Source organism: Hevea brasiliensis, chromosome 4, assembly GCF_030052815.1.
Source record: "Hevea brasiliensis isolate MT/VB/25A 57/8 chromosome 4, ASM3005281v1, whole genome shotgun sequence".
Taxonomy (NCBI): domain Eukaryota; kingdom Viridiplantae; phylum Streptophyta; class Magnoliopsida; order Malpighiales; family Euphorbiaceae; genus Hevea; species Hevea brasiliensis.
This window is the reverse complement of record NC_079496.1, coordinates 108,282,828-108,354,916: the sequence shown is the minus strand read 5'-3', so window position 1 is coordinate 108,354,916 and position 72,089 is coordinate 108,282,828. Positions and strand designations below refer to the sequence as shown.

The window sequence follows — 72,089 nt, the reverse complement described above, 5'->3', positions numbered from 1 at the left end:
CACTTGCCTTTGATTGAGTTTGCTTACAACAACAGCTACCAATCAAGCATTGGGATGCCTCCATATGAAGCTTTGTATGGCAGAAAATGTAGAACCCCGTTGTGTTGGGATGACGTGGGTGAAAGAAAAATAATTGGATCCGAAATTGTTCAACAGACTGAAGAGAAAATTAGGGTGATCAAAGATCGACTTAAAGCTGCATCAGACCGTCAGAAATCCTACATTTATTTGAAAAGAAGAGATATTGAGTATGCAGTGGGTGAGAAAGTTTTCCTCAAGGTTTCTCCTTGGAAAAGGATTATGAGATTCGACAGAAAGGGGAAACTAAGTCCTCGTTTTATTGGGCCATATGAGGTTCTGGAAAGAGTGGGTCCTTTGGCATATCGGTTGGCACTACCTCCAGAGTTGGAGAAGATACATAATGTCTTCCATGTGTCTATGTTGAGGAGATATCGATCAGACCCATCTCATGTACTACCAGTAGAAGAAATTGAAGTAAATCCAGACCTCACATATGAGGAAGAACCCATAAAGATTCTGGCTTATGAGGTGAAGCAACTACGGAACAAGCAAATACCATTGGTAAAGGTGCTGTGGAACCATCATTCGAGCCAGGAGGCTACTTGGGAACGAGAGGAGGACATGAGGAGACAACACCCACAGCTATTCAGAGATTGATACCAGGTAAAATTTCGAGACGAAATTTATTTTAAGGGGGGGGAGAATTGTAACACCCCTATTTGTATAGCCTGGTATATTTCACTGTTCCGGTGACCAGTGTCGGTCTAGACAATTAAGGGGATTAGAACCATACTTAAGACAACTAGAGAAACCATAAACACAAATAATTAGTAATGTTCAATTAGTTAAGTATAGATAAGAAAAACAGAACATAAGAAGTTAAACGAGCCGAGAGTCACAGCGATGGGTGACCTCCTTGGGAACGGCTGTGAAGTCATTTTAAACTCAAATTTCAAACCGTAAAATGTGACAATGGGGTCCTTAGGACCCTTATGAACACAGTGGAAAGAGAAAATCACGAAAAAGAACTGTTAAGCCAGTCAAATAATTAGATCAGGGAGCCGAAAGAAATATGAAATTATTTGCAAACCAGGATGAACCGGCGAGGGGCAATTTGGTCAATTGACCCCGAGAGCTGACTCCTGACCTAACTGTTAAATAAAATCGGAGAAAAGAAAATTTTCGAATCGAGAATTAAATTAAAGAACTAATAGAAAAATAAATAGAAAAAAAAAAGAAAAAGAAAAGTTAAAAAGGTAGTGACATCATCATGGTGACATCATACATGAGGTCATAAATAAAATTTATTTATTTGATAATTTGACTAAGTCAATTAAGAGATAAATATCCAAAATAAAGAAAAAAAAATCATTTTTGCTTCTTCTTCTTCTTGCTAGCCGAAACTCCTTCTCTCCCTCCTCCATGAATTTCCACCATTAAAGAGTTATTCAACCTTGAATAACTTAATGTTCTTTCATTAAAATTAACCCTAAACCCTAGAAAACCTCTAAATCATCATAGAAAGGAAGAATAGAGGAAAGAAAAAGTGTGAAGTTGGAACAAAAAGTGAAGATCAAAGGCTTCACCTAAGGTTGGTATTATAACCTTCAATTTTCTATTTTAAATGCATATTTAGTTGTTGAAATGAGTTTAGAACTAATGAAATGAAAACAAATATGGGGAGGACGAACTGAATCTTCGGCCAGCTTGAATAAGGGACATAATTTGTATGGTTTGATGCATTAGAATGAGTTTAAAAGCTTTGATTAGCTGATTGATTATGTTGAGAGCTTTGAATTTAGTTAATTGCAATAATTAAATGAGATTAGGGTTTGAATGTTAGGATTTGTGAACCAAAATTTAGAGAAATTCATAAATAATGACTTTGACCTATTGTGAGCTGAAAAATGGTCAATAATGACCAAAGGAGGTGTGTGGGAATTATTGGAATGGAAGTCAAATTCGTAGGGTAAATGGTCATGCTGCTGGCAGCATAACCAAACCAACTTTGAAGGACCAAAACGGAAATTTTATAAGTTCAATTGATATGGCACCAGTTGGGGATGAAAATAGACATAAAATGGCACAATTTTCATTAAGGAACCATGCCTAAAAACTGACCAAAACCTAGTGAACCAATTGACCAAAGTTGGTTAAGAGCAGTCTGCCACTGCATAAACTGACCAAATGAACAGTATTTATTCATTTGGTCATAACTCGAGTTAGGCATATCAAAATGACCTGAAATTTTACCAGTAATTAGATAAGATATAGATCTAAAACTTTCATGAAGAACACCAACCCAAATTATGCCATTAACCTAATCAAATTATTGGGCAAAGTTGAGTTACTGAACCTGCAAAACTGCAGATTTCCATTTGAACAGTAAAGTTCCAATGGTTATAACTCTCTCTAGAAAACTCCGATTTAGGCGATTCTTGAACCAATGGAAACCTAAGACATAGTAGAACATTTCGTGTGAAGGAAATTAGACCAAATTATGGACTTAACTTGATCAAATTACTGAACGAAGTTGGATCAAAAATCTGCCAGAACCAAAATAGCAGTATGAACAGTGCACGTGAACAGTAACTGTATTTTGGCTATAACTTGAGCTACAAAACTCCAATTGGGGTGATCCAAAAATGAGAATACACTTAAGACAATAAGGAACATTTTCTATGAAGGAAGGTTTGCCAAATTCTAACAGTAGATTGACCAATGGAATAGTGCAACTAGGAGCACCAAAACTAAAATTTGACAATTTTGCAAAAAGGACTTAAGCTTTGAGAAAATGACCAAAACCAACAAGTTTGGTGACCAAAATGTGGTATGTGGGTGAAGTTGGAGTTCCCATACCTATTAAGCCTTAAAAAGTCAACAATTTGACTTGAATAGTGTAATGAATAGTAACCCGAAACACAAAAACTTCGAGAACGTCGAAATTAGTACATTAAAGCTAGGTAAAAATGAAGTGAAATTTATTTTTGGATTTATGCTAAGTTATGGTACTGAAACACTATGAAACTGTGTGTTTCAGCTGAAAAAGACTTGAAAACTCAAAGAGACTGAGTTTATGTTATTGGGAAAAATATATATTTGTAATGTTTATTGAAGTTATAATTTCTTTGCTAATCTTTTTATCGCTTTCTCAATATTTCCTCGGTTATCTTATATCATTTCATAATAATTAAAATTCTTAGAGTTATTTCATAATAGATAAATTTTAATATTAATCTAGTTAATTTCGAGTCTTTCAAATAAATGATTTTCTTAGAGCTAATTTAATTTATTCCAGATCTTTCTAACTCATTTATTTAATTTCTAATATTTTAATTTTCTAATATTCTTAATTTATTTCACTGCCCAAGTAACCTATGACAGGCTGACTAAACTGGATAATGGGTAGTTGGCACTGGGCACTGCAGTGTCTCGGGCCGTCATACCATGGGACGTATAAGCTCAGTACGCCAACCACGTATATAGTCATTATGGCTAAAAAGCCATGATAACATATCAGTATGGCTAAAAGCCATGATAACAAGTAATCGGGCATAAAAGCTATGAGTGCGGGTATAAAGCCATGAATACAAGCATAAAGCCTTACGCAGTACTGCTAAAACAATACCCTATTGGCATGCCAATCTATCCACTCTGACACATGTGTCTAGGCAATACATGGGCACATTATACTATTATTTTATTAAATATTTCGATTATAATTTATAGTATTTTAATTTTTATTCATAGCAAAAGCATAAATACCGAAATCTTATTCCTACACAATTTATGCAATTCATTGTACCATCTATGATAATTTTAATTCACATCAATCAATTTTCATGTATCATTTGTACATCTAAATATTTTCCTTTCTACAATAATAAGAACTAATGTCTCATTCATACATTAATATGATTCATTTATTCATTACACTATTTATATAACTTATCATTCATATTCCAAGTAATCCATGAACATTTCATGGATTTTAAATTTAACTAAATTTTTCCTAAATTCTAGAGTCACTCAACTTCAATAATTTAAATTCATTAATCACATTATATATTAATGATCTTATTAGCTTCTCTAATTTATTTTACTATTTCCTAAATCATTGGGGTCACTATTCACATTATTATTTACTCAAAATGTTGACTTTTTTCTATATAATAAGTATGTTAATTCCAATTGCACTAAGATCCCACATTTTGGGTTCTACATTTGTTGGCATTGATTGCCAATTACAATTCAAAGTCTCCTAAAAACATTTTCAAAAATTCAGTTTTTATGTTCTAGGTTTACTATTCCATTGGTCTATGCTAAAGTAGAATTTGGCTAAACTTTCTTCATGAAAGTTGTTCCTTTATGTATCTAGTTTAATTTCCTTTTTGAATCACTACATTTGGAGTTTTGTAGCTCAAGTCATAGTCAAATAACCATAACTGATTCATTTCCTAATTCTGTCTCTTTAATGAGGCAGATTTTGGCATTACTTTTTTCCAATTTAATTGGACATATTGTAGTTACTTTTAGGCTTAGCATTCTTCATATAATTTGTTTCCCTATGTCTTATAGTCACTCAGAAATTTTAATTACAATTTTTCAAGTTTTGTAGAATAAATTATACTAATTTAATTGGCCTAGACTCCAGTACCCTGTGTCTTCAGGGTCCAGGTTCAGATCAGTAAATTTGACTTCCATTTTAGGGTTCTTATGCTCATAATTTGAGGACAATGTCTAAAACAAAGTTGGAGCCCTATTTCTTAGGGTTCCAGATCAGTATGGCTCAACCTAATTAGACTTTCCTAGCGGGAGATATGCTATAAATACTATTCTGGGGTCAATTGTGATTTGGTCAAACTCCAAGTTTTAATGTGTTATGTCGCAAGGGGTTTTGCGGTCGCCTGGATGAACACTCACCGAAGTGGGAAAGAGTGAGGAGTCGCCACTTTAATTTTGAGGGAAATTAAAGAAAACTATTTGCGAAAACAAATTAAAATGAGACCACTTCAGAAACAGAGATTCTAGGTTCAGGGTCCGTGAACGGGTGGGGAAGGTGTTAGGCACCCCACCTCGTCCCTCAATGAGGGTAAGCAGTTTTAACTTCAAGCTCTTTATAAACTAGAATTGATACCTAGGAGGTTCGAACGGAGATGTTAATCCTCTTGGTAAAAGGGAATATTTGATTTTTCACCAATTCGGGTTACCCAGATACATAAATAAATGAGTCGACCCTTAGTGAGTTACTGTTGTGTATTTAGTTTTATTTAAGGGATTATTTCGCATATTTGTTAGAATTCGATTTGAGAATCGGATAAGAACCCTCCTCCGATCTCTTTTAGATTAAAATTTCGATTAGAGATCGGATAAGAACTCTCCTCCGATCTCTTTTAGGTTAAAATTAGAATTTTTGGATTGAGAACCAGATAAGAACTCTCCTCCGATCTCTTTTAAATATTTGTTAAAATTTAGGATTGAGAATCAGATAAGAACTCTCCTCCAATCTCTTTTAAATATTTATTATAATTTTGGATTGAGAATCGGATAAGAATTCTCCTCCGATCTCTTTTAAATATTTATTATAATTTTGGATTGAGAATCAGATAAGAACTCTCCTCCGATCTCTTTTAAATTAAAATTTTGGATTGAGAATCGGATAAAAACTCTCCTCCGATCTCTTTTAAATTAAAATTTTGGATTGAGAATCGGATAAGAACTCTCCTCCGATCTTTTTTGAATATTTGTTAAAATTTAGGATTGAGAATCGGATAAGAACTCTCCTCCGATCTCTTTTGAATATTTGTTAAAATTTAGGATTGAGAATCGGATAAGAACTCTCCTCCGATCTCTTTTATTTTAATAGGAGTCGGATAAGGACTTTTCCGATCTCTCGAAATTTGATTACAGCTACACATCACAAAAGCCTAAAACTAAGGGTTCTGGCATTCAAAGATGTCGGGGATCAGAATAAGGCTTCTTTTGACTTATTGGTACCTTGTGACTAGACAGGGGATACCAGACAGAATTTTCCGACCTTCTATGTGGTCGCCTAGCCAGTACCTTTTGATACCCGATCTGTTCCATTTATTTATCTGAGATTTGGTTTTATTCCGCCTTATGGCGTCTTACCCAATCGTCTTATGTGTTAGCCTAGCGATTCAGCTTTACTATTTTCCTGACTTATTATTCAGACCTTCCATTTTTAAAGAAACGCTTAAGATATAGTTACCTATATTTTATCCAACTACTTATACGTTTCTCGGGACTAGAACTCTTACATTCAGAAGTAACGAAGATTAACAAAAAGAATGGACTGATTAACAAAGAAATAAACTCGGGAATAACCTTCTTCGCGTTTTTAACGTAATATAAACTTGGTGAAAATTACAAACATAAAAATAAAGGAAATACGCGAAATAAAGCGAACACTTGATAAAGCAGCGATATGAGCACTCACCTATAGGGAGCCGAATCTATTGAACTAAGTATGGAATCACAAAACGTAATAGGACTGCGGGTTGATAGCCGGAGGACTAAGGTTTGCCATGAAATGAAGGATACTTTGCTAAAATGCAGTTAAGTCAAAAGAATAACCAAGTTTGAATGAAGTTAAGCTTGAACAACGGGAGTGGAAATAAAGATAACAAAGACAGAAAGTGAGAGTGTCACCGGATAATGAATCGAACTGAAAATGGAGAGTTTCAGTATTTAAAAATCCATTTGCAAGAAAATACTTTAGAAAACTGGTTTTAAAAGTTTTTTCTTATGAAAGCTCAAAAATAGCAGAGTAACGAACTGAATTAAGTTTCAGAGTCCTTCCGCTATATTCACTATTTTTCCTCTTTTTTCCGTCCTTTGAACAGTTTTCATGCAGGTATTTATAGGAACCGGGTGCTCCCCATGAAGGGTCAGGATTTGTTTTGAGGGAGATGGAGGGTTAAGATTTTAAAGGACATGATCTGAGGCTCGGGAATTAAAGAGAATCAGAACGGACGGCTGAGATCCCTTCCGAAATATTTGTCCTTTCTCTCTTCTAATCTGATGGCCCAAAATTTTCTTGTCAAGAGCGATCCGAGGGCTAGGAGTGAAAGGCGCTGGTCTTGTCGTCTTCTTCTTTGATCCAAGGGCTCCGAGCTCGTCCTTACAAGTAAGATCAACGGTGGAGATTAGGATGTACAACACTGTCATGACATACTCTGGCGCATGTCAGTAATGCGGGCGATTCTGGGGCGTGCGGTGGAGATTTCGTCTGCAACGCTTTAACTACCTCGGCTCTGATTATGACGACAGTTAGCGGAAGTTGTCTTATTCCCTTTGTTTTCTGACCACCCCTCCTTTCCGGTCTTTCCAACATGATCCTTTTCCGATCTCTCATGCCGGGCTCCTCTCTTTCGATCTCTCCTGCTCCGGTCTTTTCGTCTTTCTGGTTCGGCTCAGTCAAAGCATTTACTCCTTCGATTTCCGAGGCATCCGCTTCGTTTTCTGCTTGCAATAAATGCTCGGATTTTCCCTATATATATACCTTCAACCAGGAAGCCCCCCCCACATTTGATTTTCTCCTCTTCCTTTTAACAGTTCCTGTTCTAACTGCTCCGGCAGTAGTCCCGGCCATGATAGTGGCTTTTAATCTTTTTCCGATTGTTCTTTTTATTCCCCGACTGAAAATTTACGATCCCGGTGATCGGGAAATTATGATAACCTTATCTAATGACAGTGAGAGAACCAGACTAACTTACCGACCTGGATCGAGGATTTCGATCGTGTCAATCTCGAATCGTTCAACCGATATAATCGGCGAACTGATTTCGGGCGAGAAGACTGCTAATATTCCCCTTAACATCGGTGACTGCCCCTTGAAGTTCAGTTGGCTCCTCACCACATTGGGCGTCCCGACTACAGCTCCGTTCTGGTCGATGACAGTGGAGATGACTCTCCATCCTCATGAGAGTCATAATCACCCCATCTAAGCTGTACATCTATCCGATGTCAATAGCCGGTCTCCCGATCAAACACATCCTTTGATTCAGCCATGAGACTAGGCTTTGACATAGGTCTTTATTAGAGATCCCCCCTAGGGTGTAATCAGACCTTCAATGTAATATGATCTCTAGAGATCGCCCAAATGATGTAATTCAACTTTTATGTAATCCGATCCCTGGAGATCGCCCAAATGATGTAATCCGACCTTTTTCGGGAATAAAATTTTATTTTGACAACTATCATTTTTATTATTGTTGCATTGATTATTTTTCGATCTTGGATGTGTTTATCTGATCCAGTTCCTAACTGAACAACCCTTAACCGATCCGCCTTAATTCACCGATCTGTAACTAGCCGATCACTTTTATTATGGAATTTCTTGAATATTCGTGAGACGTGTCAGAAAAGCTGGCGAATCCTGCTAACCGATGCACCGCCTGGAACACTGTGAGCATTAAATGCTCAAACGGGTATAAATAGGGGATGGGTCAGCCCGTTGCTCTCTTATGTCATTTTCAGCATCCCGCGAGTGATTCCAAAATTCTCTCGATTTTTCAAGTTCTTCCGACACCGATCAAGCTCCGGTAAGGGTTTTGATCCTCCTTTTAGTTTAAATTCTCTATTTCCTTTGAAAATGAGCGGCGCCGAGGGTCAGAGAGCGACAAGCCCCCCTTCCATTCAGATCTCGTGGTCATCTGATGAAGTGGAGGTGGTCGGACCAAGCGTGCTACCTGAACCTCCTAGGGTCTCCGTTCCAGCTCGGGGGCAAGCAGCACCATCAAGGCATGTACCTTCTTCAGGGAGAGAAAATCTTCCCATGGACGAGCTGCCATCAATCCTGCAAGAAACCGACCTGCAGTCGTTCAGCCAGGAGTACAACATCCGGCCTGATTCATACGAGCTTATTAAATGTCACAACGATCTTCGTGCCGATCATTTCTTCGAGGAGAACGATATGATCATGATATATGAAGAACAATTAAAGGCCGGGCTGCGGTTCCCCCTTGATGACTTTTTCAAGGAAGTTTTAAAATTTCATCAAGTGTGCATCGCCCAAGTTCACCCGAACTCATGGCGGATCCTAGTAGCCTTCAGAGGCCTCTGCCGAGCTAAGGGACTCCGTCCTACAGCTAAGGTATTCGTCGAACTACATAGATTAACTCATCGAAAGGACAATGAGTATTGGTTCTTTCAGGCGAAGCCACATTGCGGGCTTTTTACCGATCTGCTCTCCTCCCTGAAGAATTGGAAGAATCGCTTCTTCATTCTGAGGAGCAAAATTCCGAACGGCTTTGAGGGCTTCCCTCGCAGCTGGCTGCACCAGGGCCCCTTACTTCCGAAACGCCTCACCCTAAATAGGGAAGAAGGCCTGATGGTGATGGAGCTGAAAGATCAGGCGGCCAGAGAGAAGTTCTCTTGTTTGGATGCGATGGCCAATCGCATCACTGGACAATGGAGTTGATCACTGGCGAAGATCGTGGGCTTCAGCTCTCTGACCTCAGCATCGGTATTTTCCATATCTCAGATCTTTGGACCTTAGCGATCTCACTGACCTCTTCTTTGTGCAGGTATGGCAAGCGACGAAGCTTCCAAGGAGAGCCGAAAACGGAAGAGGGAGGTCTCTCAGAAAGTGCGGGAGATAAAGCATTCCGAGCTGCTTCAAAGGCCCAGTTATGATCCCAGGGAGATGCAAGGAGGCTCGTCTCAACCCTCGGGACCGCCAGTCATAGAAGTGGTCCGATCTCCTCCTCGCCAAGAAGAGCCGCCTCCAGCTCCTCCAGTCGCTTCGAGTGCAGAAGGGGGTCCTTCCCAACCTCCTGTAAGGACCCTTTCCCCCGGTGCCCAAATCTTGATCCATTCGTTGGAGAAGAACCGCACGGTTCGAGAGAACCCAGGTTTTGCTAAAGTCTTGGGGTCCTCCATCTGCCTTCGGGAGGATCGGGATAGGGTGTCTCCGGACAATCTTGATGGCATCCTGACCCGATCTATGAGCCTGAACGTGGAGTGCTTGGTGAACCAACAAATTGTCCGGGAGAAGGCTCACTGCCTGGGTAAGGAGGTCGAGAAGATGGGTCATGAAGTGGCTTCCCTCCGATCCCAACTCTCATCCGCTCAGAACTACATATCTGAAATTGAGGGGCGAATGAAGTTCTACGAGGATAAGCTGGCCGAGCAAGCTCATGTTTTGGCCAAGCGAGATCATGTTCTTGAAGAAGTTCAGGCGCTCCGGGCCGGTGAAGTTGCTCACCTCACTGAGGAGCTCAAAGCGAAAGAAGAAGAGGCGGTGACAAGGGAGGCCGACGCTTATGTGAATGCTCACAGGGATCTCTTGGCCGAGCTCAAGAAGCGTTATCCTGAAGAGGACTTCTCCTGGATGGTCGACCTGGCTCCCCAAGACGAAGAGGAAAGCGAGAAGGAGACTAAGGGTGAGAGAGGAAATGAGCAAAATGTAGATCAGGCTGGGGGTGATCCTCCAGCTGAATGACTTGTACAAATTTTAAATGAAATGAAAGTTCCCCTTTTGTTTAATGAATGGATGTGATCGGAAAATCTCTAAATTGCCTAAGTACTTGATTGTCTGAGCATATTAAAACAACAACTAAAAGTGATTATTGATCTAAGTATAAGAGGTCGGAAAACACAATAAGCATGAGATCGGCAGGGAACCAACGTTAAACGGGACTTGATTAAAATTGGAAATTTAACTTAAACATTTAAGATCGGGATCATCATTAAACCGGATCGAAACCTTAACTTTATTATTCCCAAACTTTTAAATGAGAGATCGGCAATAAGACTGGTGGCACGAAGGCCTAATGTTGGTTCAATCTCGTTTGACAAGAAAGATCGGGAATGTAATTGACTGGTCAGGGGATTTGACAATTAGTTTGAGAGATCGGTGAGGCTTTAGATGATATGGGAACTTAGTATTGATTAGATTCCTTTTAAGGAGAGATCGGAAATGTGGTTAGTTGGTAAAGGGAGACTATATATTGGGGATCGACTTCAAAGTTTATTGATTTCAGGGATCGGCCAAAATATGGTGTCGACAGCTACCCCTCTTTATATAATTCCTACTGGAAAAAAATTTCCGTGTAGGGATTATGTAAAGATTTAGACCCATATTTTGGACGATTAAAATTTGAAATTTGAAATTTGAATCAGGAAACTAAAACCCACTTGGGTCGGCATCCTGAGGTTGGTAACAGGAAATTAAAATGCAGAAAAATTAAAATCAACTTAGATCAAGGAACCAAAGGTTGATTAGCAGGAAATTTAAAATGCAGGAAAATTAAAATCAACTTAGATCAAGGAACCAGAGGTTGATTAACAGGAAATTTAAATGCTGGAAAATTAAAATCAACTTAGATCAAGGAACCAGAGGTTGATTAACAGGAAATTTAAATGCAGGAAAATTAAAATCAATTTAGATCAAGGAACCAGCGGTTGATTGACAGGAAATTTAAATGCAGAAAAATTAAAATCAACTTAGATCAAGGAACCAGAGGTTGATTAACAGGAAATTTAAATGCAGGAAAATTTAAATCAACTTAGATCAAGGAACCAGAGGTTGATTAACAGGAAATTTAAAATGCAGAAAAATTAAAATCAACTTAGATCAAGGAATCAGAGGTTGATTGACAGGAAATTTAAATGCAGAAAAATTAAAATCAACTTAGATCAAGGAACCAGAGGTTGATTGGCAGGAAATTTAAATGCAGGAAAATTAAAATCAACTTAGATCAAGGAACCAGAGGTTGATTGGCAGGAAATTTAAATGCAGGAAAATTAAAATCAACTTAGATCAAGGAACCAGAGGTTGATTGACAGGAAAATTAAATGCAAAAAAATTAAAATCAACTTAGATCAAGGAACCAGAGGTTGATTAACAGGAAATTTAAATGCTGGAAAATTAAAATTAACTTACAAAGCAAGTCTAATCCCGACACGAGAAGTTCTTCCCCGATGAAGTGTACTTAACAGGATCTCGAAGGCCAATGATTAATGGAGGACGAGTTACAAGACTTGACCTACGACCTCCTTTCTTCGGATGCCCCTTTTCTGTTCTTGACTTTCCTCTTATTTTGCGAAAAGCGCCCTTGTGGGTTTTCACTTTCCTTTCATCCATTTGACTAGAAGTGCCCTTCCAGGTTTTCACCTCTAGTTTCTTTTTTTTTTTTTTTTAGGCCATTCCCTGCAAATCTCATAGCAAAGTACGTGAGGTTATCAATTTTCAAATCCTAATCTTATGGCAAAATTTTAAATGATTAATAGCGCACTATATAAAGAGATTGAAGAAGGATAATATTAAAGAGTGAGTATAGGGAAAGATAAAAACAAAGAGATAAACACAAAGAAAGTATGACTTTATTATGGTTTAAAGAACAACGATACGATTTCAAAGAAAAAAGGTACAAGGTAGATCTCACATATTCCTTGTAGTTAGCTTTGAAGTCTCTTAACTGCCATTACTTCAAGTACTCTGAAGCCTCATGCCATGACGGTTTATTTCCATCCTCGGTTTCCTGCCCCGTTCCTTATTTCTCCCTTTTGGTTCTTGGGATGCACTTTCGGGTTTTCACCCCTAGATTTTTTCTTTTTTTTTATTTTTTTTTCTAGCTCACTCTTTCAGGACGCCCTTTCGGGTTTTCATTCTTCACTCATTTTACAGAAAGCGCCCTTCTAGGGTTTTCACCTTCTTTCACACATTTTGCTAGGAGCGCCCTTTCGGGTTTTCACCCCTACTCTCTTTTTTTTTTTTTTTTTTTTAGGCATAGTATCTCTTGACAGTGTCAGCATTCACAGGTCTTGGAAATTCTTCATCGTCCATGTGGGTCAAGATCAATGCCCCACCAGAAAATGCTTTTTTAACCACATAGGGTCCCTCGTAGGTTGGTGACCATTTACCCCGGGGATCGTTTTGATTCGGAAGTACTTTCTTCAGGACTAGGTCCCCTGGTTGAAATTCACGTGGGCGAACACCTTTGTTAAATGCCCTTGCCATTCTTCTTTGGTATAACTGCCCATGACATGCTGCCGCTAGCCTCTTCTCATCTAGCAAGTTTAATTGGTCCATCCTTGACTGGATCCATTCTGACTCATCAATCCCTGACTCCTTCAGAATTCTTAGAGAAGAAATTTCTACTTCAATAGGTAGTACAGCTTCCATCCTATAAACCAGTGAGTATGGGGTTGCCCCTGTTGATGTCCTTACAGAATTCCGGTATGCATAAAGAGCGTAGGGAAGCATATCGTGCCAATCCTTATAAGTGACTGTCATTTTCCGAATTATTCTCTTGAGATTTTTGTTTGCAGCTTCCACTGCTCCATTCATCTGGGGACGGTATGGTGAGGAATTGAGATGTCGGATTTTGCATTGATCACATAACTTCTGAATCTTCAGACCATTCAAATTCTTAGCGTTGTCAGTGACGATTTCATTGGGGAGGCCATGCTGGCAAATGATATTATTTCTGAGGAATTTGAGAAATGTGTTCTGTGTAATGTGGGCATATGATATCGCTTCGACCCATTTAGAAAAGTAATTGATAGCCACCAGGATAAATCTATGCCCGTTGGATGCCTTAGGGTTGATGGGGCCAATCACATCGATGCCCCACATTGCGAAAGGCCATGGTGAAACGAGGTTTAACAGTTGATGAGGCGGAACATTTATCGGATCCGCGTAGATTTGGCACTTATGGCACTTTCGGAAATACTCGACGCAGTCCTTTTCCATGGTAGTCCAAAAATACCCCCGTCTCATGATTTGCTTAGCCATCATATGTCCATTGGCATGGGTTGCACATTTTCCCTCATGAGTCTCGAAAAGGATTCTCTTCGCCTCTTTTGCATCCACACATCTCAACAATTCGCCGTTGGAGCTCCTTTTGTATAGGGTTTCTCCACTGGGGAAGTATCCCAATGCTAATCTCCGAATCATACTCTTTTCGTTTTTGCTTGCCCCTAAAGGGAATTCTCTGGTTCTGATGTAAAGCAAGATGTCATGGTACCAAGGTTTACCATCAGGTTCTTCTTCGATCATGAATCAGTAAGCCGGCTCACTCCTTGCTTTAACCTTTAATACCTGAGTCGTCTTCCCTTCTTCCATTTGAGCCTAAACAGCCAAGGTGGCTAAGGCATCTGCAAATTGATTCTTGTCTCGACTAAGGTGAGTGAAAGAGATTTCCTCGAATTTCTTAGTCAACTCCAGTAAGTACTTTTGATATGGGATTAGCTTCGGATCCTTAGTTTGCCATTTTCCCTTGACTTGGTAAATGATCAGGGCTGAATCTCCATATTCCTCCAACTTCCTGACTTTCATTTCGATAGCAGCTTGTAGACCCATTACACAAGCTTCGTATTCTGCGACGTTGTTGGTGCAGTCAAATCTCAACTTGATAGCTATCGGAAAGTGTTTTCCATCCGGGGATACCAATACAGCTCCGATTCCATTACCGGACAAATTGACAGCTCCATCGAAATACAATTCCCATACATCAGCTGGCTCTTCTTCTCCACAGTCTACTTCATTAATATGCTCATCAGGGAACTCAAAATCTAGAGCTTCATAATCTTGGATAGGGTTTTCTGCTAGGAGATCAGCGATCACGCTACCTTTCACTGCTTTTCGGGTCATATAGACAATGTCATATTGGGAGAGAATGACCTGCCATTTGGCTATCCTTCCTGGCACGAATGGGCTTTCGAATACATACTTAATAGGATCCATCCTGGAAATGAGCCATGTCTTGTGATTCAACATGTAGTGTTTGAGGCGATTTGCTGTCCAAGCTAATACACAGTAAGTTTTCTCTAGGAAAGAGTACCTTGACTCACAATCATTGAACTTTTTGCTCAGGTAATAAATAGCCCTTTCCTTTCAGCCGGTATCATCATGTTGCCCCAAAACACATCCCATTGAGTTTTGTTGGACTGCCATATATAGAATCAGAGGCCTTCCTGCCACCGACAGAACCAATACTGGTGGGTTTGACAGGTACTGCTTGATTTTCTCAAAAGCCTCTTGACAAACTGAATCCCATTGAGTGGTGTTGTTCTTTCGGAGTAGTCTAAAAATAGGCTTAGCTTTAGCGGTGAGATTGGAAATAAAACTTGATATGTAGTTTAACTTCCCCAAGAAACTGCGCACCTCCCTTTCTGTTTTTGGGGATGGCATCTCTTGAATGGCTCGAACTTTGTCTGGATCAACTTCTATTCCCTTCTTGCTCACTATGAATCCCAACAATTTCTCAGATCTGGCTCCGAATATGCATTTGGCAGGGTTCAGTTTCAGCTGATATTTCCTGAGTCTCTCGAATACTTTCCTCATTACCTGCACATGGTTCTCTTCTCCCCTGGATTTGATGATCATATCATCCACGTACACCTCCACTTCTTTATGCATCATATCGTGGAATAATATGACCATAGCGCGTTGGTAGGTGGCGCCAGCATTCTTTAACCCGAAAGGCATGACCGGATAACAAAATACCCCCATTGATAAAGCAGTTTTCTCCTTGTCTTCCTCATCCATTGGGATTTGATTGTACCCTGATGCCCCATTGATGCACGAACACCTGCCCAATCCCGCAACATTGTCTACTAACACATCAATGTGAGGGAGAGGGAAATCATCTTTCAAGCTTACTTTATTAAGATCCCTGTAATCAACACACACCCTGACTCTCTCGTCCTTCTTCATTACCGGGACAACGTTAGCTATCCATTGACTACTTCCAGGAACCCAACATCATACTGTTTCTTAACCTCATCCCTAACTTTGAGCAGTGTGTCAGGATTCATTCTTCTTAATTTCTGCTTTACCGGGATTATCCCTGGAATTAGGAGAATTTTGTGCGTCACTATATGAGGGTCTAAACCAATCATATCATCATAGCTCCAGGAAAACACGTCTAGGAATTCTTTGAGCAAACTGATCATATCTTCTGATTCTTCATTCTCCACAACCTTAAGTTCCCTTTTCACTTCTTCCGTGCCTAAGTTTACGGTGCGCGTTTCGTCCCCACAAGGCACTAGGGAAGGTTCATCTGTTTCATCCCTTTCCTCTGTGAGTTCCACCTCAGAATCATTTGACGTAATGGCAGTTATGGGGATTTCAAAATTAACTAGAGGAATTTCTGAGTCTATTGAATTATTAGGTGCTAATTGATGAAGGGTCCTGAATGAACGAAAATGGAATATATTATAAGGATGGAATTCAAAAGGAAAGAAAGAGAATTGGATATAAAATGCGCTATTAATTCATTAACATTTATGACATAAGAAAAGAGTCCATTTACAATATTACACTTGTCATCATGGACAAAAGGATCAAGTGTAGATAACCACAAGAACTTTACTCGAAATTAAGTACAGGGATGTCCTCTGCTGTCCAGTTATCCAGTTCTTGCCCTTCAGCTATTGGCGAGACCAGGGCCTCATACAAGGAATCCAAGTGGATGACATCGATGGATGGTTCATCGGGTGATTCTTCAACCTCTGCCAGATTTTCAATGACCGGTTTAGTGAATACCTCCGTGATTCTCGGGACTACTTTCATTCTCCCGAGTTTCTGGTCAAATCTTTGATCCCGAAGTCTGTTCCTCATCCAGAATCGCCCATCCATGAGGGCGTCCTCCTCATAACCCAAACCGCAATGGCCTACCTTCTGGATAGCCTGTATAGGTTCAACAATCCCTTGTAATGCGGCGCCTAACCCTTTGCCCTCTTCATACCCACTCCTTGACATCACCTTGGCTACCATAGCCATAGCCCCTTCATTCCTTGAGATGGTTTCTTGTAATTCGAGGGCCTGGAAGGAGCTTTCGAACGACTCCTCAGCAGCTTCCACATAAGGAAGTGATTGTGGCTTGGTGACTAATATGGCTTCTTCCCCTCTTACAGTGATGATTTTGCCGTCCATAATATATTTAATCTTCTGGTGCAAAGTCGAAGGAACGGCATTCGCTGAATGAATCCAAGGCCTCCCCAGCAACATAGTGTAGGCAGGTTCAATGTTCATTACTTGGAATGTGACGTTGAAGGTGCATGCGCCAATTTGGAGGGGCAAGTTAATGTCTCCCAGCACTTCTCTCCTTGTACCGTCAAAGGCTCTTACCACCATAGCACTCTGATGAATATTCGATCGGTCAACCGGCAGCTTGGCCAAGGTGGCACTAGGCAGTACATTAAGCGCGGATCCATTATCAATAAGGACCTTGGCCACTATACAACCTTTACATTTCACTGTCTCATGCAGAGCTTTAGTGTGCGTTAAGCCTGCAGGGTCTATCTCTTCTTCAGAAAAGGTGACAAAACTGGATGCCTGGATTTGTCCCATTATCTTCTCAAACTGCCCCGGTGTAATGTCGGGGTTCACAAAGGCCTGATCCAGGATTTTCTGCAAGGCTTGACGGTGCACCTCAGAGCTCAGAATCAGCGATAACAGTGAAATTCGAGCAGGTGTCTTTCTCAAATGTTCCACCACATCATACTCACTTTGCTTCATTATTTGAAGCAGCAGCTCCTCTTCCTCTCTTGGTTCGGTAGGTTCTACTTCCTCCGTTTTCTCAACCTCCACTTCTGTATTCTTCTGTGACTCTCCCATTTTTACTTTCCCTCTCTTCTTTTCTTTTTCTTCATACCCGTAACATCTCCCACTTCGAGTTATAAACTCGACTTCTTGCTCAGGTGGGGAGGATTTTGTGCGATGTGGTGAGGATTAGCAGGGAGTAATGCTTTGGTAGGTCCGGCATAAGTCATCTTAAAATGCTCATGAGGAGTGAAGCACAGTTTTGGAGGTGCTGAAGGTGAAGCAATATTAGGAGCCGATGTACTGCTTAACGCTCCTTGGGTGAAAACTTGAAAGTTATAATTCCAAGGTATGGCATGGGTATTTGTGACAGGGAGCTGTGGCGGGGTTCGGATGATTGTCACTGGAGGTGAGGATACTGGGGGTGAGAAAGTGATTCTGTCATTAGGGGTGGAGGCATTTTGGCCGAGTCGGGCTGTATTTATTCCTTCCTCCATTTTGGACCTTGCCTGGCATCTCAGAACTTTGAAGGACAATAAGTTCTGGACCTCTTGCTTAAATTCTTCACAATTTTGTAGCTCATGACCAGCTGCTCTTCCATGATAGGGGCATCCCATTTCAACTTCAGGTTCTGGGGCTTGAGGGTGGAGGTAACCTTCTCTTACTGCCATTCTAAAAATTTCCTCAAAGTGAGGAATCAGCTCGTCTACCTCTGGTGCCGACCCCTCTCCGTCTGACTCTATCATATTTACACCATTGCCCGTATTATGATTGGACAACAGGTTTGAGGTAACATTAGGGAGGGAACCATTTCCCTCAATCTTCAACCACCCATTTCGACAAAGCGCACTCTCCTCCGAGTGCTCCAGATTATCTGCTTGAATGCCCTTGTGCCCCTCCATGACACTCACATCGGGCAGTGGCATCATACCACCTGGGGTATGGTGGCTGAATTAGGTCAAGGGGAACCGGTACTATCTGGTTTATACCGACGAGGTATCGGTATATTTTGCTGAGTGGGAGGGGAAGGGGTGGATCAGGGTTTCTTGGTGGTCTCGGGTTGTTTTGAGGTGGTCTAGGTTGAGCAGGAGGAGGAGGTGGTCTGGGCTCGTAGTTTGTCGGGGGCGGATACTGTGGGCGTGGGTGAGGATAATTTCGAAAAGGGGGAGGAATGTTGGCGATTGTTTGGCCATGAGGGGGAAGAAATGGCCGGTAGTTATTTTGAGGAAGCAGGGAGTAATTGTTCTGCCGGGTGATGGAATGCACATCACCCTCCTTTTTCTTGCCAAAACTGGCAGTCTTCTTCGCAGGGTTCTCGGCCAACTCCTGCAGTCGCCCCATCCTTAAGGTGGCCTCTATTCTCTCACCCGCTTGGATGATGTCTGAGAAGCTGTTGGAGGTATTTCCAATCATCATATTGAAATAAGGAGCCTTCAATGTCTCGATGAACAGGGAGCATAGTTCATTGTCGATCACCGGACGATATACTTCTGCAGCCTTCTCTCTCCATCTCTGGGCATATTCCTTGAAGCTTTCCCTGTCTCTCTGCACCAGGTTTTGGAGGTCTCTCCTTGTGGGGGCTACATCGCAGTTAAATTTATACTGCTTCAGAAAAGCATCAGCCAAATCCTTCCAGGAGCGCAGTTTGCTTCTGTCTAACTGTATGCACCATCTCAGGGTTGCCCCGGAGAGACTCTCGTGAAAGAAATGGACGAGAAGTCTGTCATCTTCTGTCAAGGCAGACATTTTGGCAATGTAGGTTGCCAGGTGAATGCGGGGGTCTGAGTTCCCAGTGTACTTATCGAAGTCCAGGATTTTGAACTTGGGTGGCACCACCACGTCTGGCACCAATCTCAGTAACGCCACGTCGACTGAACCATACATGTTCAGCCCCTCTATTGCTCTCAATCTCTCCTCTAGAGCAGATAGCTCATTTTCCCTAGTATTATTTTCTCCTCCTACTGCATGAAATGCTCCCTCAGTTGGGAGATGAGGGGTGAAGTGAACTGAAGGAATTAGTATTGAAGGGTATGGGTCGACATTTGAGACGGCTGGGTAATGGGAGAAAGGTAGGTCATTATTCATGGTAGCTGGATTGACAGTGATTGTCGGATCCGGGATAGGTGACTGAAAGGTGAAAGAGGTTGAAGCCTGATGAGGATCAATTGTTGTAGGTGGTGGGGGAGGTAGTGGTAAGTTAGGTTCTGAAGCAGGTTTATTTTGGGACATCTCCCTCATTAGTCTCATGAGCTCCGAGACTTGATCTTTCAATTCAGAAACCTGTCCTTATAGGTTCTGGACTTGTTCCTGGTCTTCCATTATCTTCTTTGTTCGTGAGCTTGTTAAGTACACTCGTTTGGGTTGAACTGTGTGCCTGGTCAGACTTGCTTTGTTTGAAGCAATATTGATTTTGTGTAGGGAAGTAAAAAAAGTCTTTAATGAATTTTGAATTTCATAAAAAAAAAACTAAAGGTCCTGGTTCGGACAAAGGATACAATGGCATTTGGGGAGCCAAAATGAAATCTGCAGAAGGATGATTGCATCAATTTTATCATGGCATCGTTCGATAGTCTGACTGTGACTAACTGGATTGAATGCGCATCTATGATACCTGTCCATATGGCACATCCAATTTTTCGCATAACCCTAGCGAGGGGGTTCCTACGGGAGTTATACTATTCATTCACAATTTTGCTAAACAATGGCCCAAAAATTATTCTATTAACTGAATAATTCGTACACAGCATTCTTTACATCAGCCTAGGCTTAGGGAGGTTCTTTATAATGTAATGACATTTTCTGAGATACTCATACAACCTTTTTTCTTGTCTGGCAGGGTCGAACACTTTCAGAGCATACTCGGATTCAGGTAGGAGTTCTTATTTTCCCAGTGCTATCATTTTCTCCAGCTGATCAACATTCTCTTTCAGCTGCTGATAGAGAGCAGCTTGTCTTTCTTTTTCCTTCCTTTCTTTAGCACATTCTTTCAGAATATCGTTGATAAGCAGTGTTTGTTCCTTCAGTTCAAGCTTTTTCTTTTTGCTTTCTTGTTTATATTCTTCCATGAGTATCTCCTGATATTTCATTTTCTCCTGAAGCTTGCTATTCTGTACTTTTGCTTCTTTTATTATAGCTTGGAGAGAGCTTTTTCCCTTTTCCCACCGTATCTCTTGCTCTTCGAACCCCATCTTTTAGGTCCTTGACTCTTCCCTGAGCCTTCTTACTTTTCTCTTGAGGATCTACTGTTGGTCCTCCAACTGCTTTATTTGTTCTTGCAGTTGTGAGTTTTCGGTGTTTGCCTTCTGTAGGGAGTTGGCTAAACGATCACCATCTTCTTCTGAATGGACGTTTCGGCGAGGGTTGCTGTCTTCGAATTTTGATGGGTCTACAGTCAAATGTTCTTGATCCCTATCAGCCCTCCATTTAAGATAATCGCTTGTGGCACTCGGGCCTTTAGGCGACCTCTCCATCAGAGTGATGTTTTCCCAAGATCTGCAAGCTATTTTCAACCCTTCCTCTTCCTTGAGCTCATGGTAGAAATGACCTTGGTGGTATTCTTCAATGTTGATTCTGAACTGTGTTGAGCCGAATTGTCTCATTACTAATGCCGGAGTGTAACTTGCATATCCAGTCACTCCAATTAGGGATACTGATTGATAATCCCCCATGCCGACCAAAATGGATTGACCCGATGCCCACAATTTCCTCTAGCAGTAGTCATGGCTGTTGAAGCTCAAAATCCGTTTTTGCCACTGCGGCTCATCCTTCGGGCTGATTACTAATCGGGTCATTTTCTCGATGAGAGGCTGGTCAAGGTACCAAGTCAATCCCTTTGTCTCCACAAGACACATATGACTGATAATCCAGAGATGCAACAATTGAGAACAACACTTAATGGACCCCTTGCCTTGTTGTCTGCAGTAAGTAAGGGTTAAGAAAGTCTTGGCAAGAATTGCCGGTACTGGATTGACCTTCTGTTTCTCCACTGCCCAGAACATTTCCACAACACCGCAGGTTATGATTCCGGAAGGTCCAGGGAATAAGATCAGGCCGTAGATTGCTAAAGCGAGCATCAATGAAGCTTGATCCCAGTGTTCATCTTAGATGCATTGATCCAACCCCTTCTTGAGATAAGTCCAATACCATCCATGCGTGTTCCCTTTGACAGTTTCCCTTGCCTTTGCTTCTTCTGGTGGAATCCCTAGCATATGTGCAAATCGTTTCCAGGTCTGCCTATGCTCGAGGTGAAGGTAAATCCGATTCTGCGCCGCATAAGGGATTTCTAGCAATGCTTGATATTCTTCCATAGTGGGAGCAGTATCGATATCGTTGAAAGAGAACACCCCATACTTAGGATTCCAAACTGGCAACATGGCCTTTAGTGCCGGGACTTGAACTTTAACTCATATCAAGGTTGCAATCCTCCCATATTTCTTCTCAAATTGTGCTTTGACTTGATCGGGAAATGACTTCCAACCATTGGCCAGACCCTCGAGACTGTTCATTCTGACTTCAATCTTGCTCAGGTCCAATGGAGATAATGAGCTAGTATCACTTTGTAGGGGCACTGAACTATTTTTGGGCCATGGTTTAGCATTCTATTCTGATTTAAGAACTTCTTCTGCCGACTGACTCAAGGATGCCATGTTAAAAGTGATGTTTATCCTTTTACAGACCTTATTTTGGTGATGCCTGTAGGAAAAACTTGTTACCAGGATAAATTCAGGTAATCTTGAATTATACTGTTGGCAGAGTGACACCTACACATTTATCAAAGTAGGAAAGTGTGTAGGTTTTCTTAACAGTATGATTCAAGATTACCCTCAAAAGTAAGAACTAAATAAAACACAAGCAGAATAGGGTAAGAGTAAGTATGCCCCTTTTATCCTAAAATAAGGAGAGTCCTAGTACTGGCTAGGTGCTACCTAATTGGATAGTTTTATCTTATAAGGTAGCTTGCTACGGCTTCCAGCTATCGTGATAGTTTAGCTCAAGGTCTAATTTTCTAAAAGCCACAGGTTCCCAAATTGCCCCTACTGTAAATAGTATAGTCCCATTCTATCCCCCATGATACTGTTGGGAAAATTCCACGGGTATCACAGTAAATAGAAAGAGTTTCAATTTGAGCAGAAGCCTTCACGGATACTAACGTGGTAAAACCCACGGGTACCGCTACATGACCCCCTCCTACTTTCCTAAAAGGGTAAGAAAGCCTGGATATATGGCTAAAGTGTGTGAGGACATTATGTGAGTGTTCAGTGTGTGAAGGGATACCTTTACCTCTTCCCAATACAGGGGGATTCTTATTTTTCCTTTTTAGACGGAAAATGCTGAAGGATATAAAACAAAAATAAACAAAGCGGTTAGAGGAAATAACAAACATTAATAGATTAAGGTTTTCGAATTTCGTAAATTGTACCTATCTAAATATAATTCTAGTTTATAGGAACATAAGATTAAATCTGCTTTTGGACCTCTGGGCTGGGGTTGAAGAAAAGTCATCTCCCCAGTGGAGTGGCCAAGCTGTCGCAAGGGGTTTTGCGGTCGCCTGGACGAACACTCACCGAAGTGGGAAAGAGTGAGGAGTCGCCACTTTAATTTTGAGGGAAATTAAAGAAAACCATTTGCGAAAACAAATTAAAATGAGACCACTTCAGAAACAGAGATTCTAGGTTCGGGGTCCGTGAACGGGTGGGGAAGGTGTTAGGCACCCCACCTCGTCCCTCAATGAGGGTAAGCAGTTTTAACTTCAAGCTCTTTATAAACTAGAATTGATACCTAGGAGGTTCGAACGGAGATGTTAATCCTCTTGGTAAAAGGGAATATTTGATTTTTCACTAATTCAGGTTACCTAGATACATAAATAAATGAGTCGACCCTTAGTGAGTTACTGTTGCGTATTTAGTTTTATTTAAGGGATTATTTCGCATATTTGTTAGAATTCGATTTGAGAATCGGATAAGAACCCTCCTCCGATCTCTTTTAGATTAAAATTTCGATTGGAGATCGGATAAGAACTCTCCTCCGATCTCTTTTAGGTTAAAATTAGAATTTTTGGATTGAGAACATGATAAGAACTCTCCTCCGATCTCTTTTAAATATTTGTTAAAATTTAGGATTGAGAATCAGATAAGAACTCTCCTCCGATCTCTTTTAAATATTTATTATAATTTTGGATTGAGAATCGGATAAGAACTCTCCTCCAATCTCTTTTAAATTAAAATTTTGGATTGAGAATCGGATAAGAACTCTCCTCCGATCTTTTTTGAATATTTGTTAAAATTTAGGATTGAGAATCGGATAAGAACTCTCCTCCGATCTCTTTTGAATATTTGTTAAAATTTAGGATTGAGAATCAGATAAGAACTCTCCTCTGATCTCTTTTATTTTAATAGGAGTCGGATAAGGACTTTTCCGATCTCTCGAAATTTGATTACAGCTACACATCACAAAAGCCTAAAACTAAGGGTTCTGGTATTCAAAGATGCCGGGGATCGGAATAAGGCTTCTTTTGACTTATTGGTACCTTGTGACTAGACAGGGGATACCAGACCGAATTTTCCGACCTCCTATGTGGTCGCCTAGCCAGTACCTTTTGATGCCCGATCTATTTCATTTATTTATCTGAGATTTGGTTTTATTCCGCCTTATGGCGTCTTACCCAATCGTCTTCTGTGTTAGCCTAGCGATTCAGCTTTACTATTTTCCTGACTTATTATTCAGACCTTCCATTTTTAAAGAAACGCTTAAGATACAGTTACCTACATTTTATCCAACTACTTATACGCTACTCGGGACTAGAACTCTTACATTCAGAAGTAACGAAGATTAACAAAAAGAATGGACTGATTAACAAAGAAATAAACTCGGGAATAACCTTCTTCACGTTTTTAACGTAATATAAACTTGGTGAAAATAACAAACATAAAAATAAAGGAAATACGCGAAATAAAGCGAACACTTGATAAAGCAGCGATATGAGCACTCACCTGTAGGGAGCCAAATCTATTGAACTAAGCACGGAATCACAAAACGTAATAGGACTGCGGGTTGATAGCCGGAGGACTAAGGTTTGCCTTGAAATGAAGGATAATTTGCTAAAATGCAGTTAAGTCAAAAGAATAACCAAGTTTGAATAAAGTTAAGCTTGAACAACGGGAGTGGAAATAAAGATAACAAAGACAGAAAGTGAGAGTGTCACCGGATAATGAATCGAGCTGAAAATGGAAAGTTTCAGTATTCAAAAATCCCTTTGTAAGAAAATACTTCAGAAAACTGGTTTCAAAAGTTTCTTCTTATGAAAGCTCAAAAATAACAGAGTAACAAACTGAATTAAGTTTCAGAGTCCTTCCGCTATATTCACTATTTTTCCTCTTTTTTCCGTCCTTTGAACAGTTTTCATGCAGGTATTTATAGGAACCGGGTGCTCCCCATGAAGGGTCAAGATTTGTTTTGAGGGAGATGGAGGGTTAAGATTTTAAAGGACATGATCTGAGGCTCGGGAATTAAAGAGAATCAGAACGGACGGCTGAGATCCCTTCCGAAATATTTGTCCTTTCTCTCTTCTAATCTGACGGCCCAAAATTTTCTTGTCAAGAGCGATCCGAGGGCTAGAAGTGAAAGGCGCTGGTCTTGTCGTCTTCTTCTTTGATCCAAGGGCTCCGAGCTCGTCCTTACAAGTAAGATCAATGGTGGAGATTAGGATATACAGTATTGTCATGACATACTCTGGCGCATGTCAGTAATGTGGGCGATTCTGGGGCGTGCGGTGGAGATTTCGTCTACAACGCTTTAACTACCTCGACTCTGATTATGATGACAGTTAGCGAAAGTTGTCTTATTCCCTTTGTTTTCCGACCTCCCCTCCTTTCCGATATTTCCAACATGATCCTTTTCCGATCTCTCATGCCGGGCTCCTCTCTTCCGATCTCTCCTGCTCCGGTCTTTTCCTCTTTCTGGTTCGGTTCAGTCAAAGCATTTACTCCTTCTATTTCCGAGGCATCCGCTTCGTTTTCTGCTTGCAATAAATGCTCGGATTTTCCCTATATATATACCTTCAACCGGGAAGCCCCCCCCCCCCCACATTTGATTTTCTCCTCTTCCTTTTCACAGTTCCTATTCTAACTGCTCCGGCAATAGTCCTGGCCATGATAGTGGCTTTTAATCTTTTTCCGATTGTTTTTTTTATTCCCCGACTAAAAATTTACGATCCCAGTGATCGGGAAATTATGATAACCTTATCTAATGACAGTGAGAGAACCAGACTAACTTACCTACCTGGATCGAGGATTTCGATCGTGTCAATCTCGAATCGTTCGACCGATATAATCGGCGAACTGATTTCGGGCGAGAAGACTGCTAATATTCCCCTTAACATCGGTGACTGCCCCTTGAAGTTCAGTTGGCTCCTCACCACATTGGGCGTCCCGACTACAGCTCGGTTCTGGTCGATGACAGTGGAGATGACTCTCCATCCTCATGAGAGTCATAATCACCCCATCTAAGCTGTACATCTATCCGATGTCAATAGCCGGTCTCCCGATCAAACACATCCTTTGATTCAGCCATGAGACTAGGCTTTGACATAGGTCTTTATTAGAGATCCCCCCTAGGGTCTAATCAGACCTTCAATGTAATCTGATCTCTAGAGATCGCCCAAATGATGTAATTCAACTTTTATGTAATTCGATCCCTAGAGATCGCCCAAATGATGTAATCCGACCTTTTTCGAAAATAAAATTTTATTTTGACAACTATCATTTTTATTATTATTGCATTGATTATTTTTCGATCTCGGATGTGTTTATCCGATCCAGTTCCTAACTGAACAACCCTTAACCGATCCGCCTTAATTCACCGATCTTTAACTAGCCGATCCCTTTTATTATGGAATTTCTGGAATATTCATGAGACGTGTCAGAAAAGCTGGCGAATCCCGCTAACCGATGCACCGCCTGGAACACTGTGAGCATTAAATGCTCAAACGGGTATAAATAGGGGATGGGTTAGCCCGTTGCTCTCTTATGTCATTTCCAGCATCCCGCGAGTGATTCCAAAATTCTCTCGATTTTTTAAGTTCTTCCGACACCGATCAAGCTCCGGTAAGGGTTTTGATCCTCCTTTTAGTTTAAATTCTCTATTTCCTTTGAAAATGAGCAGCGCCGAGGGTCAGAGAGCGACAAGTCCCCCTTCCGTTCAGATCTCGTGGTCGTCTGATGAAGTGGAGGTGGTCAGACCAAGCGTGCGACCTGAACCTCCTAGGGTCTCCATTCCAGCTCGGGCGCAAGCAGCACCATCAAGGCATGTACCTTCTTCAGGGAGAGAAAATCTTCCCACGGACGAGCTGCCATCAATCCTACAAGAAACCGACCTGCAGTCATTCAGCCAGGAGTACAACATCTGGCCTGATTCATACGAGCTGATTAAGTGTCACGGCGATCTTCGTGCCGATCATTTCTTCGAGGAGAACGATATGATCATGATACACGAAGAATAATTAAAGGCCGGGCTGCAGTTCCCCCTTGATGACTTTTTCAAGGAAGTTTTAAAATTTCATCAAGTGTGCATTGCCTAAGTTCACCCGAACTCGTGGCGGATCCTAGTAGCCTTCAGAGGCCTCTGCCGAGCTAAGGGACTCCGTCCTACAGCTAAGGTATTCGCCGAACTACATAGATTAACTCGTCGAAAGGACGATGAGTATTGGTTCTTCCAGGCGAAGCCACATTGCTGGCTTTTTACCGATCTGCCCTCCTCCATGAAGAATTGGAAGAATCGCTTCTTCATTCTGAGGAGCAAAATTCCGAATGGCTTTAAGGGCTTCCCTCGCAGCTGGCTGCACCAGGGCCCCTTACTTCCGAAACGCCTCACCCTAAATAGGGAAGAAGGCCTGATGGTGATGGAGCTGAAAGATCAGGCGGCCAGAGAGAAGTTCTCTTGTTTGGATGCAGTGACTGCCGAACTGCATCACTGGACAATGGAGTTGATCACTGGCGAAGATCGCGGGCTTCAGCTCTCTGACCTCGGCATCGGTATTTTCCATATCTCAGATCTTTGGACCTTAGCGATCTCACTGACCTCTTCTTTGTGCAGGTATGGCAAGCGGCGAAGCTTCTAAGGAGAGTCGAAAAGGGAAGAGGGAGGTCTCTCGGAAAGTGTGGGAGATGAAGTGTTCCGAGCTGCTTCAAATGCCCAGTCATGATCCCGGGGAAATGTAAGGAGGCTCGTCTCAACCCTCGGGACCGCCAGTCATAGAAGTGGTCCAATCTCCTCCTCGCCAAGAAGAGCCGCCTCCAGCTCCTCCAATCGCTTCGAGTGCGAAAGGGGGTCCTTCCCAACCTCCTGTAAGGACCCTTTCCCGCGGTGCCCAAATCTTGATCCATTCGTTGGAGAAGAACCGCACGGTTCGAGAGAACCCAAGTTTTGCTAAAGTCTTGGGGTTCTCCATCTGCCCTTGGGAGGATCGGGATAGGCTGTCTCCGGACAATTTTAATGACATCCTGACCCGATCTATGAGCCTAAACGTGGAGTGCTTGGTGAACCAGCACATTGTCCGGGAGAAGGCTCACCGCCTGGGTAAGGAGGTCGAGAAGATGGGTCATGAAGTGGCTTCCCTCCGATCCCAACTCTCATCCGCTCAGAACTACATATCTGAAATTGAGGGGCGGATGAAGTTCTACGAGGATAAGCTGGCCGAGCAAGCTCATGTTCTGGCCGAGCGAGATCATGTTCTTGAAGAAGTTCAGGTGCTCCGGGCCAGTGAAGTTGCTCACCTCACTGAGGAGCTCAAAGCGAAAGAAGAAGAGGCGGTGACAAGGGAGGCCGGCGCTTATGTGAATGCTCACAGGGATCTCTTAGCCGAGCTCAAGAAGCGTTATCCTGAGGAGGACTTCTCCTGGATGGTCGACCTGGCTCCCCAAGACGAAGAGAAAAGCGAGGAGGAGACTAAGGGTGAGAGTGGAAACGAGCAAAATGTAGATCAGGCTGGGGGTGATCCTCCAGCCGAATGACTTGTACAAATTTTAAATGAAATGAAAGTTCCCATTTTGTTTAATGAATGGATGTGATCGGAAAATCTCTAAATTGCCTAAGTACTTGATTGTCTGAGCATATTAAAACAACAACTAAAAGTGATTATTGATCTAAGTGTAAGAGGTCGGAAAACACAATAAGCATGAGATCGGCAGGGAACCAACGTTAAACGGGACTTGATTAAAATTGGAAATTTGACTTGAACATTTAAGATTGGGATCATCATTAAACTGGATCGAAACCTTAACTTTATTATTCCCAAACTTTTAAATGAGAGATCGACAATAAGACTGGTGGCACGAAGGCCTAATGTTGGTTCAATCTCGTTTGACAAGAAAGATCGGGAATGTAATTGACTGGTCAGGGGATTTGACAATTAGTTTGAGAGATCGGTGAGGCTTTAGATGATATGGGAACTTAGTATTGATTAGATTCCTTTTGAGGAGAGATCGGAAATGTGGTTAGTTGGTAAAGGGAGACTATGTATTGGGGATCGGCTTCAAAGTTTATTGATTTCAGGGATCGGCTAAAATATGGTGTCGACATGTTAATTTCTTCTAACCATTTGACCTAGTTCCTTTGGGTTCTGGATTTTGGTCAAAAGAACAATATTGTAGACCTATGTCTTATAAAACTTTTTCCATTGGTTTCATTGTATTTAAATTTTTATAGACTAAGTTATGGCCATTTTGCCAAAATTGGTCGGGTAGTCTATGTCCAGAAAATTCTGAGCAGAATGGTTCAGGTCAATTTGGTATCCTAATTTGAGTCAACAATTTCATTAGGTTAGAGGCATTTATGAGCTTGGTGTTCTCAATGAAAGTTGTAATACTTTGTCTAAGCTTTCCAATGGTATAAAATTCGGGTCATTTGGACTTGTCTAAAGAGAGTTATGGCCAAATGAACATATATACTGTTCATTTGGTTATTTTTCTAGGTTCAGTATTTGGATATCCAGATTGGACCAGCAAATTGGTCAACTTATGGATAGAATTTGGGCATAGTTTCTTCATGAAAAATGAGGTATTTTGAGTCTAGTTTCACCTCCAATTGGCCTCATACCAATTGGAGTCACACAACTTCAGTTATAGGTTAAACAAGACCCTAGACTCATAGGTCCGAATTTCCTGCATAAGAGAAGCACTCCCAATATTCAATCTACCAACTCCCTTACTTCAATTGACATATATGGCACTTCAAATGATCAACACACAAGCTCAATTAGGTCAATTTCCAACAATTACACAAAGCCTTAATTCATTATCACAAACCCTAAATCAAAATTTCAATTTATGCACACCACATGTAAATCACCATGCTAATCACATTCATTTGTTAATCAACACTTGTAACCACAAGTATAACCTTCATTTCATCAAAATCCCATCAATTCTTATGGTTGCTAAAAATTTAATCCCTCACAAAGTTGTCATTTTCTTTTTATTTCAAGTAACTTCAACTCTTCTTAAGTCCAAATCAAGCATGAAACAAAAGAGTTAATGAGATTAGGCACTAACCTTTAAGTGGCACTTCTTGGACTTGTATAAACTTTAGAATTTCTTCACTTTATGATAATCAAAAGTTTCCTCTTGATGTGGGGATGAATTTTATGAAGGACAATTAGGGTTTTGGGGTGAAGAAAGCATGGAAATCAAGCTCTTGAAAACCAAAAATGGAGGAGAGCTTCTTGGTTGGAGGTTCAGCCATGGAGAATTAGAAAAGAAGATGAGCTGAATTTTTTATTTCATTTTAATCCCTTTTGTTTCTTATAAGTAGGCTTGTTAAATTTTAATTGGTGGGAAGCTTTTTAATGATGTCATTCTTGTGTAATAATTAACTTAAATTTCATTTTTGTTTTTACTTTCTTTTTCTTCTTTCTTTTATCATTTTTAATTAAATTTTGAGCAATATTTATTCATATTTTATGTCATATAATTTATTTACTTAATTAGACAAGTTGGCCAAAAATCATCTCCGAAGACGAAATGACCAAAATGCCATTCGTTTGGCTTATTAAGCCAAAATTGTCTGTACCGATTGATAAAATTCCAAAAGCATTTTCTTGGCATTCTAATGCCATCAAAACCTCAATGATTCTTCTCTAGAGTCTCAAAAATTATTTTACGGATTTTTCCTTGGGTTTAGGGCTACTAGCTGTAAAGACAGCAACTTCTCGTTAGGGTCACTCATCATCGGGGCACCGGCTCATTTAACTTTGTTGTATTTCATTTCTAAAATTTTTTCTAAATTTTTCTTACCATTATTTCAATTATTTATGACTCCTTACTCTAGTCTAAATATAATTTCAGACATTCTGACTGTCCAGACAGACATTAATCACCGAAACAGTCGAATGCACAGACTAGCTAAAGTGAAGGTGTTACACGCTCTATGCAGAGGCATGAGATGTAAGTAGAGAAAATATGAGATGCTCAAATTACCCATTTTGAGGAGGAGATGGAGAAAGCTATATCAATTATAGTCTAATCTGAGGCTTAGGTGGCTAGCCAAAAGCCACCAGTAGAACCATAACTCTTCTAAGTTGGAATTGTCAGGGGAGTGGGCAACCCCCAACAATGAACACCTTTCTAGAACTCATTTCCCATAATAAACCCAGGATAGTCTTCCTCTCAGAAACAAAGAAAAAAAGCTCATTTTTGGAAAGGTGAAGAAGGAGATTTGGCTTTCAAGAATCCTTTTATGTTAAACCAGTGGGGCTTTCTGGTGGTCTAGCTTTGTGGTGGAATTTAGAGTTCCCTATTTAAATTTTCGAGGTGTCAAACAGATGGATAGATGCAAAGGTAAATCTATCTAATCCTTGACCTATTCCTTTTATGTATGGCAATCCTGTATTTAGGGGGAGATTTAAATTTTTTAATGTTTTAAGCAATTTGCATTCGGCAAAAGGAGATCCATGGCTGATTATTAGGGACTTCAGTATCTGTAGTTCACCTCTAGATAAAAAAGGAAGAAAAAATGTTAATCCTCAACTTGCTAGGGCTTTCCAGGACTTTCTTTTTAATGAGGGGTTGGAATAGATGTTTTTCATTGGAAACAGATTTACTTGGACAAATAAGTAGAATTGTAAGGATAGAATTTTTTAGCACATTGATAAAGCACTTATTAATTTAGAATGGAGACTTCTATATCCTCAATGTCATCTTGTGCATGGAAATTTTAGTGCATCAGATCATAGGCCCTTGGTTTTGCATCTCACCCTTAAAAAATGGAATTATGCCAAGAATTTCTATTTTGACACTCGATGGACTGCCTCTATGCAATGTGAGGAAGTGATCTCAGAATCCTGGAATTCTCTGTCTAATAATTCAAATTTGTGGGAAAGCTTAATGGGGGGTAGTGCAATTTTAGGAATTTGAAAAAGCATATTCAAGCTTTGACTAAAAAACTAGATGTTCTCATGTCAGATTCCTTAAACCAAAATAATGAATCTGAGATTGAGGACACCAGGAATCAGTTGAAATATCATTGGAAGCTTGAAGAAATGTATTGGTTCCAAAAGTCTAGGATTAATTGGCTCCTGAATGGTGACAAGAATACTAGATTCTTCCATGCTAAAACAGCTCAAAGGAAACAGAAAAATCATATTTTATCTATTAAGGACAGTAGAGGTCAGGGGATCTAGGAGGAGGATGCTATCATAAAGAAGGCCTTTGATTTCTTTAACAATCTTTTTTCTACAGGTCAAATTGCCATTTCTGAGGAAATTTTACAAGCAGTCCCAAATCTCATTACGCCCTAAATGAATGATGCGTTATGTGTCCCTGTTTTAGAGGATGAAGTTAAAGCTACAGTTTTTGGTTTGGGAGCTTGTAAAGCACCAGGACTTGATGGTTACTGAGTTTTTTTTATCAAAGATTTTGGGAAGTTGTTAAAACAAATGTTATCAATCTGGTTAGAGAGTTTTGCCAAATGGGCCACTTTCCTAGCTCATTAAATGCAAAAAAAATAGTATTGATTCCTAAAAAGAACAATCCTATGTCTTTTTCTTATTTCAGACCCATTAGTTTGTGCAATTTTGCTTATAAAATTATATTTAAATTCCTTCTAACAGATTGAAGCCTTGGCTAAATGTGTTCATATCCCCTCTTTAATCTACGTTTATTCCAAATCGTAGCATCCAAGATAATATCATAATCGCCCATGAAGCATTTCATGATCTTAAGAAAAGAAAGCAAGGTAGAATGGGGGCCATGGCTATCAAATTGGATATCCACAAGGCCTATGATAGTGTCCACTGGGATTTCTTGCTTGTAATCATGAAAAGGTTAGGTTTTGTGAAAAATGGAATTCCTTGATTTATCACTACATATCATCTGTGGAATACTCAGTGGCTATTAATGGAACAACATCTAGATCTTTTCGCCCCACAAGAGGAATTAGCCAAGGTGACCCCATTTCGCCTTACCTTTTCCTTATGGTTTCTAATGTTTTGTCTAGAATGTTTGTTCAAGCCTGGTAGAGGAATCTTGTTTCTGGATACAAAATAACATGGCAATGTCCCACTCTTACCCATCTTCTTTTTGCTAATGACACCATTCTATTTGGTAAGGCAACTTTGGAGGAAGCAAACCATATTCAGGAGATTTTTCATGCATACAGTAAGGCATCTAACCAACGCATTAACTATGGCAAATCTAACATCACCTTTAGTCCAAACACTCTTCAACTAGTGAAAAGATATATCACAATAGTTTTGAACATTCAAAATTATGGATCTTTGTCCAAATATTTGGGAATTCCAGTAGAGTGGGGAAGATCCAAATATCAAGCTCTTACTTTCCTTAAGGAAAGAATCATCAATAAGTTACAAGGGTGGAAGAGCAATTGTCTTTCTCAAGCGGGCAAAGAGACTTTCATTAAAGCAGTGGTTCAGGCCATTCCGTCTTACATAATGTCGGTGTTCAAGCTTCCCAAATCTCTAATTAGTGAGCTTCACCAGCTTATTTCCAAGTTTTGCTGGCGACAAGTATATTATAAATCAAATATCCATTGGCTAAAGTGGAACGAGCTATCATGGTGTAAGAGTGAAGGTGGGATTGGTTTCAAAGCCTTAGATTTCTTTAATGAAGCTATGTTAGCCAAGCAAGCATGGAGAATTTTAAAGAATCCATATGCCCTTTGGGTAAGAGTTCTTAAAGGAATATATTTTCCATACTTAAGCTTCCTGGATGCAAATCAAAGGTACAATAGCTCTTGGGCTTGGCAAAGCTTATTGATAGGGAGGGAAGCTCTACGTCCTAAATTAAGGTGGAATGTCACTGGCTCTTCTTTCCTTGGTGTGTGGAATGAACCTTGGATCGCAACATTACCAAAGTTTAAAATTAACAGTGTAAGACCTCCTGACAACCCAATACTTTATGTTGCTGATTTAATTAATCCAAGGATAAATCAATGGGACTAGCATATTCTCCATGCTTCTTTCTCGCCGGCAGAATGCAAGGAAATATCTAAAATTCCTCTTGCAGAGAGGAATGAGGATCCTGAGATGATATGGCATTTTTCTAAATATGGCACCCATTCAGTCAAAGGTGCCTACTACTGGCCAAAAAGGAATCAGGGTACTCTTTCAAACCTTGGCACACCCTCAACATCCAAAATGTTTCCTTCATCATTTCGGAAAGGCATTTGGTCCATTCAACTCCCTCTTAAAGTGTGCAATTTCCTCTGGCGTGCTTGTCATAATGTGATTGCTTCCAAGGCTAATTTGTATAAACAAAAATATGCTTGCTCTCCAGAGTGTCCTATATGTGGAAAGGAGGAGGAAACAATAGAACATTTATGATTTTTCTACCCCCTTGCAAGAGCGATATGGTTTGGTTCTTTGTTGGGTTTTTCCCCTCGAGAGGAAGGTTTTGGATCGTTCTCATACTGGTTGCAATATATAATGGGTATGGTAAGATCTCATGATAAATTAGAATTTCGCCTAAATGGTTTAATTTGTTGGCACATTTGGAAAGCTAGAAATGTTATCATCTTCAATAATATCCAGCCTAACCCAATCAAAACTATAAAGAAGGCCTAGAATAAGATTGGGGAAGTGCAATTCATCTCTCTAGCTCATTCGCAAAATCATTCTTAGCCCTCTATGACCCTTGTGAATCAACAAGTTTCAGATGGATCCCTTCCCCTAAGGAATCTGTTAAACTCAATATAGATGCTTCTTTTGAGTATGAATCCTATAAGGTTGGATATGGAATTATTGTGAGAACTGAGTTTGGTCACCTTATTAATGGGTGTGCAGCAGCATTCTCTTGCCTCCCCCCTTGACAGCCGAAGGTCTTGCTCTCAAAGTTGTAGTGGATTTTGCTAATAATAGGGGGTTTCTAGCCATGCATCTTAGAATTGGATTCTTTACAGATTGTCTATATTCTATCTGATCCTCTAGCTCCCATCCCTTGGGAGTTAGAAGCTATCATTCATGATGTCAAAAGTAAAGGGTTATGTAATTAAGCTTTTTCTTTTCAGTTTCCCCCTAGATATACTAATAGGTGTGCATATTGGGTAGCATCTAGCATTAGAAAAGGTCTCTTGTAAATGGTTGGATTTCAAATCCACCATCTGAGCTTTTATCATTGTTAGCCAGTGATTAGTTGTACTCTTTTTCTAATGAATGATAGACCAGCCTTCGAAAAAAAAAAAGTGAAGAGGGGAAATGGTAAAGAGATTTATAATAAAAAAAATAAAATTCATGTTTAAGAATGGATGAATTAATGGAAAGGTAAAAAGAGTTAATATATATTTTTTTATACTTAGGAATAGGTGAAGGAAGGGTAAACTTAAAATAGTAATAAATCTCACTTCCCTTCATTACACTCTAGTTTGGGATATAAGAAAAATTGAGATTTAAGGATAAGAGAGTGTAAGGCTTAATCTTGCTAACCCCTTGACTCTATTAATTCACTCTATATATAACTCACTTAATCTCGTTACCTTCATTCAAACACAACTTAACACTTCATTTGGGAATAAGTTTTTGGAGGTAGGATAAGGTTTTTTAATGTAATTAATACATATAAACTTATTTAAGAAAAAAAATTTATAAGAAAGGTAAAATTTTAAAAATTTATAAGAAAGGTAAGATTTTTGAGAGTTTTTGGATATTTTTAAAATCTTTAAAACCTTCAATTTCTTAATTTACCAAATTAAAGTATTAAAAATATTTTTATAAATTAAATATTAATTATTTTTAAATATTTATAAATTAAATATTAATTATTATTAATCAGTAAAACATCGTTTGCCTTGCCTCTCTCCCAAACAATATCTTACGTTACCTTCCAACCGAACTGTAAGACACGGACGCGGACACCCGACACTTCCTCCAAATTTCATTTACAAATAGCGAAGTGCCCGCGTGGAAGAAGAAATAAGAGGAGAAACCAAGGGCAATAGAAATAAGCGTTGGAGGAGCCTCCCTTCCTCTTCCATTGGATAACGGGATTACATGGTCTTGCTTCTGCTAAACCCTGTTCTCCCGTTACCCAGTCCATTCAATCCTTCTTCTTCCTCTTGGTAGGTTTTCTCCAACGATTTCTACGATCAATTCTCTTGGTGTTGTTTTCATTCCTTATGTTTATGAATATAATGAGTTCCGGATACATTATAACGTTTAATTTTCGGTTCAATTCCACAACGTTTTGGATTATATTTTATAAAATTTATGGGATTTTTGTTTTGGTTGAATTTCGATTGATGTCTTTGATAATAGTTGTAATTTTGAACCTTGTGTCCTCGTAGATTCATGGGAGAATTTCGGGATTGAAAGGATTTGCTTCCTGGATTTGTGTGATTGGTTTCTCTGTATCTGTTGATGTATCTTATTATTATTGAAGAAGAGGATCGGCTTGTGAACTTGCCCAATTCTTTTCTGGGTATTCTCAGGCCATCGAATCTACCCTTTGAGCAAAAGGCCTTTTCATTTTGTATCCCTAGAGATAGATGGGATAAGGAGTTCTTCAAGCTGCAGGGTGGCTAATTGTTGATTCGTCTGATTTCACAAAGTTATTGTACTATAGTTGGGATCCAATTGGAATTTTTTGGATGGATTCTACACAAGGGTCTACATTGTCTGCTAATATGGCAAATTTAATTGATGGTACACCTACTCGCCGACAGTTTTCTTACATGGATAGTATGCCTGTTTATGTTAAGGAGCTTATTGCTGGTGGAGCTGCAGGAGGATTTGCCAAGACTGCCGTTGCACCTCTTGAAAGGACTAAAATACTTTTGCAGGTGAAACTTCCTTCTGATTTTAGAAAATTATGTGGATTTTATGTGAATGGGTATTTCCTTTGGATTATCATCTTTGGTCAGACGGTCAGTTGGGATTGAATGCATTTCTTTTAGTAGATTTTTTAGAGCATAAATTGCTCTTTACTTTTGCTGAAAATATTTCTCTTACAGTTAATTAAATAAAACTACTTGGAAGGTGCCTGGTATAATTCATTTTACCTATTGGTGCTAGCCACTCAGTCATATATGTTGCTTGTTTTGAATATGTGAATCAATTTGATGTTACTTTGAAAAAAGATCAGATATGCAAATCGGGTGCTACTTTGTCATATCCAATTGGCTGTTTGTCATGCTATATGGTTATTGCTTTTTTCAGAATTCTCTGTTTCTGAATTTCCCAATTAATTTTTCTTCAGTATAGTTTTCCTAACTTTCTCGTAATTTTACAGACAAGAACTGAAGGGTTTCAATCTCTCGGGGTGTTTCAGTCCTTGAAGAAATTATTAAAGCATGAGGGAATTTATGGCTTTTATAAGTGAGCTTAATTCTTTATACTTATTATCTCTCTCAGTTAGAAATTAATAATAATTCATGCTTGTGTCTTCTTGTAGGGGAAATGGAGCTAGCGTTATTCGTATCGTTCCTTATGCCGCCCTACATTTCATGACATATGAGCAGTATCGTGGTTGGATTTTGAATAATTGTCCTGCTTTAGGTTCAGGGCCTGTTATAGATTTATTAGCTGGTTCAGTGGCTGGAGGAACAGCTGTTATGTGCACATATCCCTTAGATTTGGCTCGCACTAAACTTGCTTATCAGGTAATTAGCTTGCATGATTGTTGTTGAGGCTTTTAACATTATTTGACTTTGGTGGGACTTGGAAGTCTTTGGAATATTGGTTTTAAGGCTAGCTAATTAGCAATTTTACTCCATTTTATCAATCAATTGTATATGTATGCCTTGATTGGTCTATGCTTTCTAAATAGTGAACCTGGATTTGTCTTTGATTATTGTGAGTTTTAAATCTGTGTCTTTTGGTAAGATTATTCGGACTGAACTCTTTCCTGTGATGGTTATAAGAATTACAGAATCATCTTGACCTTTTGGAGCTAAAGATATTAAAGGTTAGAAAATTGTTTCAAGCAATAGGAACTTCTAGAACTTGCACTTCATTCTTTGTTATAAACACCTACTACCAATTTAGTTTTCCACAAAGATTACTAAAATATTGGAGAAAGGAATGCAGGCATTGTTCATTTCTAGCATAAATTGCAATGCTGGCGTTAATGATAATTTTTTCATGATCTAGGAACACGTGGTACTGTCTTATATGCACTTGTATTGAACAATTTAAGTTTATTTAATTTTTTTTTATTTTAATTGGTACCTAGGAATTTAAGTATCCTGTGTGTAGAATTGTTAGTTGGCATGTTAACTTCTAATGTTTCTTGCGGTTTTGAACTAGGTCATTTTGTATTCTCTGGATGCACATAGGGTTGAGCATATTTCAGTTCAAACCGAAAAACTAAACCAAACTGAGTCTATTCAGTTCATTCTGTTGGTTTTTCAGTGTGAGTGGTTCGGTTTTTTAGTGAAAAAATCATTTTGAACCGAACCGAACCGATTTTCAAATTCCTTTAAGTGTTGTTGTGTTGGATATATGTTTCTAACTCTACTTCTCATTCTCAGTCGCCCCACCCCCCAACTCAGCTCTCTGCCTCTCTCCTCTCTAAATCATGCATGCTCTCCTCTTTTGCTTCGACTTCTTCTTCTTCTTTGCAAGCAATAGGCATTCACAACACCATCATTGCCGTCTTTAGTTCACTCTTCAGTCTTCATGCATGGAGGGATGCTTTGTCTTCAGTCTTCTTTACCATCAAATCTCAAAATGGTAAATTTGAGATGTTGTTTGAATTTGAGATCTAGGTATCGTTGTCCAGAAACTCTTCAAACAACATTCTCGACTTCTCTGTTTTGGGCTTTGAACATTAAATCCATACATAAATCAATCTTTGCATGTGTATTGATTGAACTTGTTGCGACTTTGGTGTATTGAATATGAGATTTGGGTGTATAGTTTATATTGCAGGTATATTGAATCTGTTGTGATTTGTGATGATTTGTAGTTGTATTTATATTAAATTTGTATGAATTATTGAATGTGTTAGGGGATTTGCAATTTGGGGCAACAAATTATAGATTTGTGATTTGAGGCAGCAAATTGGGGAAAAATTTAAGGATTTTTTATTTGGGAAGTTTGAGAGCAAACCGATGGTTTTGAACCGAACCGAAATAATTCGGTTTGATTTGGTTCCTCTCTTAAATTAGTTCAGTCTGGTTGTTTTTTAATGTGAAATTTGATTTTTGGTTTGAGAAGTTCTGTTCGTTCGGTTTAAACTGAATGCCCAGCCCTAGATGCTCATGATAAGATAAAAGCATTGTTTGAATTATGGGCAGATGCTTTGGAGTCTGAAATTAGATACTTCTGGTTGCAACCCCTCTTCCATGGCCCCCTTCCTGGATATATGTAAACGATAATATGAGAATGCATTCTTGTGATCATTAATTGCATGAAATCTAAATCTTTTCTGTGAATATGTGGGTGTACATATGACTTGTGAAAGTTAATGATTAGGCAACAATATTTTTTTTTTTTGAGCTGTGTTTTGAAACACTCTGTGGATAGGATATTTTGAAAAATGGACAACCTGAAAATATTATTTCCATGAAACAATAATTTATATGCTTTTAAAACTCCTTGGTTCTTGGATAGTTCAGTGCTTGGAGATACATTTGAACTGTATTTTAAATTGTACAATCAGTTCTTAAGGGGCCTATATGTATTCTGGTTGAGTGAGTCCAAAAAATTTTAAATTCCTTATGTGATACTCTCTACAATTTAATTATAATGGTCCTATAGGTTTTGGACACAAGTGGAAGTTTCAGATGTGGAATGAAAAATGTATGTGCTCAACCTGCTTATGGTGGTGTAAAAGACATTCTTACAAGTGTCTACAAGGAAGGGGGAACACGTGCACTGTATCGAGGAGTAGGTGAGTTTGCTTGTTTTCTTAATCATTATATTTCAGAGTGGTTTGAAAAAACTTGTAACTGTGTTGAATTGGGGCCAGGCTAAAGAGTTCCAGTAATAGTTAAAAGGGCTTGTGCCAACAGGCGTATCCCTTATCTTATGCTCAACTACTCTTTGGTCAGCCTTGGTTTTAGCAAAGCCCAACCTAATCCTGACATGATTACTTGGCATTAAATATATGGCCAGGCGCAGGCATTGATAACAGCTCAAAGCTTGGGATGGGCTTGGGGTAGAGACAATGGACTAACCTGTTGATCCTTAATTTGGGTCTAGGCTTTGGCTAAGCCATGCTCATGCCCCCTCTATCTATGTTAACACTAATGGTTAAATAGTTTATGAAGAATTTTCTCATTTTGATGAAGTTTCATGATTTTCAGAAGTATCTGTTTTCCTTGTTAACGCTGATCTTGATTATTTAGTGAAATATGTGCATGTGTGTGACTTTCCCCCAATGTCAATTGGTTAGTTAATGTTCAATCTTTAATATTGGAATATTTACATGATCAGCCCCAGTATAAAATGTATGATTTCAGTTTCAGTTATGGTTTGTTATGTATTTTCATTGATGCAATTGCTTGAAAAAAGCAACCTCTAAAAATGTTGATTACTAGCAATTAAAAAACAAAGGCATGTTTGGCATGTTTTGGTTATAAAACCCATAAAACAGTTCAAAAGTAGTTAGAGGTTGCTTTTTGAAAAAAGCATCTAAAAGTCCCTCCTTTTCTGAATGCAGTCAGAAGCACTGCCAAATGGACCATTAGTGGTAATGATGAAGTTTTGTTTGTTGAGCAGGTCCTACGCTTATCGGGATCCTTCCTTATGCTGGTTTGAAGTTCTATGTTTATGAGGAGCTTAAGAGGCACATTCCTGAAGAGCATCAAAAGTCCATTGTGATGCGTCTTTCTTGTGGAGCTCTAGCTGGGTTATTTGGGCAGACCTTCACATACCCCTTAGATGTTGTTAGGAGACAGATGCAGGTATTATGCCATACTTGTACCATGCGTTTAGACTAGACAAAATTAAATGTCAACATGCATCAAATATGAATCTTTAAGATGAATTATCTAAAGTTCTAAAGTAGGTGAGGAATGTTGCATTATAGGTTGAAAATTTGCAACCTTCAATTCAAGGTCATGTTAAATACAGGAGCACATTGGATGGTCTATCGACTATAGTCCGCAATCAAGGATGGAGACAGTTATATGCTGGCCTGAGCATTAATTATATCAAGGTAATGCCTATACTTAGAATACCTTGAAATATCATGAGAAGGTGTTATCAATTGATTGTGTTCTCATCTTATTTGGGATTAAATGGAATAAATTGACCTAGAATGAACACGTTCCTAGGAGGATTATATATATATATATGAAATAGTGGATGAATTAGGATCCTAATGATTCATGAGAAGATTTTTTTATGAAAATATTTTGTTCCTTAATCCCAATGGCATTATAAGAGTTGGTGAAACCCTATTTAGAGTTCACTGTCTCCTTTATCATGCAATTGCCTTTTAATTTTGGAGTGAGAATGCTCTGATGCTGACAAAGTTCACTACTTCGTTTGTTAGATTGTTCCGTCTGTGGCAATTGGCTTTACTGCATATGACATGATGAAGATTTGGCTTCGAATTCCACCCCGACAGAAGTCCCAATCAGTTTCCACTGGATAAATCTCTGACCACACAATTACTTGAAACAGCTTGTACTAATCATTAGCAATGCGTTATTTTTGTGCAATTTTGAAATGGGTCTAAAATGTTTGACAAGCATGAGAAAGGGTTTCCATGTTGGGTGAAGTAGACTGTGCAATCGGTCTGATCGGTTCCGAACTGAAATGAATTGTAGAAACTGAAAAATCAAACTGCTAATAAATGTGAACCGAACTGATGATTGTCAAACTGTCCACAAGGCAGAATTAGCTTATGCTAATCAATTTATTGCTGTTGGCTTGGAACTATCAATTCCATATTAAGAACAAGAGCTTGATCTTGGTAGTGAAACCTTAAAAAATAAAGGTAATCTTTTGTCTTGATCCGATTGCACAATTTTCATTTAAGTTCTGGTATGGTATGCTTCGCTCGGAATCGGTTTAACAACTAAGCTGAGAGATATGATACAACTCGAAGTCCATAAATTAACCGAAAAAATGCAAGGCGATGTACTTGTCTTCTCCGTGTCCTTCACAACGGCTAAAAATTTCCCATGGCACTTGTGATTTGTAAGAAGTTTCCCAAGGCACCATGGGAAAACCTCAATTTATCTGCTAGAAAAATTTGCATCTCTTGCTGGTTGCTGCCACGGCCTCTGCAACACCCCAGCCTCTTTATGTGTTTCCTATTCATGCTTTCCGGCATGACACAAACAAAAACTTTTTGGGTGGACCAGAGTCTAACTAAATTTTTACTTTGCATTGAATTTATTTGTACGTAGGTGATAAGGAGGACCACATGGTCAAGTTGACAGACTGACTTTTTGATGGTTCGCAGAAGATTAAAGACAGACTTTTGGCTGAGCCACAATAATTGAGATTTCATCTACCTTCAATTATTGATAGGGTAATACTAATAAATATCAAAAATACTAGACTTGCAGATGAATCAAATTGTTATTATTTTAAATTTTTGCGTTAGCAGCCCCCAGAAAAAAAGTTCGGTTTCCAGATCAAGAGCCTTGATAATATTGTTGGCTTTTGACATTGTGAACCCACGTCCAAACTCCTATCAAAGGAAAGTCAATTTTGACGTTTTATTGATATCATTAATACATTATTTAATAATTTTCGTAAAATTTCGAATTCGTATCTCAATCGAGCTAATTGTATTAAAATAAATGTTATGGAATACATTGTATTAATATGTACCACTGCTGGGCCAAGAAGCCAAACCCTTCAACTACCCTTGAAGCCAAGTGGAGGAGAGGACGTCTGGCAAGATTTCAATTTGCATTTTGAAATACGTATGCTATATAATTATATCATAATTTTTCATGCTTACAAATTACTGGATATGAACATCTCAAACCACATATTATAATAACTTTCTATCAATTTGATGAGGAAGCATTAAATTTTAAATAGTTGAGCAATGTATAATATCATCAAGAACAGTTGCAGCTACTAAAATAACTATGGAAATGAGCCCCACCATGTAATTTTTAATTTGGGAACGTAAATAATGCTTGGTTGGTAGGTGCTTCTGCAGTATTTCGATTTATCTTCCTTGAAACTCCTATATTCACTTCCTTGCTTAGCTGGTTCAGTGTAAAGGGTACTATTTTGACATTCCCAACTTTGATTTTTCAAACTTCCAGTACTATATAAGAGCAAGCTTGCTCGTCAATTGTATTCATTTACCAAATTTCCTATCTTCTTTTCAATACAACTTCACAGAAAGGGCAGTTCTGCAGGTGAGGATCTTCTTACTTTTCTTTTTCAGCGTCATTTGGATGTTGCTTAGAGTGTTACAGGTTTTTTTTCCCATAATTGAGTAATTGTGTTTTAGAAATGAAAAATTCTTCGAACAACTGATGTATTAATTCTTTCCAGCCCAATTTCACCATCATTTTTGGCATTATTCTTATTCAAAATCAAAGTTGGTCTAACCTTGATTATATCAGACTAAAAGTTAAAAGCTTATTGGCAGGTTGACCATTCTGATATTACTCACCAAAGTCTTTGGGTGAATGGGTCTTTCTCTTTCTCTGTTCTTATCCGCGTGGAATGAAATCCTCTGGCTAAAGTTGTTTGGTTTGATTGACACCATTGACAAGGTTACAGTGAAGTCCTCAAGCTTGGAAAGGAAAGGAGATTCAGAAACCACAAATAACAAGTTTGGTGGGTCAGATACAATGAGGTTAGAGAGGTCGTTGAGCTTCAAGCACTGGGATTCCAATCAAGAAAATGTTGAAGCACCTGATTTATCTAAAAATTTGGATAATGCTCAAGAAACAATCCGCATAACAAAACCCACAATAATAATCCCAGAACCAGTTCTCTTCTTTTCTCCAAGACCCGTTAGTGAGCTTGATGCTGCTGCAACTAAGCTTCAAAAAGTTTATAAGAGTTATCGGACTAGAAGAAATCTTGCAGATTGTGCAGTTGTGGTTGAAGAGCTCTGGTTTGTCTCTCTCAGTATTCTGAATTTCTTGCTTCTTTTTCTTTTCTTTGCTTTCTGGGTGGTTTATTCTAATATTATTTTTTACTTGAAAATTATGATTGCTGTAGGTGGAAGGCCTTAGATTTTGCAGCTCTGAAAAGGAGCTCAGTATCATTCTTCAACGTTGAGAAACATGAAACTGCTGTGTCAAAGTGGGCAAGGGCTACCACAAGGGCAGCCAAGGTAATTGAGAAAATTCACTTGTTACATGCTAAACAGATTCTGTTTGGAATATAATTAGATTGACATATAATTCTTTTTTTTTTCTTTTCTGTATATAGGTTGGGAAGGGTTTGAGCAAGGATGAGAAAGCTCAAAAGTTAGCCCTGCAACACTGGCTTGAAGCTGTAAGTTCATATTTCTTCTGTTAGAAATTCTATGTATATATTGGCTTATCTTTCAACAGATGAAAGAAAATTGGGATCATTGAAAATTTGTGTTGTGGGTTAGAAATTAATTTAATAAGTAGAATTAAAAGATGGACATGAACTAATAATTCAACTTATTCATAATCTTCAACAGATTGATCCACGCCATCGTTATGGACACAATTTACATTTGTATTATGATGTTTGGAGTAATAGCAAGAGCACTCAACCTTTCTTTTACTGGTAAGTATGCCTCAGATGGGCAAAATCAAAATCTCCTCATTATAATGTAAAGGTTGTATTTGCTGACTTGACTCCTTATTCCTCTGGATCATCTAAAGGTTGGACATTGGTGATGGGAAGGAAGCAAACCTGGAGAAGTGTCCAAGGACTGTTCTACAACACCAATGCATCAAATATCTTGGACCAGTATGTATTACAACTCTGTCTATCTGCATATTTTACTCTAAACTTTCCAATCCCCTGCACTCATATTTCTATTTTTTTGGCTGTTGCAGAAAGAGAGGGAAACATATGAAGTAACCGTGGAGGATGGGAAGCTCTTGTACCGCCAAACTGGATCACTTATTAATACGACTGGAGGTTCTAAGTGGATTTTTGTGCTGAGCACGTCAAGAGCATTGTATGTGGGGCAGAAGAAGAAAGGTGCTTTTCAGCACTCAAGTTTCCTATCTGGGGGAGCTACAATAGCTGCTGGAAGATTGGTAGCCACTGATGGGGTTCTTGAGGTATATATTGCACGCATAATAACTATCATTGATTCTTTATTTTATCATAGCTTCTAAACTCATCATTCTCTTACTCTTGATCAGGCAATATGGCCATATAGTGGTCACTATCTCCCGACTGAGGACAATTTTAAAGAATTCATCAGTTTCCTTGAGGAGCATAACGTGGACTTGGCAAATGTCAAGGTAAAAGCTCAGATACACGAACATTTCCTTATAGATAGTTACTTCAAGTCTTCAACATGCATAGTTCATATTGGCCACTTTCTTTGCAGAGGTGTGCAGTAGATGATGATGATGCTTCATCTAAGATAGCCGGCGACGAGTCCAAGTCAATGATAGAGGAGAAGAAGGGTCAACTAGACACAAAAGCTGTTGAGGTCAATATATCTATAAATTCTACAAGCAACAATAATCAAGAAGAAAGTAGAGGAGCTCCAGCAGCCGAATTTGAAGCACCAGTAATATTTGACGAGACCAAGAGGTTGTCATGCAAGTGGACAAGTGGGGTTGGTCCTAGAATTGGGTGTGTGAGGGACTACCCACCAGAGCTGCAATCTCGGGCACTCGAGCAAGTCAACTTATCGCCTAGGGTCAGCCCTGGCCACTATCCAATCTGTGTTCCAATCCCTTCACCGCGGCCTAGCCCGAAGTTTCGAGTCTCGCCTAGACTTGCGTATATGGGTCTCCCCAGCCCGAGGGTACCAGTTAGCTCTGCAAGTTAGATAGGGAGATGACTATGAGCTGGCTTTTCTTAATATAGGAAATTAACCAATTATCTTTGTTTTTTCATTAATAGTTAACTTGATCCTATTGTTGTACATGAATGAGCTATGCAATGAATAAATATAATATTATCTTTGCAATGGAGAAACTATGAAGGATTCTTGAACTAATGTGAGAGACAATTGCAAACTTTAGTATTTGCTACCTAGTAATATGATATAAAGAGTGGTTGAACCTTGAGTCCTTGACTATTGAATCCACATGTAACAGGCTTGTGTTGAGTCTCCTCTATTTTCTGAGGAATTTTGATTGGAAAGTTCATTTTGGGCTTTTGCCCTTGGGCTACGGAATACAACAAACTGCTCGATTTAATGCCTGTTTATCATTGAAGTTGGAGGGAGAATTATTTTTCAAGAAAAAAAATATATTTTATTTACTGTTAAAAAAAATAATTTAAAAAAATTATTTTATTATTTTAATATTATTATAATTAAAAATATTCTCTTATTAATATATTAAAATATTTTTTTTTCAACAGTAATTTTAACAATCATGCTAAATAGGCTTTTTAATTGTTTAATACAAATTTAAGAGTCCATAACTCAGCTTGTGAGTCAACCTATTCCAAGTTAGAATTATTTAATACACAAATAATTCATAAAATCTAATAAAATTATTATTCCAATTTGAGTAACTTTGCAGAGTTATTTAAAATTTAAAATTAAATTATTTAAATATCAAATATATTTTATAATCCATATATAAATGTTAAATATAACATATTTTAATTTTAGATTTTAAATAGCTTTGCAAAATTACTCAAATTATTTATAATATAATTTATTATATTTTATGGATTATTTGTATATTCATTTTTGCTTTGTCATCCTGAAATTAACAATTTAATGACTTACATTTAGCTTTTGTGCTAATATATATTTATATAAATATATAATAAAATTGAGCATTAAATTAAAACGTTTTCTCTCAAACGTTCTCAGCCTTCTTTAGCTTTTTGGGACGGTCTGGCCATCCGGCCGTCGACCTTCCCCTCTCTTCTTTCTCTTTAGTTTTGTTTTATCTTATTTGTCGGTGGTTTTCTGTTAGTTTTCTTGCTTTTGGTTACGTCTCCCTCTGTTAAAGTGTAGTACCCCTCTTTAGATTGAGGTTTTTGTTGCTTGCTTCGGAGATCGTTCAGCATATTGGTCCTTTTGTTCAGATCAAATGTCATTAACCTAATTTGTCTTCCTTGCTTCTGGTGGTGCTATGTTACTGGATGGGTTCCAGAATACTCCCTAATCGGCTAGCATCTCAAAGGTAGATCTGGTGCCTTCTCACGTGATGCTGGCGGATGATCTTGTAGGCTATATGAGATTGATAAGTCGGAGCTCTGCCGCCTTGGATTTACCGAAGGTTTCATGATCGTTGTCCTTTAATTTCACTGTGAGTCTGGTTTCTTGTTTTGCCTAGTAGATAGAGAATTATAATTCACAACAAAATTCTTTCATTTCTTTATTTTCTTAGGCTCTCTTTGACTCTTTTTTCCTATTTAATGCACTACTTTAACACCAATATAATCTACCTTATGTCTTTTGGAGTCATTTAATGGTCACACCATATTATTACTCTACTATATCCTAAAAATTAAATAACTTATATTATATCAAATTAATTACTTTAAAATTACAGACCCATAAATTAATTTTTTATTGTCCATTATAATTATAAAATTATATACTGAATTTCTTAAAATAAAAAAATTATGACAATAGTTAATATTAAGAAAAATAAGAATTATAGGCACGAACTATAGAAACTAAAATTATAAAATTATGTTCTTAATTCATTATTCCCTGTTTAGAATATAAAATTTTACAATAATTTAATTCAATTGATTTTCTTTTTGGTAATTCTTTGAAAGGAATGAATTCAATTTTTTTAAATTAAAAAATATTTATTTCAAAATAAATAAAAATAAAGTATAATTATGTAAAATTTAATTAAATTATTTTTTTGTAAATAATTTATTCTAAAGAAAATCAATAAAAAATTTATGAAAATAATTACAATTTAATTAATACTTGGAAAACTAAGAATTATAACCATAAAATATATAAACCAATACCACATATCAAAAATCAAACTAACCACTTCTTAATGCAAATAAAAGATATAATGTCTAATAAAGATTTTTCCTCAAGTATGCTAAGTGATATTTTAGTAACTAGGATATTATGAAAAACAATTTATACAAATATAGATCGCTAAGGTAATCTTTATTTCATAAGAATTTATTTATCTACATTTTATTTGTATTATTCTATTTTCTTTATTTTCATTTTCAATTTATTTGTATTTTTTGTATTTATTATTTTTATTTTTCATAATTACTTTTACAAATATTTTTTTAAAATATTTCAAATAAATTAAAAATAAATATATATTAAACAATATATAACCATATGTTTATTCAATTAAATAATATATTAATAATACTCATGTTCACGCAGCACAGACAAAATGCTAATGCTGCTTAATTTTGAAATATCTCCATAATATACATATGAACAGGAATAAGCAAAACTTTAATATTTTGTATTAAACTTTTTTTAAAAATAATATTTACAATTATTAAAATTTTAAATATTAAAATCATAAAATAGAAAGTAAGTAATATACATTGTACTTTAAATATTTAATAATATGATTAATATGATTTTATAATTAATTATAATTAAATATTATTTTTAAACTTAATAAAATATCTTAATTGTTCGATTTAAAATATTTAAAAATAAAGAAAAAACTCAAAATTTAAAAAAAAGGAAAACAAAAAAGAAGAAATTTTTGAGATTTTCATATTTCTAATAGAGATCATTGTGTAGTATTCATAAATCGAATATCAATTTTATAAAGCAAAAACAAATAATATTTTTTAAAAATTCAATATAAATAAAAAAATATATATATTTAACTTCTTTTATCTCTTATATATATGATTCAATCTTATATTAGACTATATTAATTCTCAAAACTGTGTAATGCATACATATCTAAATCATCTATTAGACTAAAAATTGCAACAACTGTACAATGGCAAGTTAGATTTTGAAGGTATGTATTGTAATCTATTGGAATAGGCAGACAGAAATCTTAAAATTTGTATCGGTGTCATCCCATCCCACGATCAGTGGAATATGGTATAGGCATAAGGTTCATTACTTTGGGTCGCAGTTTGTTTAGGCCGATTAAGTTTTGAGTGTTATGATTGCCATTTATGAAGAAGAGTTGCTTATGGACAGGAACAAGATAGAACCGCTGGAGTCACCAGCAAACCACTATACTCAAGGGCCAATCCTGATTTAGTAATTGTACCCAACATAGCACATCAATATTAATAGTAATTTGCCAGCCAAGAAGATTGGATAAGAAGGAACTCAGTAAAACAATTCAGTAATATTGTTAAAGGAATTGCCTTTGAATATGTATGAATCTGTCTCCTGATCAATACAGTTAAATGGAGGGAAAAAAATAGAAAAAATTTGTCATGGGGGAAATTTTCACCGCCAATTTTAATTAATAATTTCATTCAACTTAGTAATTACTATACCAAACTATGTTCTATCTACTTATGTACAACATTGCAGAAACTCGCATAGCCTCGAGCAAAGGAAACATCAAACATGTATGGACAGACAGCAGGGTAGAGTCCAAGACCCCTTAGACTAGCCTGGAATTGAAACCCCTCCCTAATGATCCTCTTTGCTCCACCTGCCTGCAAAATGTCGTAGAGAACAATCAATAGAATCACAAATTGTTAGAACCAATTAAACAAATTTTCGTAGAAAATGTTGAAAAAACTAGACAATCATTGAAGGATACAGAAGAACAGGAACATCTGTTGGCCCCACTGCAACTTTCAACATTCCCTGCCGTATGAAAAAAACAATTTTCTCCTATGAGTCGCAGACAGAACATACAATAATACTTGAAGAAACGCAAACATTTAATTCTGGTTTAGTAGGCATACCATTATAAAAACAGGAATGTAGTTGCAGAGAGCAACTGAGAACAATATCAAAACCATTTCATAACAGCAATCTGTTATATCATGACTTCGACCTTAGATAACCCATTTGATTCACAAGGTCTCGCAATTCCTCACCCCAATCCTCAGGTTTTGCAACCAAATCCTCAACTTCTACATCAAATTCCAGTTCATCATCTGGGATAACTTCTTCATTGGGATTGCCAGCAATTAAATCATCATTCAGCAACTCCTCCCAAATAGTCTCATTCACAGAACCCCAATTATCCACGCCAGTCCCTTGTGTAGAACATGCTATTGGATCCCCGACATCACTGCTTGATTCATTATCCAAGGAGAACAATGTATCTATCTCCGTTTCTATAGTTCCCAATTCTTGATTCGTGTAATCCACAACTTGGCCAACACCAATCGCCATAGAAGCAGCTTCCTCTTGCAAATTTTCTAAACTTGGGCTTGCCATGAGTCTCCGCTTGCGCCCAATTTCAACACCTCTCAGTTCTCTCCTCTGCATACTCCTCCGAGAGAGTTGCTGGACAAAGGATGGATTGTTGAGAGCCTTAGCAAGGAATGTCATCATCTGCTGTTGTTTTCTCTCTGTACTTTGTAACCTATCCTCCATTGCAGCTATTTGTTCCCTTGACTGCTGTTGTTGATGCCGAAGCCTCACGATTTCTGCCATTAGCACACTTCTATCTCTTTTTAATCTCTCTAGCTCACCTTCCAATCCAAACTCTCCAACTTCAACGCAAGGTCCTTCACTTTGCTGTTGCATACTTTGAGAAACATGTCTTCTTCTTTTGATGGTCTTCAGTAGATGCTTCTGCCCTCTCAGAAACCCTTCATTTGCAAATTCCCATCGATCAGGATCAACTTTTCTGAATCCCTGCATCATGAAGTGTCAGGAATGTGATCAATATACATTGAAATCCAATATATCAAAGGTTAATGGCCAAACAAAAGAGAACACTCATCAACTGGTTCCCCATCCAAACAGCAATTGACCCATGTTGTTTACAATTGGTTCAGTTATCGAAATCCACGGCCACAAGAAAACCTATAATTTTGAATTTTAATTGTCACTAGGCCAAAAATAAATAGCACTTAGTATGTGATCAAATTGAAAAAAAAAAAAGAGAAAAAATATCCTGTACTTGAGCGCACACTGGCATTTTCACAAACACAGCATCTGCAGCCAAAAAGCACCCATTGAAATCCTATCACAAGGACATCTAAAACCCACAATAAATACAGAACTTACTTCGGAAAAACAATAACAGCACACCTAGTCAAAATTAAAATTTGGAACAACTTAAGCTCTCCATGATCATAGTAATTTCAAAAACCCTCACTAGAGTTAAGAGACCACTAATAAATAAGCACTGAATGATTCAGCAGTTAAAGAGAAAAATTCAGTCCTAGCGAAACCATAAAAGATAAAATGTTACGCTCTACATGAACACCGATCCTGCCAAATTTTGCAACCTTAATAGACAACAATTCAAATATATATTTGAACAAAAGTAACCCAGATGAGGTAGGACAGAACAAAGAACAGAAATTGAAGAAAGATGATTAATTACTGTACTTACATAAGTGTTAAGCTGGCGAATGAAGCTGGAGAAGTTATTGTGCTTGAAATACTTAGGAAGCAGAGTAGTGGAGAAATTATGAGAGTCCCAAACAATAAAGCTGTTGCGAGCTCTGCTCCAAGAAACAACGGAATCCGTTGAAGGGTCTTCCACCATTTCATAAGTCTTGTTCAGAAAGGGAGGAGGACCAACTTCGTGCAGCCCCTCCATCGGCTGCGGTTGGAAGCTTGAAGATGAGGAAGAAGAAGAGAAACCTCCAGCACAAGTCACCGTCTCTTTCTCTTCTTTCACGACCACACACTCCATCGCGCTTGTTTAGTTTACGTTTCTCTAGGCTTCCTAACGATGATCAGAGGATCCCAGAGGCACTCTTCACCCGATGTCGGTTCTCGGGAGTCAGGCTTGGTATCTTGTACTTCTTGGTAAGAGTTCACAGAGGAAAAAGATTGAAGCTTTGGAACAAGTGTAAAGTGTTTCTTGATTCTGGAGAAGGGAGAGTGAGTTTATATGAGAAGGGAGAGGAAAGTTCTGGAAATTGAAAAAATCCTAAGAGATTTGGTTGTCAGCTCTTTCGCAAGCTTGTAAGAAGTTTCTGCCAGTTGTCAAAAAAGCTGGTTTCAGACAAAAAAATCGTGAAAGTTCTGGAATATGTTCATATAGTGGACCGGGCCACAGTGGGCCTATTTGGTTGGTTTATGGATATTTCGTGTCGCCCACGTGAGTGGCCCTGATTTAGCTCACATGATGGGCTACGATTGCCTAAATGGGCTGGCTTGTTCCAAATCTTTCGTGAAAGCCTACATATGAAATCCCCAAGAACTATTGTCCATGGCCCATGGCCTCAGACCAATACATGTAATAGCAAGATGAGTTATTAGCCTGAACATAAACTTAGGCCGATCTTTTATTAAACCGGATAAAAAGTCAACTTAAAAAATTGGATGATTCAGTGATTGAACCGATAATCTATTAACCTAGCCTAAAATTATCTTCTTTAATTATATCCATAATTATTTAAAAAGAATTAGACTGCCTTCTTGAGAAAGGATGAGATTAATTCATAGCTATACATATAATAATTAATTTACAATTTGATTCAATTAAGAACTTATTATAAAAAAATTTGGGTGGTGAAAAAAGTATATCATATGATATACTTGTATCACTATATTATATAATATGTTCAATCTAGTTTATTTATGCATTTTATTGTTAAATATTATATAATGACGAAATTATTAATTATATTATATGATTAATTGTGTATTAACATTAAACTTTAATGTTTAAGTGGTAATTTGAATATGTTTTTTTTATGAAAATAAGTGTAAAAAATTGTTTTAAATCATAATTAAAATATCGAAAATCAAATTAAATCATAATTAAAATATTAAAAAATTAAACCAAAATCATGTGAAATGCCAATTCAGTTTTGATTCCCAAGTAAACTCCAAACCAGAACCGAAATATCCCATCCTACTACTTGAGAGGCAAAGGAGAAAGCTGAATCTCTCATGCCAAATTAAGAATGTCGAATGAATAAAAAAACGATTAAGTTATTTGGGATTTTTTTAATAATAAAATAAATTATTCATGTATTAACTTTTGGATAAATTATAATATAAATTCTAAGATTTAGATAAATTTGCAATTTAGTTCTTAAGCACCGTTTATTTTACAGAGAATATATTTTTTTAAAGCAGTTTTTACATTTTTTAGTTTTTAAAGTACTCAAAAAAATTAGTTAACATAAAATATTTTTTTTATTATAGGAAAATTAAGGTAGTGTTTGGTATAAATAAATTTCATGAATTTTTGTGAAATTCACTTGTAAATATAAAATTTTAGTGTTTGATTTAAATGAAAATTCATTTTGAATTCTTAATAACCAATTTCATAAAATTTATTAAAACTAAACTAAATTCAATCAAAATTAATAGAATTTACAAATGAATTCTAAACTTAAAATCATATATATTTCTATGACAAAATTATTCTCTTATTATATGTTATTTTTATTTATTTCAAACACAAAATTTATTTTATTTAAAATGAATTTCATATTTAATATAAAATATATCAAATAAAAAAATTCATATATAAATGGATTTTATCATAAAATTCATTTACAAATGAACTGAATTTTATCATAGAATAACCAAATAGGATCTAAGTCATTTTTAAAGAAAGTGATTTCTATTTTTTAAAACAGAAAGTCATTTTCCCTTTTAAACTTTAATAATTTTATGAAAATATGAAAACACTTATACATATATGAAATAAATATATATTATTAATTTAATATTACAACAAAATAACGAAAAAATTTTTCACATAAAATTTTTTTAAAATCATGTCATAATTTATTGGCTTCGTTTATACTAACTTATTTATAAGAAAATAATTTAATTAAATTTTTATGTTATCATATTTGATTTTTATTTTTTTTTAAATGAAATTTTTTTAAGTTCAAATAATTTTTTATTTTAAATATAAAAATTAAAAAATTAATTAAATTATATATATATATATAGCATATTGGTATTCCCCTCGTGCTGCCACATAGGATTCTAAAATGATTATATTTATGTCACGTAACAATATTTAAAGCAATCAAATTTTTTTCTGTGTTGCCATATAGGATTCTAATATTATTACATTTATGCCAAATGATAATATTAAATTGAATTTATTACTCACAATTTTTTTCCTTGCCATATATGCCAATTATATTAAATTGATATTTATTAAATTTTATATAATATTTATAGAATATTAATTTTTCATCATTTTAATCTTTAATTTTAATTTAATATCCTATGTAATTATAATATATAATTATTATTTAATTTTTAAGTTATAATCCAAATTTAACTTTTTACTATATATATATATATATACACACACACACACACGAAGTAGACAGGCTTTCCCCTGGCACTGCCATATAGTATTCTAAAATAATTATATTTATGTCATGTGACACTATTTAAAGTAATTAAATTTTCTTCTGTACTAAGTGGCAATGCCAAGTGGTAATATTAAATTAAATTTATTGCTAGCAATATTTTCTCCTTCTCACATATGCCAATTATATTAAATTGAATTTATTGCTAGTAATTTTTTTCTATATTAAATTGAATTTATTGTTAGCATTTTTTTTCTTACCTTATTTGTCAATTTTATTGATAGTAATTTTTTTTCCTTATTTAATTTTTGAGTTATAATTCAAATTTACTTTTTACTGCCTAAATACACATAAAAATGATATTCAATATGCCTATATATATATATATATATATATATATATTCTTTTTTATCAATATAAAAGTTTAATTTCTTGAGTATAATAAATTAAGGGAATAATATTCTATTATTTATGATCCAAATTCTATCATTTGTAAATTGTAATGTTTCTTCAAACTTGAAGTGAATCAAAGAAATCACTATAAGGAATGTGTTTTCATTTGGAGGTTGTACAATAAATATATTATTAGATCAACACTACAACCTCAAATTTACAAATCAAACACTAGGAAGATCCATCATAAGATTCACTTCAACAAATAAAACATGTCTCTCATAGTATCAAAAGAAAAAACAAATAAATAAATAAAGGCAATATTTGTTTAATTGGTATTAGAATAGAATGATCCTGCTCTTGCAAAAAAACAAGCCTAAAAAAATAATCTTTTTAGTAAGGAAGGTGTTCTGTATTTTTTAAAAATAAAGTTAAAATATTTTTCTTTTTAGAGAAATTAAATAAAAATCATAAAGAGTAGCAGAAGAGGTGAGAATCCAGAAAGAATCACGAAGAGAATTATCATTTTAAAGCAAAACACTAATAAAATGAATGAGAAAAAGAAAAGAATGCTAACTACAAAAAAAAACTCTACTTTAGAGATCTAATCTTTTCAGTGTTTTTCTAAATAGTTGAAATATATAATTATTATATAATTTTTAAATTTAAAAATTTTTATTTTTTTAAATGAAATGTGAACATTAAATTTTATTTATATTTCATAAATAGTTTTAATTAAATTTTATTTTTCTTAAAATATCTGTTCTAAATTAAAATCAAGAATCAAGAAATTTGAATAGTTGTGAAAAATTAATAATTGAATTTTTTTTAAAGATTTCTAATTATTAAAGGTTATTTAAAAAAATCAAAATTAAATTTTATCTATATTTCATAAATAGTTGTAATATATAATTATTATATAATATAATTTTCTAAATATAATTCTTAATTAATATGATATTCCAAATTTAAATAATAAAATATTATTAATTACTATAATTAAGTTTAATTTTCTTTAAAATATTTATTTAAAATTAGAATAAAGAATTATGAGAGATTTAAATATTTTTTAAAAATTAATGATAAAAATTTTTATTAAGTTTAATTTCCTTTAAAATATATGCTTTAAATTAAAATCAGGAATGAGGGGATATTTAAATTCTTATGAGAAATTAATTATTAAAATTTTAAAGGTAATTAATCTTTAATTTAAAAAAAAATGAAAGGTTAACATTAAATTTTATTTATATTTTATAAATAGTTTTAATTCAATTTAATTTCCTTTAAAATATCTACTCTAAATTAGGACCAATTATTCTTAGTGATTAAGATATTTTATATATATATATATATATATATATATATATATATATATATAATGATTTATGAAAAAATTAAATGAAACAAAAATGTATTTTCATAGTCATGGCAAATAGGAAATTTATATTAATATTTAATTTTTATTTTTTATATTTTTTATAGTATATTAATAAATAATTAATATTATTTTGATTAATATTAATTATGTTATATTATTTTATTACATTTTAAAAAACTAATTAATGATACAATTTTTTAAATTATGATTAAGTTATTAATTCCCTAATTATACGTATATAAGTTACAAACTATTTACTTAGTTATTATTTTAATATATAATAAGTAGCTATTATTATTACTATTATTATTATTATTATTATTATTATTATTATTATTATTATGTAGAGACCTCAATTTAATTAAATATAGAAAAAATTATTTATTTTTATTTTTTTATATTTTTTATAATATATTAATAAATAATTAATATTATTTTAATTAATATTAATTATGTTATATTGTTTTATTATCATTTAAAAAAACTAAATAATGATACAATTTTTTAAATTATAATTAAGTTATTAATTCCCTAATTATACGTATATAAGTTACAAACTATTTACTTAGTTATTACTTTAATATATAATAAGTAGCTATTATTATTATTATTATTATTATTATTATTATTATTATTATTATTATGTAGAAACCTCAATTTAATTAGATATAGGAAAAATTATTTATTTTTTTTATATATAAAGATGTTATATTTAATAATTATATTAATTAATTATTATCATTACTATTATCATTAATTATTTTTACTATTATCATTATTATAAAAATTTTTATGGTTAACTAATTAAAAATATTAGACATATTTTAATAATTTTATAAATTTCTCATTTAATAATTCTTAAATTTTTAATTATTTCATTTAATTATAAAAATTTAAGAATTATATATATCTTAAAATTAATAAAATAATTTAAAATTATACCGTGAAAGTAGTCATATGGAGTTAAATATTTTACTTTCTTTCTCTCTCTTTTATATATTTAAAAATTTTTAATTTACTTTAATATTATTTTATTTTTATTTATCTTATTTTAGTATTCATTTAATAAAGACATATTTTTAACTATATTGAATGCTATATAAAATAAATTGTGGAAAAATGAAATAAAATAAAAATTTATTTTTATAGTTATTGTAAATAATAAATTTATATTAATATTCAATTTTTATTATTTTTTTGATATTTTTTATAGTATATTAATAAATAATTAATATTATTAATTTAGTTAATATTAATCATATTATGTTATATTATTTTATTATTATTTAGAAAAATTAATAATATATACAATTTCTATAAATTATGATTAAATTATTAATTTTCTAATTATGTATATATAAGTTACAAATTATATAATTATTACATTTTAATATTATAATAAATGGTTATTATTATTATTGTTATTATTATTACAAATGTCTAGAAAAATTTAATTTAATTAGAAATAGAAAAAATTAAAAGTTAATCACATTAATTTATTAATTACACTGAATGATCACATATATGTTAATTTATGTATATTATATATTCACTTTCTGATGAAGAGATTGTTCAGATTTTATAAAATAAATTCAAAAAAATATAGAATTTTAAATTTATCATATTCATAGCAAGTATTAATTTTTAATTAAATTTATTGATAATAATTTTTTTATATTTTATAAATAGTTATAATATATAATTATTATATAATTTTATTTTTAAATACGATTCTTAATTATTTTGATATTCTAAATTTAAATAATAAAAAAGTGTTAATTACTAAATATAATTATCATTTATTATAAGTTTCTTACTTTTTAATTTAAAAAGTCAATGGCAATTACTTTAAAGGAAAGTGAAATATTTTTTAATACTGTAATTGAATTTAATATTTAATTGTTAATAATTTGACAATTAAAGACATTTAATTTTAAAATTTAACTAATATTATAATGATTATTTAATTATTACTATAACTAAAAGTTTAATTTCCTTTAAAATATATGCTCTAAATTACAATCAAGCATATTTGAATTTTGTGACAAATTAATGATTAATTTTTTTTAAATATGTCAAATTATTAAAGGTAATATCTGTCTATTAATTTTTAATTTTTTAAAAGAAAAAAGTTAACATTAAGTATTTTCTGTATTTTTTAAATAGATGTAATATAATTACTAAATATAATTATCATATGTCATTATATTCATAATTTTTAATTTAAAAGGTCGATTACAGTAAAATTAAGACTCATATTTACTTTGAAGAAAAATTAATATTTAAATTTTTTTCTCTTACTTTTATGCATTTAATAATTTTTAATTTACTTTAATTTAATTTAATTTTTATTATTTTAAAATATTATTATTATTATTATATATGAAGAATAATTTATGGATTAAAAAAAATTATACTATTAAATTCATTGATTTAAGACTAATTATTAACTTATTCGATTAAAATTTATTACTAATATTTTAAATAGTAATATTAAAATCCTTTTAATTAAAAAATAATATATATATATTACGGTGCATAACACGAAATATAATATTTCACTAATTCTTATAAAATTTTAGGTCTCAAGAATAAGTAAGTATTAAAATATACATGAAAATTCCTTAATATAATAATATTACAAATCATACGATTCATGTTTTATAAAATCATGAGAAAGCTTTGAATAAATTATAATTTAATCTGTCAAATTAATTTATCAATATTAATTATTAGATTCTTCGCTCCGGTTTTGAATTTCTAGATTTTCTTTATTTTTCAATATGTGTTTTCTTTATTTCCAATTTCTTTTTTTTTTTTTTTTTTTACAAAGAAGGGAAAAATCCAAAAAAAAAAAAGAGAGACTCACGAATTAGGTCACAGTTTTAGGCCAAGCAACCCCATGCAAGTCCCGATGAAGCAAATTCAAGGTCTCCTTTCGAGGGAATAAAGCAATTGAAAATCCATAGATAGATTAGCCAGCTTGTCTGCAACTTTGTTAACTTCTCTATAACAAAACACAAACTTATTCCTCCAACACTAAATCCACCAGAGCTTGATGCTAAGAATTTGCAAAAGAGAGCCCAGCTTAGACTTGTCCAATGGCAAAAAGTATATTACTCACATGGCACATTCTATTCCTTCAATCCCCTGCAAATAAAGGAAATTTGCAAAGAGGAAGAACCCAGGTAATCCAAACCAGTAAACTCGCAAGATTTTAAGAAGCAATCTCTCTGGGGACCGTCTCAAGAAAGTGACACATAGAATCACAGTCCCAAATCAATAACAAATATTCTTGTCCGCGCAACAAATTATGTAAATAAAGGTTTCCTTCGTTTCTTGAAAAATATTTGGAAAATATTTTTCGTATTTTTTAGTGTTTGAAAACACTCAAAAAAATTAATCAATAAAAAATATTTTTTTAATTAAAAAAATTAAATTATTTTAAAGAAAAATGATTTCTATTTTTAAATAAGAAAATTATTTTTTATTTTTAAAATTTTAAAAATTTTATTAAAATGGGAACACACTTATATATGTATATGAAATAAATAAATATCATTAATTTAACATTACAATCAAAGAATAAAAAATATTTTTATAAAAAATATTTTTTATATATAAGTCATTTTTCGTGAGGCAAACAGGGCCTAAATTCTTAATATTATGGTTCTAAAATTATGGGTTTCCTTTGTTTTCAAATTAGAAAAAAAAAAAAGAAATCCTTAAATTTATGGCCTATAATGGCCAAATTCCATATTCGTAGTCAAGAAATCTGTGTGGAAGAAAGAAAAAGAAGAACAAGATCGTCGCTTTATTGTTGTTTTATGCTCAAATTGCTTCTTTTTCTCATGAAGATCGATGCTAGTGGACCTTTTTTTTTCTCTACAAATTCCAAAGGAAGACAAATATTTGTTTAGAAATTAAAATTTTACAAGAATTTAATTTAATTTAATTATTTTTATAAATATAAATAGTTGAAATGAAAAAAAATTAATTTTTTTAATTAAAAGTTTTATTTTCAAAATAATAAAAATAAATATAATTATATGAAAATTTAATTTTTTTAAATGATTTATTCTGAAAAAAGTTAAAAAGATGTAGAAAGAGCACAAGTTTTAAAATTAAATTTTTATCTATAAATTTTATTTTATTTTACTGTTTTCTTTAATAAAATTTTTTAAAAAATTTAAATTTCACCTATAAATTTTAATGTGTTTTTTAAAATTATTATTTGCCCCTCCAATATTTTTATCTGTATTTCTTCCTCTGCATTTTTAATCAAATCTATTTATAAGCTTTATTTTAAGATAATCTATTTGTTTGAATTATTTTTAAGGCTTATTTATGAAAACCGCTTGTAAATAAAAAAAATTAAGAATAATTTTTTTATTTTAATATTTATAAATTAATTTAATTTAATATTTTACAATATTTATTTTATTTATTTTTAAAATTTCACCATAAACCTATTTACGTTTCTCTTATTTCTGGAATAAAACAATTCTGGACTAATTTTCTGTATTGCATTGATTAATTTGCTTTTTTTATTAATACAAATAGATTATTTAGAACAATTTTAATTTATCTAAAAATTATTTTCATAATTTTTTTAAAAATCATTTGTTTATCTAATTCTAAATTAAATTATATTGTAATATGATTCTTTAAAAAATAATATTGTAATATAATTAAAATATATTTGACCCAATTATAGTGAAAAAATTAAGTTAATATAATTTATTATTTAATAATATAACTTAGTACTATTTTTAGTCAATTTAATAATAAATATTCTTATAAGTTATTTTTTATTAAATATATTAATTATTTATTAATTACTCATAAATATTTTCAATCAAATATATTATTATTTAAAATTTTAAATATTTATAAATAAATTAATTTATAAGTAATTATTATTTATAAACTAATTTTTATAATTTATATTTTTTAATAAGAGACTGAAAATATGAGAATTTAATCAAGTGAATTATATGTCTTTAATAATTGAATTAAATTAAATTAAAATTTATAATTTAATTTAAATAATCTTTTAAATTATTCGAATTTAAAAATGCAAGAATTGACTTATTAACTGAATTTTACCCAATAAACTTTAAATCTTGATTCCTCTTATTATTATTATTATTATTATTATTATTATTTAAAAAAGACTCCTCTTAATTTTTTTTAAAATTCTATTAAAAAAATATTTGTCCTTGTTGGTTGGCTTTAAAAATGGAGATCATAGACGCAATCACGCAACCCCAAGTCATGCATCACGATATATGGCGGACACCTTATTCACCAGCATCAACGGTGCAAGTTTAAGGAGAAGCACAAGATTCATGATGGTAGGGACCACATCCACCGTCAGCATCACGCCATGATCAAAACCCACGTGGACATCCTCCATTGGCGTACCTATGCAGACTCAAAAGTGGGCATGAGCCCACTTATCCCTCGAAGCCCACAATCTCCACGCCTGAAGGAAAGTTAAAAGAAAGCGCCACGCTCATGATGACGGGGATGTTAAATTGCATTCCCATGCTTAATGTGATTGTGAGGCCCCACTGAGAGTCCACGTCAACAGAGGGTAACTACTGGTACGTGTCGGGTGTAGAGTAATATGATGAGGGTGTTAAATCTAGGTCAAAGTGACGTAAGCTTTATTTAGTTTGGCAGTGCAGTGCAGGGCAGCCATCCAAATGTGACTGCCCCACGCACTCCTCCTCCAGCATTTGTCCTGCATTGCCGAACCATCCTATTACGTGACCACAAATGTTGCCTCCTCAACCACCTCCTCCTCTTCGTGTCCTTCACGCTCCAATCATTCACATTCCATTCCTCTTCCGGCCTCTTTGCTTTAATAGATTGTAATTGGTATACCTTAAATATTAAAAAAAATTATGTATAATTATTGTAATTAATATATAAAATATCAATAATATATATTATTTATTTTATTATTAAATTACATATATAATTATTAATTTATTATACACATATATAAAACTAAAATATTATTTTTAAACTATAAATATTTTTTATGTGTATATTTTTTATTATGTAAGGATGAATATCGTAATTAGTTTAATTATTATTTACAATATTTTTATATTTATCTATTGTTTCTTATAACTATAAATAATATATTGATTATAAAAAAATTAATTTGACAAATTTTATAAGTTTTAAGTTTTAAAATTTTTGACCTTTACTATTAAACATTTCACATTCAAGTAAAATTTTAATCTAAGGTTAACATACCATCCCAAAATTTCTTATTAAATAACTTTATATTAAAATGGAAAAATAATTGATTATGTGCCATGTACTATGTCATGATTAATTCTGCTCTCCTTTTCTCTCACTAAAAGTAACTAATCCAAGGTTACTACCGGATAAATTTCAAGAATTATAATTGAATTTTAATAGTTGTAATAAAGATGTCGTTAAATTTAGAAATGTAATATAAATTTTTTAAAATTTAAAATTTTGTAAGATAAAATTATTTTAATTCTCAATAATTAATTTATAAATAATAAGCTAATGTGGATAATTCAAAACAGCGGTAACATGAATATTTGTTATTATTTTTTAAGATAAAATTTTTCTAATTATTTACTATATATTTATTTAGTGTTTTATATTCTGTATGACTGAAATTAATTTATAGTTAATTTATAAAAAAAAATATAAGCAATTATGTTACTATAGCATAAAAAAAGAATTATTCATAATATTGTGACTCTAAATTATATAAATTAGTTATAAGGAAGGAATAAAAATTTTATCGTATAAAATTTTAAAAATTAGATTTTTTATATTAATTTTTTAAATTCAAAAATAATTTATTATAACTCTTAAAATATAGAAAGAATTATTAAAATTTATTCATTATTTTATCTCTTATTTTTATTCACAATTTTTGTTTATATATATATATATATATATATATATATATATATATATATATATATATATATATATATATATATATATAATTGCATGACGCATACTTTCATTATAGTAATGGGGGCGTGGGCATGAAAAGAGAAACAATTCCACAAGCATTGATCCCAAAAAAGAGAAAAGGAAAAAAAAAAAAAATAGTGCAAATGCAATACAGTAGTTAGTGATGTAAGCAACTCCACCACCCACAAATTATAAATAAAAACTCTTTCCTTTCGATACTCCCCCACTTGCCTCCGTTGCCATCAACACCATCACTTTCTTTCTCTATTTACACTTCACTCTTTAGCTCCGATGCAACGACTGCGACGTTGCTACAATGAACTCGTCCGCCTCGACCTCAACCCTCCTCCCACCACCCCCACTTCCTCCTCCTCTTCTCTATCCATCGATGCCGTAGAATCTCCTGAGACACGAATCCAACGGCTTATATCGGAGCATCCGGTTATTATATTCTCTCGATCTTCATGCTGCATGTGCCACGTCATGAAGAAGCTGCTCGCTAACATCGGTGTCCACCCCACTGTGATCGAGTTAGACGATCATGAGATCTCCGCTCTCCCTCCTTCTCCACCTCCCTCTGATCACGATAGCGAGGCTCCTCGCAGTCTTGCTCCCGCCCTTTTCATTGGTGGAACCTGCGTTGGCGGCCTCGAGTCTCTCGTAGCTCTCCACCTCAGCGGCCACCTTGTCCCAAAGCTCGTCGAAGTAGGTGCTCTGTGGGTATGATATTCCCTCCTATCATCATCATCAATGATTTGGGTTTCTTTACTGTTGTAAGTGAACATAAATTTAGCTAGACAGGAATAATTTTTCTGTTAGATTATTATGTTTGTTCACTGTTTGATGGTCAAATACTGAAAGATAAGTTAGCATAAGAAACTCTGTGATTATGCTTCAATTCTCAGAAAATCTGTGATTGTTCATCTACTAGATTCAAGTTTAGGTTTCTCTCTTCCTTTTTGGTTGATATGATCATATTATAAGGTGTGTATGCTTACTACTCATCAGAACCATCAAACAGGCTAACCGCTGTGTATGCTTGAAAGCATATGGCTCACTTAATAAAAAGTATATCCCTCACTTAACTGACATACATTAGCAGACATTCATGCTTAAAGGTAGATTACTCATTCAACTGGTTAAATTAAAATATTTACTTCTCTAATTTCATTAGAAAAATCAGGTACCAAGTGGGTCCCTTATGCGAATTATTGAACAATAAGAGCCGTTGATTTATTGTTATTATTTGGTTGGTGGTGGAGTTTGGATTGATGAGTGTAGAAGGCTAATAAGAGAAACATGTAATTTGGGAGTATCTGATGACAGTGACGAGGTGGAGAGGCAGTGTCAGGTGTTAGTGAGAAAATTCTTTGAAATAATTGCAAAGACTATTTATTTTTTTCTGCTTCACCTTTATTAACATGTCATGCTTATTCATGTTCAAGATGCTGCACGCATGCTTAGCTGCCAAATGCATTTAATTGATGTCAAGTCACTGAGGACCATTGTCTCTATTGATTAGTGGCAAGAACTGAACCTAGAATAAGAAACTAATTCAAGTTGGAAGCTTTAAGGATGACAATTGATTGGAATCAGAATCAAGAATCAACCATCAACATTGTGGAAAGCAGCACTACCAGTGGAAAGATAAATTTTAAGCTGAATCTTAGCATTTGGAATCAATTTTTTCTTTTTTTTAAATTACTTTGTGATGATCTGCAGAGTGATATCATCAAAGCAACATGTGGGTGTGTTGAATATATTATTTGAATGGTTAAAATTTGGAAAAAGGTTGGATGGTATCATTTTGGGAATGTCACAGAGTTTGGCCTAAAATTGAATGACAAAGATGAGACCAATTAAAATTGAAGGGGTTCTCGTCAGAGATTTTATAATGAAATCGTGATTTTTATTCTATTAGTGCATATTCATATGTTACCTTTCAAATATGAGAGATTGATTTTTTGATATTAGCGTCTACAAAAGTATAATGAATCCTACAATATTATCTGATAAAATCTGAATGTCCCTTTCAGAATATTTCAACACCACAGATATAAAATGATAAATTAATAATAAAATAATTAATAATGGATCCCACAAAATTTTATTATGCTTATCTTTTAAAAATAAATTTTAAATTAATAATTATTATTTTAATTTATATGTCATTCTTTAATTGGATTACGATTTCATATGCCGTTTGATTATAAAATTTCTCGTTGTCGTGGCAGTGGAATGGCCGCACGGTCACCTTCACCCATCTCCACTCACACCCTCACGTTTCCATGAATATCAATATTTATCTTTTTCTTTTTATGAATTTTATAATAGAAAAATCGTATAAAATGTTTCACTATTATAAACTTAATTAATAATTAATAAAATCAATGTGAAGTAATGCGTTTCTAAAATTGCTTAAAAAAAGAGATTAATCTCGTTATAAAAAATTTATTCGAAAATAGTTTTAATTATAAATATTAAAAATTATAATTATATCATATTTGGTGAACAATAAATTACAAAAAATTTATAAATATTGAGAAGAAATATTTATTTTTGTTAATTAAGAGTACGTCCAAGGAAAAATTGAATACTCAACCTAATATAGACTATTATAATTTACGAGAAGTTTATTATTATTATTATTATTATTATTATTATTATTGGTTTATATTATGCACCGCCAATGTATATATTTATTAGAATGAAATCAACATTCATAGTGTACCAAACTCTATAAAAATTTCCACTAATACAAAAAGATATTAGAAGTCCAAACATCAAAATTAAATTGCTCAAGCTTTTCAAATTAAATGCTTGATTATTGTTTTTCTTGTGGTTATTTTTTATATATTTTTAGTATTTGAAGCTTTAAAAAAATAATTAATAAAAAATATTTTTTTAATTAAAGAAAAAATTAATTTATTTTTTTCAAATTACTTCTTTTTTTTTAGGAGAATTATTAAAACTTTACGTAATCTTATTAAGCATTTGGCACCTATACGTTTCATGGGTACTTGTCATTTGTCAACCTTTTACAAGTTTCCCTACACTCTCTTGCTTTCAAACTTTTCCAAAGTGGTTGAAAGACCTTTACAATCTCAATATATAGTTTTACTTTAGGTGTTAATTTGGATCACTCTCAACTCATAAATACAAATTCAAGAACTAATAAAGATGAGAGATTGATTTGTCAAGATGAAGTTCGAAAACAAACGCAATGAAAGTTTTTAAAAGCTTTGTAATAACTCTCTTTGAAAGGATGACTTTCATATCAAAAGATAGTATTTATAGACACTTTTGCAATATGGCCATTCAACACAAAAATGAGTTCATAACTTTCATAGCCATTGTTTTATTTTCTACGCAGAGTAAAAAGTTATCAGAGTGCAAGTAGCTAACTACTTTCAAAAGTAACTTCTATCTTAATTACTCATCTGAAGTAGAACCGAAAGTAACTAATTACTTTTTAAAAGTACTTAGGTTGCTTTTCTTGTGTTCTGAAATGTCAAAAAGTATCAAGAACCCTAAGCTAAGCAGCAGAAGTAATTTTTTTGGCTTTTGCTAATGCAAGCAAAAGTGTATATTGTTAAAATGATTTGTACAAATTTATTTTGGTTCTTTAAAATCTTAAAAAATATATCTTTATAAAAATTTAAAAAAGAGATGTGAATGATACAATACACTTTAATTAGTAAAATCTATCTACAATTTTACGTACATTATGCCTAGAAACTAAAACTCTAATTGATATGTCTAACATTTTCAATAAATCTTTATGTCTTTTCTTGCATATTCAAGAATATATTCATGAGGGCATTTTAATTATTTTATTTCACTTTCACCCTTAATTTATTAAAGGCAACATGAAATATATTAAAAGATTCTTTATTTATTTCAAAGTTAAATATAATTACACCAAATTTTATTATTATTGATACCATCCTCCCAAAATAAAATTAAAAAGTCAAAAAACATATCCAACGTGGCAAGCCTAAACATAGAGCCGAGAAAGAAATGACCGAACAATAATTTTGTTCGCCTAAAACGGTGAACAAAACCCTTACCGAGCAAAAACTCAGTATCGGATACAGCCCAGATTCTACGGATCGGGCCATAATTCCTCATATAATCCAGTGCAAGCGAATATCACAGAGATTCATTAATATTTAGCCAAGATTACTGTCATAAATAAAGCAATGGCTATTTCCTTGAAAAACTTATAAATATCAGCTAAAATAGGAGATTTAGGTATGCATACTATCTCTATTGCCCTCTGTTACGAAAAGAATTATTTAATCTCTCTCTCTAAAGGATTAAAATCACTAACTTGAGTGTTAGAGGTTATCTATTTCATATTTTTTTTCATTGCAGATCTACGTATCATTAGGATTAAGACCAAAAAGACTATTGGTAGCATCAATTATTAATATTATCATCAAAATTAAATTTTCTTAGAGAAATGAGGCTAACATTGCATTAATAGGAAGGTTGGATTGATTTGTTTATTCCAAGTTGGAGTTAATCAAAGGTGGCAAGAAAAGCTCTCAAAGATTATTTTCCCATTTAGGTAAAAGAAGGGTATGAGATTTGAGAGACTTATAAATAAATTAAGCTTAATAACCCCACTATCCCTTTGCGTTTGGAAAAGACAGCAACAAGTAATGATCACAAATGACAATAATCACAACCACAATCCCAATAAGAGTGGGTTCTTACTTATTATTATTGTTTCTTTACTGCTGAGTCATACGTGGCAGACATGCAATGGTCCTGAATAACACCAGTGATGGGACCCAAATCTGGAATCTATTATGAGCCTAACATAACAAGAATCTACTTGTGATTCTCTGTCTAAAATAATACTCAAGTGATGCTTCAGAATTTTTTTTTCTGTATTTATTATTTTAAAAAATTAAAATTTATTTATTTTTTAACTTTATTTTTATATTTTATTATTTTTAATGCCTTTATTTTTTTAATATTTTTTACTTCAATAATACTATAAAAATATTTTAATTAATTAATATTATTTTTTATATATTTTTGAAAAAATCTTAAAATAAGAGGAAGGGAGTATTAATAAATAAAATAAATAATTTAATTGTTTTAAAAAGTTTTTTAAAAAAGGTGAAACATATATTCTAATTATAATAATTTTTAAAAGGAAAAAAGGGAGAATAAGGCAAATCCAAAAGTACCCCACTCAAAGTTCCTTAATGGTAGAGTTTTGAGGCTAGCACTTTGCCTAAAACTCCTGTCTAAAGTCTAAAAGCATCTTCCCCTTTATTTCTTTATTGCCCTTTTCTTGAATGGTGAAGTCATTTGCTTTGTCTTTCCTTTCTTTCTTTGTTTATTGAGGGAGAGGGCTTCCCACTTTATTTGCACAATCTTTAAAATTAAATTGACCTCCTTAAATTTTTTTTTTTTACTTTATTGAGTTATTCATCTATTTGAATTTATTAAATCTTACTTCAAAATATTAATTTTATTTTAACTACAAGTTAAAATTTGAGTAGGTTAATAAAAAGTTTTATTTGTAGAGTAACACATAATGTTTTTAAAATAATTCATTAAAAAATATTATCTTATCTTCATTCTCAAAGTAAAAGCTTTCAAATTAAGCCACAATGACAGAATCAAGGGGACAACAGGGACAATAGGCTCCCCAGCCCAAAAGAAAAATAATTCATAAGGCTATAGTATGATTATATTTATATGGATTAATGTGGCCTTCGTATCTGGATTAATGTTGTTCTTATCCAGTCTAAAATTTTTTCTTTTTCAACGTACAAATTCAATTATTCTTCATAATCATATGTTGGTTCATTTTATTATTCAAACTTATAATTAAATAAATATTTTAGCCCGTCAAAATAAGTAAATCATTAAAATAATAAATCATAATTGCTAATATACTTATAATATACCCTTAAAAACTTAAAAACTTAAGACCTGATCAAAGCCCAAGTTACATTTTTAAAATTGACAATTTCATTAATAGGGGATTTATTAAGCTTTGATATTTAGTATAGATGAGTGGAGATTTTGATGAAAATTTTTAATAAATTTTAAAAACCTGTGTTTTAATTTTTGTAATGATATAAATGTGTAAATTGTGAACTTGTAAAATTTTTTATAAGAATTATTATTTTTATTAATTTTTAGGGAGAGGTGAAAAATTTTTAATATCGCCTCCTAATAATAATTTCTGGTTCTGCCGACCAAAGGTCTTTTCTCTCTCTCAAATTCAAAAACAATAAAAACTTGTCTTTCGAAATCCAAGCTTCAAATTTTGGGGAGTAAAATTTTTGTTTTAATTTTTTATTTCTTTTTTCACTCTTTAGCACTATCTTTCTCTTTATACTCCCTGGCTTAAATCTTTGGTACTGCTAGAGTCTAAGTTCAATTGAAATTAGAAAATATAATTAGTTTAGAACGTTTAGTAGAATATAAATTATGAAATTTAATAATTAGAGTTCTAAAATGACTAGGTTTTAGTGGCCTATATATATGTGAAGTTGGTTAGCTATTATATCGAATGTATTGCAGAGAGCCCACAAAGTGAAGAGGTGTGTTAAATTTCGTGAACTTTATTTGAGTGATTTTGAGAGTGAGAAAAATAATTGGTAGTTGTAATTATTTTCTTTTTTATAGTGAATTTATTTGGTGGAGTAGGCTTATGCCGAACCACATTAAATTTTGTGTTCTTTATTTTATGTGGATGTGATTTTTCACAATAAATGGTGTCAGAGCTGTGGTTTGAGATGTCAAAGATGGCGAGTATAAAATTTGAGGTGGAGCTGTTCGATGGGAAAAATATTTTCAGTTTGTGGCAAAGCACCGTGAAGGATATCCTTGTGCAACAAGGATTAATTAAGGCATTGAACGAGAAGCAACCAGTGACCATGAAAAATGATGATTGGGAGGAGCTTCAACAAAGGGTTGTGAGTACGATTAGATTGACGTTAGCCCTAGATGTGAAGTACAATGTCTTAGATGAGACTTTACCAGTTGTTTTATGAAAGAAATTGGAGAGCCTGTACATGTCAAAGTCACTCACAAATTGCTTGTACTTGAAGAAGGAGTTATACCAACTCAGAATATATGAAGGTACTGATGTGAGAGATCACCTTAATATTTTTAATAAATTAATTACCTAATTGACTAGTGTTGATGTGAAAGTTGATGAAGAAGATAAAGCCCCATAAAGTTTGATGAAGAAGACAAAGCCCTCTTACTTTTAACCTCTCTTCAACACTCTTATAAAAGCTTAGTGATAGCTCTAACAGTTGGGAATGAGACTTTGAAGGTGAAGGAGGTTACCGCAGTTATCTTGGATGATGAAAAGTTTAAGAAGACAGGTAGTGTCGCAAGGGTTTTGTGGTCGCGGAACGATTCTCACCGAAGTAGAAAAAGTAAGGAGTCGCCACTTTAATTTTAAGGGAAATTAAAAAAAAAACCATTTGTAAAAAAAAAAATAAAGTTTACAAAAACCACTTCTAAAATAGAGATTCCAGGTTCGAGGTCCATGCATGGGTGGAGAAGGTGTTAGGCACCCCACCTCCTCCCTCAAATGCTATAAGCAGATTTAACAATGTGCTCTTCATAATTTAAGATCGATAATTTTTAGGTTTAGAATTATGATGTTGGTCCCTGTTATTGATAAAAAGAACGTCTAATATTTCACCATCTTGGGTTTTCTAGGAACACGAGTGTATGGGATGACCCTACAGTGAATTAATATTGTGTTTGTTTAATTAGTTATATATTTATTAAATTCTTCTCTCCTTGAATTAGGACTCTAATCCCAAAGAGGTGCTATTTGGTCCCTAAAGACTCATAATGAGTGAGGAGGACTCTCAGATCACATATTATATATCTCATTATTGACATTCAAATAACTGAGGGTGCAGTGTGTGTAATGGATATATAAGAACCGATATGGGTATAGATTTTCATTCCTTTTAATTAGGACTTTAATTCAAAATGGATGTGTTAATTAAGACCTAGAGAATTCCCTTTATTAATGAGGACTCTCAGTTAATAGAGGGAGATCCCATCATCGGCATAATTATCTATAAAATATTTACCTATATCGTTTCCTATTAACTTGTTTAATATTTCTTAATTATGGTATTTCATTTGACTAAACCGAACTGAAGGGAAGACTCTCCTCTTAGTAATATAAGTATGAGAACCTTGAGAAGGACTCTCCATCAGGTCTCATTATAAGGTTCGAGGTTCTAGGAAGGACTCTCCTGTGAACCAATTATCAGAACATGTGATTTTTTTAATTGAAATGCTGGGGCTACCAAGGAAAGGATTATTTTTCGGCTACCAAGGAAAGGATTATTTTTTTCTCTCTCCAATTTTATATAAAAATAGTTTTATTAGAAGTTTAACTATGGGAATCTAGGAAAGGACTTTCTCCCGATCCTCCAAATTTAATGCCAAAGAATTTTTAAAAGGTACGGGAATTTCAAGAAAGGATTCTCTCCCGATCTCCCCTAACTTGGTACCGAATAATTTTTACAAGATAAAAACTACTAGAACCTGGGGAAAGGACTCTCTCCCGATCCCTCTATTTAGAAAAGTGAATTTTGAACATCGTGTATTTCGAGCTGAACTCCTTCTCGATCTCATTCTAGGGAGCCGAAGTAGTGCATCTCATGCGTAATTTTCTCGATCTCTTTACTATCCAAACTCTCTTGATTTTTGATCTCAAAACTTATGATTCAAGCTTGTATCAGCTTCTAACATCGTAATTTATGAATTCGTTGTTAGTAGTATGCCCTAGAGCATATCATTTAGTATGTATCTTGTACATATTTTTATTAATAAAAGGTATTTCTACTTTTCCGTTTACATAAGAT

At 34.5% G+C, this 72,089-nt stretch overlaps 4 protein-coding genes and 1 long non-coding RNA gene across 7 annotated transcripts; 4 read left to right on the top strand and 1 right to left on the bottom strand.

Annotated features, from left to right (window-relative positions):
* Positions 1–35,923: 35,923 nt before the first annotated feature.
* Positions 35,924–41,943, top strand: LOC110632465 (mitochondrial carrier protein CoAc1). 2 transcript variants are annotated; one of them, XM_021780704.2, is made up of 8 exons: positions 35,924–36,100; positions 36,326–36,820; positions 37,270–37,355; positions 37,432–37,639; positions 39,741–39,873; positions 40,704–40,888; positions 41,058–41,142; positions 41,482–41,943. In XM_021780704.2, exons 2-7 carry the CDS (start codon positions 36,629–36,631, stop codon positions 41,130–41,132), a joined length of 879 nt encoding a protein of 292 aa, XP_021636396.1. In that variant the 5' UTR covers positions 35,924–36,100; positions 36,326–36,628; the 3' UTR covers positions 41,133–41,142; positions 41,482–41,943. The 2 variants fall into 2 exon arrangements, with proteins under 2 accessions (XP_021636396.1, XP_021636395.1); XM_021780703.2 differs by having other exon boundaries at positions 35,932–36,100; positions 41,014–41,142.
* Positions 41,944–43,165: 1,222 nt separating this feature from the next.
* Positions 43,166–46,150, top strand: LOC110632464 (IQ domain-containing protein IQM1). Its single transcript, XM_021780701.2, has 9 exons — positions 43,166–43,318; positions 43,555–44,028; positions 44,136–44,250; positions 44,349–44,414; positions 44,590–44,678; positions 44,777–44,864; positions 44,954–45,184; positions 45,269–45,370; positions 45,460–46,150. Exons 2-9 carry the CDS (start codon positions 43,595–43,597, stop codon positions 45,907–45,909), a joined length of 1,575 nt encoding a protein of 524 aa, XP_021636393.2. The 5' UTR covers positions 43,166–43,318; positions 43,555–43,594; the 3' UTR covers positions 45,910–46,150.
* A 735-nt stretch (positions 46,151–46,885) lies between these two features.
* On the top strand, positions 46,886–49,782 carry LOC131179307 (uncharacterized). The gene is made up of 2 exons (XR_009148305.1): positions 46,886–47,353; positions 49,213–49,782. It is a non-coding gene; the product is annotated as an uncharacterized LOC131179307 (long non-coding RNA).
* LOC110632468 (heat shock factor protein HSF30) lies at positions 49,352–52,102 on the bottom strand. 2 transcript variants are annotated; one of them, XR_009148304.1, is made up of 3 exons: positions 51,551–52,102; positions 49,941–50,844; positions 49,352–49,839 (listed from the first exon to the last, which is right to left on the bottom strand). XR_009148304.1 is itself a non-coding variant. In XM_058145848.1 (2 exons), the coding sequence occupies exons 1-2, from the start codon at positions 51,854–51,856 to the stop codon at positions 50,020–50,022; spliced, it is 1,131 nt and encodes a 376-aa protein (XP_058001831.1). In that variant the 5' UTR covers positions 51,857–52,102; the 3' UTR covers positions 49,352–50,019. The 2 variants fall into 2 exon arrangements, 1 of the variants encoding a protein (XP_058001831.1); XM_058145848.1 differs by having other exon boundaries at positions 49,352–50,844.
* Positions 52,103–63,421: 11,319 nt separating this feature from the next.
* On the top strand, positions 63,422–64,177 carry LOC110631755 (glutaredoxin-C6). The gene has a single exon (XM_021779705.2). The coding sequence runs from the start codon at positions 63,502–63,504 to the stop codon at positions 63,934–63,936; it is 435 nt and encodes a 144-aa protein (XP_021635397.2). The 5' UTR covers positions 63,422–63,501; the 3' UTR covers positions 63,937–64,177.
* The last annotated feature ends 7,912 nt before the right edge of the window (positions 64,178–72,089 follow it).

What these genes read in the sequence shown, in the direction of transcription:
- LOC110632465 (XM_021780703.2), top strand. Translation starts at nt 36,629, where the DNA reads ATGGATTCTACACAAGGGTCTACATTGTCTGCTAATATGGCAAATTTA. An exon ending in GCACTAAACTTGCTTATCAG is followed by an intron (nt 37,640 to 39,740) that starts GTAATTAGCTTG and finishes ATGGTCCTATAG; the next exon opens with GTTTTGGACACAAGTGGAAG. An exon ending in TGAGCATTAATTATATCAAG is followed by an intron (nt 41,143 to 41,481) that starts GTAATGCCTATA and finishes TTCGTTTGTTAG; the next exon opens with ATTGTTCCGTCTGTGGCAAT.
- LOC110631755 (XM_021779705.2), top strand. Translation starts at nt 63,502, where the DNA reads ATGCAACGACTGCGACGTTGCTACAATGAACTCGTCCGCCTCGACCTC.
- LOC110632468 (XM_058145848.1), bottom strand. Translation starts at nt 51,856, where the DNA reads ATGGAGTGTGTGGTCGTGAAAGAAGAGAAAGAGACGGTGACTTGTGCT. An exon ending in TTCGCCAGCTTAACACTTAT is followed by an intron (nt 50,845 to 51,550) that starts GTAAGTACAGTA and finishes TTCATGATGCAG; the next exon opens with GGATTCAGAAAAGTTGATCC.
- LOC110632464 (XM_021780701.2), top strand. Translation starts at nt 43,595, where the DNA reads ATGGGTCTTTCTCTTTCTCTGTTCTTATCCGCGTGGAATGAAATCCTC. An exon ending in GTTGTGGTTGAAGAGCTCTG is followed by an intron (nt 44,029 to 44,135) that starts GTTTGTCTCTCT and finishes TGATTGCTGTAG; the next exon opens with GTGGAAGGCCTTAGATTTTG. An exon ending in TGGACTTGGCAAATGTCAAG is followed by an intron (nt 45,371 to 45,459) that starts GTAAAAGCTCAG and finishes CTTTCTTTGCAG; the next exon opens with AGGTGTGCAGTAGATGATGA.